At 36.6% G+C, this 60,948-nt stretch overlaps 2 protein-coding genes and 1 pseudogene across 3 annotated transcripts; all 3 read right to left on the reverse strand.

Annotated features, from left to right (window-relative positions):
• Positions 1-20,966: 20,966 nt before the first annotated feature.
• LOC133876682 (uncharacterized) lies at positions 20,967-22,610 on the reverse strand. The gene has a single exon (XM_062314940.1). It carries the CDS (start codon positions 22,608-22,610, stop codon positions 20,967-20,969), a length of 1,644 nt encoding a protein of 547 aa, XP_062170924.1.
• A 12,452-nt stretch (positions 22,611-35,062) lies between these two features.
• On the reverse strand, positions 35,063-44,923 carry LOC133878185 (beta-amyrin synthase-like). 2 transcript variants are annotated; one of them, XM_062316696.1, is made up of 17 exons: positions 44,665-44,923; positions 39,901-40,086; positions 39,494-39,583; positions 39,097-39,294; positions 38,918-39,002; positions 38,495-38,661; positions 38,199-38,390; positions 37,987-38,100; positions 37,601-37,720; positions 37,346-37,468; positions 37,155-37,253; positions 36,601-36,657; positions 36,282-36,472; positions 36,028-36,205; positions 35,670-35,750; positions 35,472-35,555; positions 35,063-35,323 (listed from the first exon to the last, which is right to left on the reverse strand). In XM_062316696.1, the coding sequence occupies exons 1-17, from the start codon at positions 44,863-44,865 to the stop codon at positions 35,201-35,203; spliced, it is 2,289 nt and encodes a 762-aa protein (XP_062172680.1). In that variant the 5' UTR covers positions 44,866-44,923; the 3' UTR covers positions 35,063-35,200. The 2 variants fall into 2 exon arrangements, with proteins under 2 accessions (XP_062172680.1, XP_062172681.1); XM_062316697.1 differs by lacking the exon at positions 39,901-40,086.
• Positions 44,924-52,923: 8,000 nt separating this feature from the next.
• Positions 52,924-60,357, reverse strand: LOC133877403 (auxin response factor 19-like; annotated as a pseudogene).
• Between the last annotated feature and the right edge of the window lie 591 nt (positions 60,358-60,948).

A 60,948-nucleotide genomic window follows, 5' to 3' on the forward strand; every position in this document is an offset into this window, starting at 1 on the left:
ATATACATCTGGGGCGTCTACATCTTCATCCAAGAAACTGAACTTCTGAGCAAGGTTATTGAGTTGCAAGCTCAAATGTTGCATATGCAAACAATGCATCAAAATCAGATAAGTGAAATGCGTAGGATGCTCCAAGCTTATATGAATAGAGGTGAGAACTCAAGTGGAATGCAAGATTCTGCTACAGGATCCCCACTTGTGAGGCCCAGATCATCAGTCGGTTGTCGACCGGGTATGATTGTCACATTATATACTATTCACACCATACCTATTAAGGGAAAACATTAAATAACGTGAAAGATGATGCTTTATAGGTGCACAAACTGTGATGGAAGACGATGACACTAATGTTGGACAACTAGGTGCATAGATGGCAAGAGAATGATCTTTGGTAAGCAAAGGTCATGCATTAAACACTTACTATGCATTAATAAACTTTCTATATTTTACACGTGTTACCACCACTATAATCCACTCCCCATATGCTTGCACATTGAAATTCCATCTTGCATGTTTCTTTGTAAGTGTACCAGTTTTATCAGAGAATACATACTTGACTTGTCCTAAATCTTCATTTATATTCAAGCTCCATGGAAATGTATAGTGAAATGGGTATCATGATCTGGAAACAATAACTGACATGAGGAATGTGAAATGTAATTTTGGATCTTCACGCTCATTAGTATTTTCCTTGTTTAAATATATGGTTAATTTGGATCTTCAAGTAGATCATTTTGCCATATTTTGCTTTTCATTTTTTGTATTAGCATTGATCCAACTTGAGTTATACATCGTGTTAGTCATGTTATCCTTAATGTAATTTATGTTGCTTCCTTGATGGCAATGTGACTTCTACTTACATATATTGGTTATGGATAATTGGATATGTTCCCTACCTTTTTGTTGGTGTTGTTCTGAATTCTTTTATTTTCTTATTCAGGTAGATGCTAACATGCAGTGGATTGGACAAAATTTGATGGAAGAAAGAATCATTTTGATATTTATTTTTGATGTTCTGTTCAAGCCTTCAAGGGTGGAGACTATATGTACTCTTAAGGATTTTGCATCATTTTGACCAATTGTTCTTAATGTTGGATTATAATTATATGACAATTAAAATATTTCTGTTATTGTCTTAATTAAGGTACTTTTCATAATATATTGCTTTGCTTTTTGAACAATATATCTTTGCTTGTTTGTGGCTAACAAATGCTTTAAAAAACACAATACAGGTGATCAAACCTTTTAAATGGAAATACCAAATTACGGTTGGCATTTTTAACAAAATTAATGTCGGTTTTTTTTTTTTTTTTTTTTTTTTTTTTTTTTTTTTTTTTTTTTTTTTTTTTTTTTTTTTTTCGCGACGCATAACAAGCGTCACTAATTAGCGATGCTTATAAGTTATACAAGCGCCACTAAATGAGCGACAATTCACCCAAAGCATCGCAAATTGATTTTCTCGACTACAGTATCGTGGCATAACACAAATGTCGCGAATTAAATGTTGTGAATTAGTTAGCGACGCTTATAGACCATTAAATGCTGCTAATTAAACACCGCTAATGAACATTTTTTTTGTAGTGAGTGCTTGTTGGCTATGAGTATGTACGTTTTCTCACAATCGCATCTATGCTCATTATGTTCCATTGTTTTAGGACCCTTTAATAATATAAAAAATCCATATATAAATTAATGTTTTAGGTTAAGGTGGTGACTAAAACATAGGTGTCATGGTCTTATTTAAAGACGTCCCTGATACATGTATTTTGTTTCCTAATAGTGTCTTTCCAATAAAAAATCACATTTATGTGCCAACTTCAAAGAGCAAGTATGTTATGGATCCGACTCTACCTTTGGTTTCAAAGAAGCCCTTGCTTTGGTGATTTAACCTGTGAATAGTCAAGAAAATTATTTAAATAATGAGAATTTCTGTTTTCTAATTTTCTATGATACTCAAAAAATCAAATGGTTAAAATTGAAGTATACTTGTGTAATACTTGATTTAATAAATATTAAAGAGATTAAAGGAGGATGTACACCATTCATACTTTTGTTCATTCGTTTTATTCTAACCAAATTTGTTGGTTTTTGTGTATCAATGGGAAAACCATTGCACAAGTGCTACAATAATGGCTTCGATTTGAATGATGAAAGTGTCTATTCATTGTTTATGTCATTGACAGAGAATACAAAAAAAATTATGCTTTGACTTGGTAAGACTTGGGTTCAAGTCTTACCCAACCCTATCCAATATCTTACTACTTGAGCCAAACCCAAGTGACTTTTTACCTACATTAGCAAATGATTGAGAATTGCTCAATAGAATTTTGTTTAATAGAATAAATTCTAGACGGTTTCAGGTTTGGACCAAATGATTGGCGTTGCTTCAGGTTTTGATGGGTGGCGTGGCATGTGGGCAGTAACACTTCTTCTTGGAACTAAAACATATTTCATGTATGTAAGAATTGTTGTATCCAAAATCTTTTGGTTTACTAGAGATACATTGTTGTTTTTATTGAATGCGACTATTTTGACACGTGTTTGGATCAATTGTGAAATGTGTTGGGATTTTAATTATATATTTGGATTTGAATTATGTAATAGGTATGCATTTGAATTTTGTAATAGGTAAGCTAGTAGATTGTTGTTGTGATCGAAGAAGTGCATTTTAGACCTTTGATTCGGATTGTGCAGGTTAATATAAAAAATTTTGTATTAAGGATATTCTTGTGCTAATGAGGTTAATATTAAAAAAAAAAAAAAAAAAATTATTCTAGACGGTTTTCCCAAACCGTCTAGAATAAATTCTGAGCGGTTTGGGCTAAACTGTCCATAATTAATTTCAGATGGGCCAAATTGTCTAGAATTCAAGACGGTTTGGCTCAAACAGTCCAGAATCTGAATTCCCGACCAAAAATTCTGGACAGTTTAAAACTGTCCAGAATAAACTATCTGGACTTTATTTTAGATGGTTTTTTTACCATTTTTGGATGGTTTGAAACAGTCCAGAAAATGGTGAATTTCTTTTAGTGGCATGGGCGTCACAAGGTAAATAAAGAAAAAAAAAAAAAAAAAAAACTTTGTTACTCGCTTTCAAATGGGATTTTACTTCTTTGTATTTTTATGGTTGTCAATTTGGCAAAGTTGAGTAACTTGATATAAGTTATTGGCTGAAAAGCCATTTACTAAAATAAAAGTTAAGAAATTAGATGGACTGAAGTTGTTGCAGAAGAAATTAATTCGAGAGGAACAAAAAATTTTGCTGGTGTGGGGTTACCTTCAGTTGTTAGAAAGATCGATCTGTAGCAGTTAAAAAGCCATGGTTGAGGAGTTCTTGATTTTCATGAAATTAGAGTTTTTGGAACTGTTCTCAGATTTGGTTTTTCTAGTGTTTTTCTTTTCACCCATTTTTTTTTTTTTGTTTTAAAACAAGTACACAAACGCAAGGCTACACTGACAAAAACGACTTTGCTGTTTTGGAAACAGAAGATCTGTTTCCAAAACAACAACCAAACATCCCCTTATTTTCATACAATGGATAGTACGTCAGAGCTGTCTAAAGAAACAGTTTTCACCCCTATATACACCATTTGAAATTCATTGAGATTTGTATTACAAATTTACAAAGCCACCCAGCATAGTCAACAAACAGGAAACATGGTCTCATCCAGCAGAAATGTAACGTTGCTACTAATGTGCCTCATATTGTCTACAACAGTGTTTGTTTCGGCATCAATTTTTGAAAGAAAGCGAGTAACCATCACAATGTATAATGAACTCGAGGGTGGCAAAGATCTTAACATTAGCTGTGAGTCAGGGGATAACCATCTTGCTCTCCAGTTGATCAAACCAAAGGGCACCTACACGTTCAGCTTTAGACCAGACTTTTTTGGGACAACGGGTTTTACATGTAAATTTGCGTGGGCCAACAATAATTTCATGTTTCCCATCTACTTATTTAAAAGAGATCATCCAGTGTGCAGTAAATGCTTTTGGAAGATTACTACTTCTGGTCCATGTGAACTTAATTATGTCACCAACAAGTATGATCTGTGCTATACCTGGTGATCACAAGCCTGCAGCAATATTCTAAATAAATTAAGAGCTCCTTACGTACGTACCTTATTATATTAATTGTATGTTATAAGTCACCTAGTTTGCCTATTTTTAAAAATTTATGTAATTGTTTACCATTATATATACATTGTGTGGAGACTGTTAATTTGGAAGTAATTGATATTTCTCTTATAAAGGAATTCTTTTTTTCCTTTTTTCTTTAATTGTTTGAAACTTTCAATGGAACACATGCATCTATCTACTAGACAATGGTGATACTTGTTGCAGTCTTGATTTTTATGGCTGCTGGGGCCAACACAGCTGATTTGGTAGAATTTGGCTTTGAGATGAATCCATGCACTGTTTATTCACGGATCCTTTACTTATACTCATTCAATTGGAAGTATTCATCAATTCAAAAACAAAATATGTTTCCTAATTTTACAGCCTTTTTTTTTTCCTTATAAGTTTCTATTTGACAATTTTGAATGTAACCACAAGAATATCTTTTCTTCATCAAATCTTTTATTGATAGGTACAGGACTAAATCCTTCTGAGAAATTAAGTTTTTTATTTTTTATATTTTTATTATTGGAATATTAATCAAACATTGGATGGATCCCTTAACTTTTAAGGGTCCGTTTGGTTATTCTTTTGTTTGCTTGTACACCATTCATATGAATAGTTATTCCCTGTGAAAAGTCCATGGTCTCATTGACACTCTCAAAAGACGCATTAAGAAAGGAGTGACACCTTGGCTTATAAAGTCCACAATCTAGGAAAACCTTGGCAATATGGGACTTCTAACACGCCCCCTCACATGTGGTACTATTGTCCAAACATGTGTACAACGGGACGGAAGGTCCAACATCGTCCAAGGCCCCAATGCTCTGATACCGTGTTAAATTACCACTTGTCCCAAAAGCTTAAACTGATAGAAAAAGGTAAATTTAATTACTTAATCAATACTTTAACACTCCCCCTCATGTATGGGCTAAAACTTCATTTTAATAGATGAAACTAAGCGCATGAAATATTTAATTGAAATGGGAGGTAAATGACGGAGTTAAGGTTCGAACTCAAAACCTTTGGCTCTGATACTGTCACCGTTGTTCCTTGAAGCGGCTGGGAGAGCTTGGTGGATGGAGTCTAAAGGTGGAAGCTTGAAGCTTGATCGAGATTGAAGAGAGAAGGTGTGGAAGTGATAGTCGAGTTCAGAAGATAAAAGGGTACGTGGCAGCAAGAGAGTGGGGCTTAGGGGAGGTGCGTGCCATCTGGATTCAACCATTCCCAAGCCCAAACGGTGGCGTTTTGAGGATTCCGACTCTCCTGCATTTTATGTTCCTGTTAATGTCGTTTTATGCTTTTCAGTTAGGGGTGGGTATCGGGTAAGTCGGTGTTGGAAACCCCTTCACCGACTTCCGACCGAAATAGTCGGGTAAAGTTGGGGAATTACCCGATTTTATTCCGAGAAAGAAATTTTTTGACATTTTCGGATAATTCGAAAGAATCGAAAAAATCGGTGAAGGGCGGTCGGATAAATCGGTAGGATTACATATTTTATGCCTAAAATTCCAACAAAGTGAACAAAGATTACAGATTCACCACACCATTCATTCAACAAGATTATAGATTTACAGTCTAAGATTCCAACAAAGTGAACAAACCCAATAACCCAAATCCGCCGAAAATGAATAAATCAAAGAAAAAAGAGGAAAAGCGGGATTGGTTTAACCGATGGCTCGAATCTCGATTCAGTTGAAGACGAGAGTGAGAGAGACTTTCTAGATCCCCGTCGGCCACTGCATCATCTGAGAAGAGAGAGAGAAAGACGGGCGGCTGGCGTGCTGGGCGTTGGCCGTGGCCGGCTGAGCAGGGTAGGTGGGCGTGAGTCGTGAGCGGCAGCTAAGCGTGGGCGTGGGCGTGGGCGTGGGCGGACGGGCGGCTGGGAGTGATTCTAGGGTTTTTTTTAAAGAGCCAGCACTACAGCAGAAGGGGCCAGCGGAAGGGCTGGGTTCAGTGGGTTGAGACTTGAGAAATATAGGGTTTTGCAAAAAATATGAATATATACTAGTGAGAGTTTGGAAAATGACGTCATGGGTGCTGGGTAGTGGGTTTTAGCATATATAGAAAACGACGTCGTGGTTAATGGGTACTGAGTTTTAGACTAAAAGAGAACAGCGGCAAAAAAAAAATCTAGTTCTATAATCTATTATATACACTGTCGGTCGATCAGTAACCGACGAATTTTTTTTTTCTTCCGATTACCGACCGACAGTGTAATCGGAAATAATTTTAATTTTGAATTTTGATTTTTTTTTTTTTTTTCGGTAGGCGGTCGAAGTCGGTTCGGTGGCGGTCAGCAAATTTTCGGTAGTCGGTAATCGGATAATTTGCCCACCCCTACTTTCAGTAAGGGTTAGCCGTTTTGTTCAATCTTTATGCGTTTTGTAATACCTAATGGACAGTATATAAGTCCAGCGGGTAATAGACTGAGGTAGCTTTTTGGTAATCAGTTGATTGTATCTTGGAGGCCCTGGCATCCTCGAACTTGCCAATTTATCCTTACATTCAGTAAAATTCAGTATCAATTTCTTCCCTCTGATGCATTACAATTAATCATTTCCCCTTACAATTCACTCTCATTCCCTAAAATCCCTAAAATCCCCAAAAAACCTGTTACAGATACCATGTAAAAGTCCATAGGCCTAACTCACTCTCAAAAGGCGTCTTAGAGAGAGGATTGAGCCTTCCTTTCCACTGCTGCTATGATGCAATACACATGTTTGTGCTACACATGAGGGGGCATGTTAAGTGTCCCTCTTTTCTAAGGCATCTTAAATTTTGTCAAATTCATGGAAAAAGACCCGAGAATGATGATAACAGATGATGTAGCTTTTCTAAAAAAACAAAATTGAGATGGGAGGGCCAGTTTTTTGGTCTGTAAGGGGCAAGTCAACTTAAGTGCCTCAAAATACAATAATTTTCAAACATTGACAAGTGAGATGGCAATGTGATGACAAAAATAATTGAGATGGCAATGTCGTCAGATTCTATCACCTGCACGATCCCTTTACAACGATGACCGAAAGATGCATGGCAATGTGGTCTTGAAAGATTGAAAGGAGAAGAGAGGTACAAGGTTGAGAGCTTGACACATGCATGCTTGTTTGAGATTACAAGTTTATGTTCTTGAGATCGATATTAATTACACTGGTTTCTATTGCCAATTGTTTTCAAAAATTGATAATTCTCAAAAAAAAGAAAAAATGAACATACACTGGTTTTACAATTTTTTTTTTTTTTTTTTTGAAACAAAAAGTATAACTTGTTATATCAATCACTCATTAATCTACTACAAGAAATTTGGTCATTAGTGGCAAGATAAAGTGGCCGCTAATGACCATTTTTTGGCCGATATTGGTCAATAGCGGCAGGACGTGGCTGCTAATTGCTCGTTGGCGATAGTCGGACGGAAAAAACTATTACCGGCCACATTTTGGACTCACCGCTAATAATTGGTTTAATAGCAGCGACAAGTGTGGCTGCAAATAACACTTTTACGCGTCACAAAAAATATCTAACCGAAACCAAAAGTGGCCGCTAATACATGACAAATAGCGGCGACCTTAGGTGGCTGCTAATGGTCAAGTAATTAGCGGCCACATTGGGCCGCCGCTAATGGTCAAGTATTAGTGATGACCCTAACATGTGGCCGCTAATAGTCATTTGGGTGTGACTATCAACAACGAGCCATTAGCAGTCACATCCCACTGCTATTGACCAATAGTGGCCAAAAAAAAAAATAGTCATTAGCAGCGGCTTATGTCGCCACTAATACGATTAAAAATCGAAAATATATATATATTTTGAAAAATATATTTTGAAAAATATATTTTTGGGTACCCTACTCTAAACAGTTCCCTACTCTAATTATTTATCAGAAAACAGTTCCCTAGTCTAATTCTAAACTATCAAAAACACATCATAACCCTTGAGGCCAAACATCTTCAAAGAGTATTTAAGATGCAATCAAATGCCGCAGTAGCTGAGAGAAATAAAAAAAGAGAACAATAATTAAACAACATTTTCCCTTAACCCATTAAATGGAGCCTAACATACCTGCAAGTAGACATTACAGTATCAAGAAGCCTCTCAAGCTGCTGCTCCATGTGCCTTAACTAAAAATACAAACACTAACCTCAACACAGCTATTATTGAACATAAGTTGAATTCAATGTCAAATCCCCAATATCAAAGTGCTGGTTACATGTTACATAACCATTATGTTACCATGATTTGAAGAATATGTCATGCTTTGTACTGTAGAGAAGGATTTCAAAAAAATACTGTTTCAGATAGTTCATCAGAATATTTCTTCACTATGGTAGGTCAATGGTAACAGAAAGAAAGGGCAGACCAAAGAGAAGCCGAGAGAAAGAAAAGAAGAACAAGAAGTCAATAGTAATTAATGCACTATGACTTCTGTTACCATTGACTTCTGGGGCAGGTGAAGCCGAGAGAAAGAAAGGGCAGGCCAAGGAGAAAGGAAGAGAAAAGAAGAAAAAACAAAAGGAGCTAGAATTTTTTTTCCAAAAAATAGGGGGCGCGCGCAGGATACAAAAAATTTAATTATTTTTAAATTTTGTTTAGTTTATATATAATGATTGATAGGACTAATTAATGCACTATGATTGATTAGATGGTCTATTGATCATATTATTCTATCATGATCGATCAGTCTACTACACTAGGATCGATCAGACGTTCAATTGAACCTTCACTATGTCAAGTTTGGTCGATTAAACTCTATCACGATCGATAGATCATCCGATCTGAAAATTGAAATTGACTTCTAAAATAAGACAAGTGTGTGCTTATCGTGTTAACAAAATTAAACAATGCGGAAAATAAATAACACAAGTATTTTTTTTTAACGAAGTGGAAACTCAAGATGAGAAAAACCACTTTGGGGCATCCAAACCCAAGATATCCACTATTCAGAAGACAGGACTAGATACAAGATAGTAACACCCACATATCCCCGATGCAGTGGTCGTACCTTGCTCTCTAACGTGTAACCCAACACGAACGCCTCCCAACCAGGTCTCCTATCTGAAGGGGTCTTCAATGGAATCCTTTATCTTAAGGCCAACCCCTAAGATAGACTTCAGTTATAACCCAGCAATAGCACACTTGTAATGGCTTGAGAGAGAACAAATAACTCCAATAACCTTACAAAATAACTCAAGATGAGAATTCAATACCGAATTCTTGCAGTTCTCAATGCCCAAAAACTTCTATTTACAGGCTGAGGGTTTAAATGGGAGACTGCTGTGATAAGTACAGACGCCGTACGAACTCTGTACGGACGGTGGACCTGAGCCGTCTAAACGGACAACTGTACAACAGAAAATTCTGAGATTTTTAATGAAATTCTTTCCTGTTTGAGAACTGCGTCCGGACGGTGAGGTACTGTTGTCTAGACGGTCGCACGTCTGCTGTAGGTAATTTCATATAAGGCTTCGTGTGTCTGGACCAAGGGGGGATGGCATTTCGGACGGTTGATCTTCAACAAGTAATTTCCATATCTATTTAGCGCGCGTCCGGACCATGATAGGCAAGCATCTGGACGGTTGAAGTTGAATACACAATTTCCATATCTGTTGAACGCGCGTCTGGACCAAGCTAACTGACGTCCGGACGGTTGTATTTGAATTGCGATTATTGCCTAATGTATGAGCGCGTCCGGACGGGAATCCACGTTGTCCGGATGGTTATATCAATCTTCCCTTATTTGAACTTGGAAAGAAAATATGAAGCTGATCGATCGACGTCGTTCGGATGGGCTGCTGAGACGTCTGGATGGATGCAAGCTAGAATAGAAGCTTCACGATACAGTGGAGGGTCCGGACGGAAATCCACGTCGTCCGAACGAATGATGCTTGGTCTGTCGGGCATCTAGACGGTATGGTACGTCGTTCGGACGGCTGGAACTGTGGACAGATTAGCGTCCGGAAGGGATGACACATCGTCCGGACGGCTGGCAGAGAACCAACTTCTCTTGACTTGTAGACAATGTAGACTCTGGAACACTTCTGAATAGTGGAATCCCTGTGAAAAACATCTTTACATACAAGTGATTTTGTCTAATCAGAATGAGGCCAATCACAAACTAACACGATCAATCATGATAGATCAATAGGATCGATAGATCATCCGATCAATCATGGTAGATCATCTGATCGATCACAATAGATCATCTGATCAATCATGATAGATCAATAGGATCGATAGATCATTCGATCAATCATGGTCGATCATATGATCGATCGCAATAGATCATCTAATCAATCATAATAGATCAATAGGATCGACAGATCATCCGATCGATCATGATAGATCAATAGATCATCCAATCAATCATGGTAGATCAGTAGGATCGATAAATCATCCGATCAATCATGGTAGAAGATCCGATCGATCATGATATACCAATAAGATCGATAGATCATCTGATCGATCATGATAGATTCATAGGTTCGATAGATCATTCGATCAATCATGATAGATCAATATGATCGATAGATCATCTGATCAATCATGGTAGATCATCTAATCGATCATGATAGATCAAAAGGATCGATATATCATCTAATCGATCATAATAGATCCATAGGATCGATAGAACATCCGATTAATCATGGTAGATCATCCGATCGATCATGATAAATCAATATGATTGATAGATCATCCAATCAACCATGGTAGATCATCTGATCGATCATATTGATATGATATATCAATATGATCGATTGGACGTTTAATCAAACCTTCACTATGTTGAATTTGATCGATCGAACTCTATCGTAATTAATCAAACTAATGCAATAGGTTTTATCGGATCTTCTATTGATCATATTATCCTATCATGATTGATCGAACTAGTACACTATGATCGATTAGATATTTGATTGAACCTTCACTATGTCGAATTTGATCGATCAAAATCTATCATGATTGATCAAGCTAATGCACTAGGATCAATCTGATGTTCGATCCGTTGAAGTAATCCACTAGGATCAATCGGATCTTCTAGCGATCACATTATCCTATCATGATCGATCGGACTAGTACACTGTGACCGATCAGACGTTTGATTGAGCCTTCACTATGTCGAATTTGATCGATCGAACTCTATCACGATTGATCGAACTAATGCATTATGATAGATTGAATATTCGATCCAATAGCACTTTTATTATTATTATTTTCTTTAATAATTATTAGCGGTGACATGAAATGTGGCCGCTAATAGTATCTTGCACAGCCAGTCATCTTAATATCTACCATATAAGTATCAGTGTTATCCTCAAAAGTTTCACCGCAGGCATCACATGGACGAGAGTTTTTAGTTCTTCAAGCAAAATTGAAAGGGTGTTGGTGATCTTCTTTATTAAAATTGATTTCATACTTAATGTAAGGAGATTGTCCAATTGTTCATTGAGGGAGGACAACAAAGTTGCATTCTACACAGTAATAGAATCAATTATTTGTATTTCTTTCTTCTTCACAAATTAAATAATAATATTCTTCAAAATCATTTTCGACCGTGTAAATAAGTGAGAGGGGATGTGTGTCATACTCACACATAGCTTTGAGTAGGAGTGTTGCACAACCAAAATCTAACTTAAATTCGAATTCATTGCATACAAGTACTACATCAGCTAGCCATAATGTGTTCTCCGACCTACCACAAGCATTGCACTTTTCAGCAGAACTTTTTATGGCAAAGGAGAGGGGGTGTCGTTGACCATCATGTTTAAAGATTTTTGGAATTGAACAACATTGGATGTCCATGTGGTAGTTACAGCCGAGGTGTTCGCATATATAAGCAAAGCCATGGTTATAATGACGACAAGCATTACAAAATTTGTGGCCACCAGTAAAATCTCCAATTGCAAAGAGGGTCAGCTTATGTCAGTGAATTGGGTATCACTTCTTTAAGGGTAGTCTATCATTTTCCTTGTGGCAAAAATGTTCGAACTCCATCTCTCTCTCTCTCTCTCTCTCTCTCTCTCTCTCTCTCTCTCTCTCTCGATTCCTCCGCCTCTCTCTGTCTCTTACATTACTCGACACACAACAGAAACGTGATTAACAAAAAAATAACGCTTCAAGCACTGATCAAGCTTTAGTTGTGAATAAAAAGAGTGAAAAAAATAAATAAATAAAAGACTGCAGGGCGAAACCAGGATTTTTGGTAAGGGGAGATAAACTTGTATAATTTTTTTTACATCAAAGTACCCATTTGATTCAAAATTATATTTCATATTTTCATGATATCACAAACACATAATAGTATAAACTACTAGTAAAATAAACTAAGCACAATTTATAGGGTCCATGAAAAAAGGTACCTTTGAGCGTAGACTCTTTCTTTTAACAAGATCTCCCAAACCCCCAACAACAATAACAATGATGAAATTCAAGTCATAACAATGTTGCAACTAGGAGTGAGCAAATACCCGAAAACCCGCCCCGCCCCGCATGCCCCGCCCCGCCCCGCCCCTAAAATCGCGGGTTTTAGGGGTTTTTTGCGGGTACGGGTCCAAAAACGAGATACCCGTGCGGGGCGGGGCGGGTTGCGGGTTTGAGTTTCTAAAAACCCTGGGGACCCGCCCCGCCCCGTGTCGCCCCGCCCCGCATCAAAAAACCTAAAATTATTAAAACCCTACCCGGTTATTCATCTATTCTATTTTCTTCTTCTTCTTCTTGCGCCGCCGCCTACCCTTCTTCTTCTTCTTCCTTTTCTCCTTCACGCCTTCACCCCCTTCCGCCCTTCATCTTCTTCCTTCCATTTCTAAGGAAGACTTGAAGATGCCTTTTCTTCATCTTCCCCAAAAAAACCGTATGTTTTTCGTCTTCCATTTTCTTCCCCTACGCCACACAGCGCCACGGCCTAAATCGATCGTTCCCATCTTTGATTCAAGTCCTGTGGCCTATGGGGATGTCATGAACATGCGGTTTTAAGAACAAGAAGATTGGCTTCAAGACCTTCGGTTGTGGCTCCGCGATTGCATCCTTGTCCATAGGTTGGTGTTTCTCTAATTTTATGGCCTCTGTTGCTATAATTTCTTTATGAATATGGCTTGAATCTTTGCTAGCATGAAATTATTGAATATGGGTATTGAATCTTTGCTAGCATTCTAGAATTTCTAGGTATTGAATCTGGCTTTGTTTGATTTTTTTTCATGTTTTGGCCTGCCCCGGGGATACCCGCACAACCTGCAAACCCCGCATCCCCCGCCCCGCGTCACCCACCCCCGCACCACCCCCGCCCCGCACGGATGTCACTGATTTTATGCGGTTTGCGGGGGTGAATTTGTGAACCCGCATGTGTGCGGGGCGGGGCCAAAAAAGGGGGAAACCCGCCCCCCCCCCCCCTCCGCCCCATGCTCACCCCTAGTTGCAACGTGCAAAGCCTAAATGATAAACCCATTTAAAAGTAAGAATATATTTGACCAAATATATAAAAGAGCAACCGAGAAAGCACATGGTCCATAGAAAATGACTACTCTAAGAAAGCAGATGGTCCATGATTCATACAGCTACTAGTAAAAGAAAGAACTAACAATTATGATTTATGGAGAAGCTTAAGTATCTAATATTCTAAATTTCTAATTATTATAATGTTGGCACAGTGCCAGTTGGGCTTACAATAACAAGATGGTGTCATACTTTTGAAGGGACAAGATGGTGTTATACTGCCATAGAATAATAAAAAAAAAAATAAAAAAAAAATGGAAGAGCTATAAGAGATTTCTCTATCACTTCACTTGGAATCTTAAAATCAGAAATAAAAGAATGAATCTTAGACATCAAGACTACTATTAAGAGATTTCTAATCAATGTGAATAGCTATTATCAAACTACCAAAACTGAAAACCATGCTAACTGCTAATAATTTATAAATAGAAAGCAATATATTATACATACATTAGTAACATTACGAAATCACCAAAAAACTAAAATTAAAAAAAGAAAAAAGAGAAGTACATTAAAAAAAACAAATAATTGGCATGAAAAAATATTAATGGGCCTGTTTGGTAAGTAATTGTGTTGTGGAATATTTGTTTGAATAGTAGTAAGAAGTGTTTGATTTGATATAAAATTTGAGAATGTTTTATAGAAAAGTGAAAAAGTTTTGTTTTGTAGTAGATTTTTTTTTTTTTTATTTGAATAGTAATAAAAAATGATTGATATGATATAAAAAGTGTAAAAAAGTTAGAATATTTTTTTTGGGGAGAAGTGAAAAGAAATAGATGGAGAGTTAAGAGTGGTTTGCCAAATAATCTGGGCTTGCTTGGCAAGGGAGAGAAAATTTTCCCTCCCCCTCTTCACTTTTCTAAAAAACAATTAACTGCAAAATATTTTAACTTTATATCACATTAATAATTTTTTATTATTATTTAAATAAAAAAAATTTCACTATAATACATTTTTTTTCTTCATTTTTTCATATAAATTACTTGGGAAAAATACAATTTAGCCCCCTAAACTACCATCGATCCTCCATAAGGTACCCCAAACTACCAAAGCTTGCATTCCAGCCCTCCAAACTACCAACTTCTTGTTTTTTGACCCCATCTGTTAGGTTGTGCTGTCTAAGTCACTACTAAAAAAACTCAGTTTCTAGACGGTTTTAAACCGTCCAGAAATTGGAAAAAACCGTCTGGAAAATGGTCCAGACGGTTTTTTCTAGACGGTTTAAAACGTCCATGAAAATGCGTCGGCATTTAAAATTGCAGACGGTTTTAGTAAAATCGTCCGCAATTACGGACGGTTTTTTACAAACCGTCTAGAAAATATTGCGGACGGTTTGGGCCTAAACCGTCCGTAAAATTACAGACGGTTTAGGCCCAAACCGTCTGTAAATTCCAGACGGTTTGGGCCCAAACCGTCTGTAAAATTCCAGACGGTTTGAGCCCAAACCGTCTGCAATTCAGATTGTATAAACCAAAAAAAATCTGGACGGTTTGAGCCCAAACCGTCCAGAATTTTTTTTTTAATTTTTTTTCCCCATGCATATATTTAATTTCTGAGAAAAAAATCCCTAATAGAACAAAAATATCAAATCCATTTCCAAAATCCTAAATTTATCTCCAAAGTCAATACAAATTCAAATCCAAAAATATTGGGAAATTTTAACTATTTACCACAACAGTCAAAATAAATACATACTTAAAATGAAAAAAACATAAAACCTAAATTTCATACATCATTAATTATAATCATCAATGTATGCAAGCCGACCCAAAGGAAAATCCGGTTTACGACCTTGTGTGCATCTTCTTCATTTATGCTTTTATGTGTTCGCTGCAATAAGTATACAAATTCCAAATTGTTAGTTAGGTAAGAATCATCTTTATGAAGCTAAAATTAACATGTTACAAGGTGAAAATTAACTGCCTAAATTAACATTCATCCTCAATCATAATACAACTTATAATATGAAACTAATTAGAAAACAAATTTTGCAATCAGATACAAGTTTCTAAATGTTTGAGACAAACAAGAACAAGAACAAGAGAACAAAGTGAACTAGCCATCTACTCGGAGGGCTGAGAGGTTGAAGAAAAAAGGATAGGTTAATAGCTAAAAACTGTTCTCTGTTCTCTACGATAGAGAAGAGAGCTGGAAGTTGTTCTGCAACAACGGCCCCTCTTCTCTTGTTTCTCACTAATCATTTATGACATAGATATAAGACTATATAAGTTAATAATCTTAACGTTGTAGGCTTTTACGCAAGTCTTTCTTTGTCTTTTTCTCTGTAAATGAGACAAAGAATGTAGAATAAGCCCTCCAAGGAGATTGATTGCATTTGAAAAGTGTGTTGGAGTAAGATAATCTATCAAATGAATTAATCTTCTATTTTATTTATTTATCTATCCACTAGATTAGTTCCTTTGCTGTGATATTTTTTTTTTTGCAGCATTAAGTGCCTAGATATGCTGTTTATATATATATATTAATTGTGTTAATTATATTTCTTTCTGTAGGACCAAGACACCAAATGATTTTGGATTTCACAAGAAAAACTTCATAAATCATGATCTGTTAATGAAAGAGTTATCTATGCCACATTGATCATCTCTCTATAGGACCAGGACACCAAATGATTTTGTATATGTAGCACAATTTTGCCTGTATTATGTGGAGATCAATTAGTAACTTTATTCTTTAATTTAATCTAGCTAACCCCAACTTCACAACCTTCGTGATCATGCAGGTTGGATATCAACAAAGAACAAAAAACAGTAAAGAAAATTAATGACTATGAAGGTTGAGTCTCACAAGTTCACAACCCTAATTGTACTTTGAATTCAAAAGTTGTATTACATCGTGTACAGTGAAAGCATACATGGGTATTGGAACTTTACTGGGTCTGACTCCCTAAACATGCAACTCTTTTTTTTTTTTGTTTCTGGCAAGATAAGAGTTGCAAGTCTTTACTTACGAAGGTTATAAAAAAAAAAAAAAAAATTCCCGGGAAATACAAGGAAAAACCAAAAATACAAAGAGCAATACTTCCTACAACCACCTCAAACTAACAAATACAATACCAATGAAATGCATTAATTGATTGTCTTATAGGGACTTCAACCCTTGTTTCCTTCATCATGGAAGGCTAAGAAATTGCTAACTATCAAATCAAAAAGTAATAATCTCATGTAACACTTCATACATTTCTATTTACTTTTGAGAGATTTTTTGTCATATCATACTATGCAACCACAACGATGAAAAATGACTCATGACCATAAAAAGTTTAAAAATAAACCAAGTCCAACAAATTTGAAAGTAACACAAAATAAATCAAGTTCAGCTCACCTTCTTGGTTGTTTCCCATTGATGATTGTTTCTCTGCCATAATCATTGCGACCATACATTTGACGGCTGCCAACTCTTCTTGTTGCGCTTCATACTTGTTGTTTTGCTCTTGCAGTTTGATGTTTGTCGTTTCGTACAAATTCTTCAAACGTTCCATCTCAGCAGCCATCTCTAGTTCTTTGGGAGTAGGCGCACTAGAGATCGATCCTTGTCCGGAGGTACTGTAAGAGCTTGATTTCCCGGGAGTTGGCCCTAGCCCCAAGCCACGCACACGACCGGAATGTTCTCGTCCTAGCACTTGTGCACATGCATCATTCTGCGACCAACGGATTGACCCCTGTGAACACACTCGTTCTGTAGGCGACTGATTCTCGATAATCTCTCTCATCTTCGCCTGCACATAATGTCCAAGGGTGAAAACATCCGTAATAGAACTAATTTAAATTACATATTTACCACTTACAATAGCTTCCCCAGCCGCTTCATTCACAGGGTTTCCATCTTTCTTGGTATGCGAGACAATGAACATATCATCTCGGTTCGGTGTTTCTCCCATGTCTTCCTCCTGCATTAATATCCTTAACATTATCAGTTACAAGCTTATTATCTTACTACAATACGTACATGCCGTAAACGTTTATCTACTATACGTACCATTTCTCGAGCAACTTGTGCGATACTCTTCGATCCCAGAGTGTGAAGAAATACATTTTGGGCACGGCTTGTCTTGGCCTTCAACGCTCTCTCCTATAAATTTGGTAATGTTAATATGTAGCATATTTCTTCAACAAATTTAATAAACAAATAAATAAATAAATGTATATACCATATCAGCCGAAGACAACCACGTATCAACTTGCATTTCAAAGTCTTCAGAATCGAAGACTTTCACTGCCGAAGCCCTAGTGATCACAGACTCTAAGGTATCACCTTGTTTCAACTTTAGACCGCACTTGATCTCGTATCTGTATTGCCTTCTTTTCGTTGCTAGGTCCTTCATTGTTAACGACTTAATTTGATCAACTAGGTGGACAGGCTCAAAATGAAATTTTTTCTACACCAAAAATGAAATCAACGCAAGTTAAATTTAAAATGTAGGACTACAAAACTATAAATAAGTGATAGACATGAAAATAAATCGTTTCATACCGTTAGGGTGTTCCACATATCTTCCTTCTCTTGCAATGGTATTTTCCTCCAGTTACCATGCAACTTTACAAATCGACCATTTCTGATGATCTTCCCACAAATCCTTCTAAATTTCTCGACCCCCGGGCCGGTTGGTTGGCACAACGTGTTGAACTCGATCACCACCTTTTCTCCAGCAGGTATGTGCCATATGTCCTTAGGACTACCAACAGTCCTAACATTTCTTCTACCCTGCTCATCTGCAAACCATTAAATAAATTTATGTCACACTTGATTATCACTAATTAGTAGAATATTATCAAAGTATTTGATAAAAAAAAAAAAAAAAAAAAAAAAACCAAAATTAATTCATACCTATTGTGTAAACTTTCCCACCCCGTAACATACGTGGCACCCGAGTAGTACCATTATGATGTGAAGTATCAGATCCTGATTGTAGTGATGGTCCAAACTCCATCTCAGGTGCTATACATTGTTCGGAATTTATCGGCCCTTGTGTCTCGTCAGGGTCCTGTGTCTCGTCAGGGTCCTGTGTCGTTTCGTCTGACCCCACAACCGGTTGCTCATGTCGTACATGCTGAGAATCTATGTTCCCTTGTGTCTCGTCAGGGTCCTGTGTCGTTTCGTCTGACCCCACAACCGGTTGCTCATGTCGTACATGCTGAGAATCTATGTTCCCTTGTGTCTCGTTAGGGTCCTGTGTCGTATCATCTGACCCCACAACCGATCGCCCCTCTGATGTGCAGTCCATAGTCGTCCAAAAATCATTTCCTGATTGCGGCTTCCATTTTTTAGGGGCCATGTCTATCTGCAAACACATTAAAATGAGTCACATTTCATACAATATAAAATATACAATATGCAGCATGCAAAAACGACATGCTTAAAGAATTAAAAAATGATTGAACTATAAGTAAATCCTTCTGGACACACCATGTATTTAGATTCTATTTAATAGTTTAACCATATTCATACATACAATTATTATGTTGCTTCGGTGGCCGGTACATCAGTACGTGCACAATCAAAGTCATCAAAACCAACGTCCCCCATCACGTTGACGTTGAAAGGCTCATGCTCATGATAACTATCAGCCTCGGCCCCGTCATCACTTTCACCACTGCCAACATCGTACACATTTCTTGGTTTTGTCCTTACAGCAACAGCCCAATTTGGATTTTTGGGATTCTCGACATAATACACTTGCGATACTTGACTAGGTAGTACAAACGGATCATCAGTGATTCGCGCACCCGTGTGTATTAGGTTCTTGAAATTTACCAAATCGAATCCATATTCGTCCTTTTTGTATCCCTTATTCGGTTGAATATCGGCCCAATCGCACTTGAAAAGGACATACCGCGTCAAGTCGTAGTATGTAACCTCGATTATTTGAGTTAGCCTACTGTAGTAGGTGGGACCATCTTCAGTGGTGACACACAATCCACTGTTTTGACTTTTTTTTCTCTTCGTCGACATCCAGGGTGCGGTACAACACGCCGTTAACCACATACCGCTTACATTCGACAGCATCGAACATTGGGCCTTTGGCATGACTAACAAGTTTCTCTCCTAATGTCATCCTCTCCGCCTCGGTCAACTTATCAACCTGTGATTTAGACACCTTATTTAAAAATCAAAGTTTCATGATGCTGTTATAGATAAATAATTATTCAAACCAACAATTTTCTTACGTATGACTTGTACCAGCTACAGAATTGGTCTCGTTGTTGCTTCAGCAACGGTTGATGCGAGGTACGTTCCCTATTGTTTTGTTCCATTAACGACTCCATGTGCATCCTATACGTCAACAACATATGATGTTGGTTACTTTTCATCGTATTTAGCAACTAACAATATCTAACAATAATGTGACTTACGTGCGAAATTGGAGGAAATCATCAGAGTTGAATAAAATATATCGGTGTACTTGCTCCAACGTGCATGTATCAAGTTTAAACCAATTGGTCGCCCCTCTTGATTCATCTTGGTATCTTGGGGTCTTATTGTGAACCGTTGGCGCGTTGACTAAATACCGAGAGCAAAATGTCAACAATTCGTCTACAATGTAACCCTCTGCAATAGACCCTTCGGGTGCGCCCTTATTACGAACACTACGTTTATATCTACCAAGGCACCTACATTAAAGTTAGACCATGAGACTGCCATATAAGAACAAACCTTAATTTAACAAAATTTTAACATTACCTCTCAACAGGATACATCCACCTGTAGTGTACCGGTCCACCCAGTTTGCATTCACGTACTAAATGTATGCTTACGTGCACCATAGATGTAAAAAAACCCGGAGGGAATATTCGTTCCAATTTGCACAATATTATAGGAATTTGATTTTCAAGACGATCCAGATCTTCCACCCGCAGTGTTTTTGAACAAATATCCCTAAAGAACCCACATAGCTCGATTAAAGGCCTCACAACATCATCCGATAAGGTTCCTCGAAGTGCAATTGGCATGAGTTGTTGCATGATTATGTGATTGTCATGACTCTTCAAACCCCCAACAGTACATTCCTTGAGCTTCACACCACGTGACACATTTGAAGAATATCCATCTGGCACTCTAACATCATGTAATACTTGCAGAAAGTCAGTCTTCTCTTTTTTCGTCATTGTGAAACAAGCTGCAGGCAAAAGTGTTTTGCCGTTTTCCGCGGTAAATGGATGAAGTTCTGGTCTCAATTTCATCTTATGCAAGTCTTGACGTGCTTCTTTGTTGTCTTTGGTTTTACCACTCATGTTCAATAGCGTGCCAAGTATGTTATCAACGATGTTTTTTTCTGTATGCATCACATCAATGTTATGGCGTAGTAACTGATCTTTCCAATACGGCAAATCGTATAGTATACTTCACCTCTTCCAATCAACTTCTCCAGGCGGTAGCTTCTGTCCAGTCCTTGCCCGATTGACAACACATTCTAATTGTCGGATGATCTCATCGCCATTCGGCACATTGGGAGGACTACCCATTTCCTGCGCACCATTGAATCGTCTCTTATTTCTTCTCCATGGATGATCAAGAGGCAACCATCGCCTATGTCCCATAAAGCAGAACTTTTTACCATAAGTTAGCCACGTTGATTGCGTTTCATGCATACAACAAGGACATGCTTTTCGTCCATGTGTACTCCAACCTGACAAATCACCATATGCCGGGAAATCATTTATCGTCCACATCAAGGCCGAACGCATTGTAAAATATTTCCTCGAGGTTACATCAAAAGTCTGTACCCCTACTTCCCATAGTTTTTTCAACTCACTTACAAGGGGAGCTAGGTACACATCTATATTCTGTCCTGGTGCACTCGGACCAGGGAGAATCAAGGTTAACATAAAATACGGCTGCTTCATACACATCCAAGGAGGTAAATTGTAAGGTACTAATATTACTGGCCAAGTACTGTGACTAGAGGACATGTTTCCAAAAGGATTGAAGCCATCTGACGCTAAACCTAGCCGGACATTTCGCGGGTCTGATGCGAATATTGGGTAACGTGAATCGAATGCCTTCCATGCTTCTCCATCGGCCGGATGCCTCAACACACCGTCTTTTGTACGGCCTTGAGCGTGCCACTTCATATGTGGCGACGTATGATGTGACATAAATAACCTCTGCAGCCTTGGTATTAGAGGAAACCAACGCAACACTTTGACCGGCTTCTTTTTCGAACATTTTATCGACCCATCTTCATTAATTAAGTTATCCTTCCACCTAGACTCATTGCAGAATGTACATTTGTCTAATTTTTCATTTTCCTTCCAAAACAACATACAGCCATTGCGACAAGCCGATATCTTCTCATACTCAAGGCCCAAATCCTTCAAGTATTTTTTTGCCTCGTATGTGTCTTTAGGCAGCAAACTTGCATCTGGATGCATTAGTTCATTAATGAATTCAAGCAACATGGAGAACGATGTATTGCTCCAACCACCCATACACTTAATACTAAATAGGCGCACAATAGCTCCCAATTTGCTATGTTTTGTATTTCCATGGAGTGGCGTATCGGCATCCTTTAGCAATTCTTCTAACTTATTCGGCACCCTGTTAGAGTCTTCAATTTCAACATCCACGGGCTCAGCTTCGGCTTCGACTTCATCTCGCACTTGAGACCCACCGGCTTCTACACAGATATCGTGCATCATGAAAACATCATTAAGCATGTCTTGCATCCCACTGGACCCCCCATGTAGTGGAATGCCATCCACTTGAAGCCTCCTGGGAGCTTCATATATTGTCTCGCTCTGAACAGGAGGGACAAGTGATTCCCCATGCATTATCCACTCAGTGTAACCCTCAATAATCCCAGTACCTGATGTTAAATGAGTAAATACGACTTCACTGGACCATGATTTGCCCAACAAACACTTCTTACAGGGGCACACAATGACATCTTTTCTACTGTCCTGTTCACGTGCAAATTTCACAAATTCCATAACCCCGCGAATATACTCTCGCGAACTTCGCGGCAACTTCATCCAACTCTTGTCCATCTTCCTAACTACACCATGTATAATATAATACGTTGAGATACCACACACAACTCAAAAGCTTAAATCTATGAGTTTAGACACAAAAATGCTATATATATAAGGGTAAGTTTGGTATTCCTTGAAAAGAAAGCATAATATAAACAAAACCATATCCATAACTTAGCACATATAGCACTGAAGTTAAGTAGGTGTATGTAATTATTAACCATGACCAACAAAATCAATCTCATAAGGTGTGCTCCACCAATCAATTGAATGGCATTAATTAATGTTGTCAATCCTTGCTTCTTCTTTTTTTTTGTAAGTGCTGTCAATCCTGCTTTTAATTACACATTAAAATTTTATATATATATATATATTCATATTAAGATCATTTTATTTTGATGGATTATTTTTTATATTTTTCTCTGTTTGTAGCATGAAAAATCTATTATTGTGAACAAAAACACATTATAAACAAAGAAGCAGAAAACGAATTATACTCTCTTAATTAAAACGTAAGTCTTATTCAAGATTTTTATAACATGGTTTTTGACTTTTGGATAAGTTGAGAGGACCGGGTCAGTCATTTTTTACTATAACTTTTGTTAAATACATGGATGAATATTGAATGATCAAGTCCAATATATATAATGTTGACAAGAACTCTGCTTCTTTTTCTATAATTTTATGACATCAGTTTTAACAGGTTTGTCAAGGAAGGTTATAAAGAGAAACAAACTGTGACCTCTTGGGTATCTTAATTAGCTCTATAATTAATTTTTTTTTTCTTTTTCTTTTTCATCTAGTAAATAATCTATAGTTTGTACGTTGAAAATTCAGTCTATTAGTAATTGAATAAAATTGCTATTATATCTGTTTGTGTTTTTTTTTTTTTTTTTCTCAAAATTAGCAAATGTACCCACATAGAAAATATTTTCTCACATATGAAGCCCATCAAAAAATACTTCTCACCTTTACATCACATCAAAATGTTATTTTCAAATAAAAAACTAAAAACACTTTCCAAAAAATGCCCTGTTAATCATTTTAGTCCCTCTTACAGTCTTACTTGTATGCTGGTGTTTGTAGTTTTGTAGATAACTTGTTCAAGAAAATGTAAATATTAGATTTGAGAACTGACATGAAGAAATTTGATTATATAATTTGATAACAGTCCTACTTCCTATTTAATTGTCAAGTTTAGTATATCATTAATTAACTTAAAACACGCCTTAGATTTTAATTTTCAATAAAGATTCCCACAAAAAACAGGTGTGAGCTCACTTGCATGCTTTGGCAGCACCTATCCTTTATGTGGAGTTATATAGTATAATTCGGAATAATGCTATATATTCATCTTCCATACTACTATGATCTAATGTACCATTGTACTCCGTCTTTATTAGAAAATCTCAAAATAATATATAAAGGTAAAATGAAATATTTGTATTTAGAATATTCAATCCAATAATTATTTAAAGGAGAATCTGTATGATATAAAATCTCGAACATATTTAATTGAAAATGCCAAGATCACATCACTCTTAAATAGCACTTGGTCAATACTAATGACTTTATTCACCTTCATTAAATAGCACTTGGTCATATGTCATTCTAGTCATAAGTCATGACAAACATCTTAAAGTCGATGTACTATGGTTATGTGACATTATAAATACATCAATACTAAAGACTTTCAATTCATTTATCGTACTTGACCCAAAATAGTGTCCAATGAGAAAATTCATTTCATTAAATAGCAATTGGTCATGTGTCATTCTAGTCATAAGTCATGACAAACATCTTTGACTAAAAGTCCATGTACTACTATGGTTAGGTGAATAACTTTAAAGTATTTGGAGTAATTAAACAAATACATTAACATAAGATCATATCTCATTCAGATTCTAGTGAGTGGAAAAGATAGCCCAATTGTTATACTTAACCATCTTTTTCTTTTGTTTTCTCTGTCAATTAGTAGGACGACAATCATTTTCTACTTGAACCATTTTTCAACTCCCCTAATTAAGTTTAATAAGAAAATAAATGCATGATAAACGAGAAATCATGCATGATAAACCATCCGTTTTAGGAACCCTCCAGAACAACACACAGTTTCTCACATTTTCTCCTGTCTTCCTCACTAAATATGTCCAAAAGTATAAATTCCTTATTTGTATCTCTGAACTGATTTTTCCCTTTTATAGTATTGAACACAAACAGAAAACCGATTTTGAACACAAACACAAACAGATTTTGAAACAGATCTCCAAATCAATTCAACACAAACAGAAAACCCAGGATTTAACACAGAAAAATCAATTCAACAAACAGAAAATCTCCGAATTGCCCAAACGGAAAAACAAAAAACCAACAAAATAAAAATACAAATAACCAATCAAACCTTTAATCCGGGCGTGGGCCGGCGTACGTCGGGAAAACGGGTGTGGGCTAGCTGAGACGCGTCGGAGCGTCGCCGGAGAAGATGATGTAGGGCCCAGCCGGGGTCGACTTCTAGAGAGATGGCGCCGGAGAAGACGATTCAGGGCCAGCCGGCGGGAAAAGAGAGGGAAATATCGAGAGGGACCTAGGGGGGAACTGAGCTAGAGAGAGAGAGAGAGAGAGAGAGAGAGAGAGTGCCGGAGAAGTGGAGGAAGAAGCTATGGCAGCCGGCGTGTGTGTGAGAGAGAGAGCATGGACCGAGAGAGAGAGCATGAACTGATTGAGCTAGCTAGGGATTTCTACAATTAGAAATTAGGTCTAGACGGTTTTCGAAAAACCGTCTGGAATTAGAAAATTCCAGACGGTTTTTCTAAACCGTCTATAATAATATAGACGGTTTGAAAAAACCGTCTATAATAATATAGACGGTTTAGAAAAACCGTCGGTAATTTTATAATTCCAGACGGTTTTTCGAAAACCGTCTGTGTTTTGCGGACGGTTTAAAAAAACCGTCTGTGTTTTGCGGACGGTTTAAAAAAACCGTCTGTGTTTTGCGGACGGTTTAAAAAAACCGTCCGTAAATTTATTTTTCAGACGGTTTAGTAAAAAAACGTCCACAATATTTTTTTTCATAGACGGTTTTGAAAACCGTCTATGAAAAAACCGTCTATAAAATCCGGTTTTTTAGTAGTGAGTGAACAGAAACCGAGTCATGTGTGCGGCACGTGGTTCTTTTAGTTGAAAAGTCCGAAAATACCCCTATCTTATAACCTGAAATTCATCCGTATTTTTTATTGTTCTTTGTCACTTCTTCGCAGGTCGTCACCCCACATGTCAGCGACTCCTTCCAACGCAGCAGCTCAGAGGAGGACACCGCTCGACGTTGCCTCCCGGCAGCCCAGCAGGTCCTTCAATGGAGAACAAGCTTTTCTTCTCCTAGAAACGAATCATTCCTGGCCGATTGAAGCTAAAAGGGAAGCCCAGGGCCGCGATGTTCAATCTGATACCGGAGGATTGGGGAGGCTACGTCATGCCCTGGGTTAATGAGATTGCCAAGTTGTTCAACTGCAACTTTGAAAAATACCCATCCTGAAATGAAACAGAAAACAGAGAAAGAGAAGAGAGTTAAATTTTTAGAGGATCTTTGGCTGTGGGTTTCAAGAGAAAGAAGAGCTAGAGATCTTCTCTTTGTTTTTGTTACTGTTCTACTGTTACAAAGGAAGAGAGAGCAGCTTTGTTTCTTATTTTCTTTTCTGCAAATAAAGGGAGGGCAAGAGAATGAGGGAAGCTTTTCTTGTTTCTAGAGCTACTGATCGAGACCCACAGAGAGAGAAAGAGATTTTGAAGGTTTTGATTCTGGTTTTTCTGCAACTGCTGAGAGGGATGAAGTCTCCTTATTTTTCTACTGGAATTAAAATACAATACCCATTCTAATTTGGCTTAAACAAAGGAAGAAAAGCTAGGGAGAAAGAGAGTTTTTGTTCTCTTTTTCTTTGAGCTCCAGTTGTCCAGATACTTGTTTGGATTTGTTTTCCTATTGCTTATCCAATAAGCAAGGTGCATGCTATATATATTCTTTGTACTAGTTTTCGTGCATGCCTTCAATTTTCTTCATGAATGATCCTGAGATACTTTTGGTGGCATATTACCAGCTATTAGATCTTTTGTTGGGGAAAGACTGTGATGCACTTTTTCGTCAAGCTGAATTGAAGACATTAGTTGATTTGCACGGTAATGAGGTATTGTTTTCTATATATCATCTTGTCCATTAACATGGAACCCATTTTCCCTATCTTTTCTGCCTACTGATTATGTACATCTTGTCCATTAACATGGAACCCATATGTGAGTGTCCAAGACGGTCGAATTCTCAAATATGAAGCAGCCACTGCTCATTTCGTAGATTTTGCCTTCGACTCGCCAACTAGGTTGGATTTGGAACATCTTCTTTAGTTATATACATAGACACAGATTTTAATAAATTAAGGGTCAGTTCGTATATTTGTATATGCTACAAGAAGTAAGACACACACACACACACACACACACATATATACACACATATATACACGTGTCAGAATTTTATAAATGAAAGGCCGTCTTTTGCACTAAAAAAACATGTGAAGAAGTTTAAGATATTGTTATTTAAAACTCTAATGTATTTTTGTTGGAAATGCATGTTGTTCAGGTCAAGTGCGGGCCTTGTGACATATGGTGGCAAAACTAATTATGATGATTTGGGAGCTACCTGTGGGAGGCCATTAGGCATTAGGTTTGGATTCCAACAGTGGAACGTAGCAGTTGTACGTAGCGGATGCATATGTTGGGCTCATGGTGGTGGGACCAGAAGGAGGGCTTGCAACCCTACTTAGATTGCCAGCGGTGTAAATGGGGTACGGTTCCCTTCCACTTCCTTTTTGGTGTAGGCCTCGAGCTGCAATGTGATGAGGTTGTTTAAGAGAGAGAGAGGGGAGGCGGCAGAGGAAGGTCGGGAATGGCCTGACGAGCTGCGAGTTGTAGAGGTCGACTGGGTTGACACGGCGAGTGACGTTGGCTTCGCAGGTGATGCCGCGCCATCGAAGAAAATGAATGGCATTTCCGTAATTTCTGCACCTAAATCACTCACACACGTGTTCTTCAAAGTATGGGCAATCTAGTAATTTCAACGTTAAAATTAAGGGCATTTGCGAGTTTTTTTGTACTTAAGAGTCACGTGCACGGCACATGACTAATTTCCATCCATATAAACGGTACAAACTGACGAATGGGGTCAAAAAACAAGCAGTTAGTAGTTTGGAGGGTTGAAATTGCAAGGTTTGGTAGTTTAGGGTGCCATCTGGAGAATCGATGGTAGTTTGAGGGGCTAAATTGTATTTTTCCCAAATTACTTTTACTTCATATCACATCTATCACTTTTTACTACTACCTCAACTCACACTTCCTTTTACCAAACAAGGCCATTGTTTCTATGATGAGAAAAAGGGAGACTGAGGGTTTGAGAGAGAGAGAGAGTTATTGCTTATATTATTCGGTGTTTCAGGTAGCTGCAAAAGGAAAGGACCCAAAGTGAACCAAAGCTGAGAATTGAGAGACTACAAATCGAACAAAGTACGCATGCACAAACCCTTTCAACAAAAAACAAAACACATAAGGCATGGTGATTAGTGTCTATATATAATAACAAATCCCATAAAAATGAATAGATGGAAAAAGAGCATACAAATAGAGACCGTCGGAGAGAGAGACTGCCGGAGACAGAACACGCCTGGAGAGGGACGACCAGTGACGTTGTGCGCGAGAGAGAGGGAGAGAGAGAGGCGTTGGGGGAGGGGATGCCACGCGCGCGTGGGGAAAGGGGGAAAAAGGAGATGGGTACAGTTGCTTTTTCAGAGGTGAAAAGGGTTAAAAAGGCAAAAAAAAAAAAAAATTAAAAAAAAAAAGAACTAAAAGGGTAATATACGTTAAAAAAGACAATGCCCAAGGACAATGACAATGCACAGTGCGCAAAGGGAGAAGTGGGTGGGGGGACAAAATATGGGTCAAAATATATATAAAGAAAAATTTTTATGGGGACAAAATTATAAATTTACATAATTTAAAATCAATTTCAAAATTTTTGGGAGACATTCGTCTCCTACCATGCACGTGGGTCTACGCCTGCCGACTGTCCCCCTAACCGAGCCATTCCCTTTTATGTTACTCAGCCAGACAAACAGAAGCAAAACTACACGGGGGCCAGAGGGGCCTTGGACCCCCCAAACCCCAAAATTTTCTCAAAAATAAAAAATGAAATTTTATCCTTAATTTTGTTTATTTTTTTAGGTTTGTCCCTCCCAATTTTTTTTTTTTCAATTTGGCCCCCATATTTACAAGGCTGGTCCGCCACTGTGGACAAAACCAACAAAATAAAAAATAAAAACAAGAGGAAAAGAGAGCAAACAACCACAGATTGAGCGAAAACCATTAGTTTTTCTTTGAACTAACCGATAAATCTTCAGAAGGCTCACTTGAAACTGAACGTAATCGAGATTGGTAGATTGAGTGAACCCAATATATGGAAACACCAAAAAGACATTGGGTGAGTGAAAGTTAAGAGGGATTTTTTTTTTTCTTTTTTGGATAACTTAAAAAAGAGTATCAAATTATTAACCGTTTTGACGGAAGGATATTGAATTAGCGAAACTGTCGAACTTGGGTATCGATCTATCAAAAATTATTACTTAATGATATTTTGTTAGGATTCACGTACTGTTAAATCCTAATGCACCCGTGCGACGCATGTGTTTTTCTTTTAACTACAATATCCGTTATGCCGACCCATCTTCCTGTCGACGTATTTTCTTCTTCGAACGAGAATACACGTCTTTAGGATGTGGTGCCAGCTCTGGTGGTGCAACCAGATCTCGCTGAAGGTGGAGTACCGAATCATCATCATATCATCACTATCGAACATCGACGAGACTACAACACTAAATCACCGTATGGATGGGCGCGAGAAGGCTGGGCTTCTTTGTGAGGGCGCGCGTTAAGCGCATTGGTATTGACCATTAAATTATGAATCAGAGAGAAAACGCAAAAAGAAAACAGAAAAACAGAGCAAGAAGGAGAATGAGATGATGGGGAGGTTGAGGCAGGGCAAATCTTGGGGCGAAGCTTTCTATCATCCCCACCAGCCTCCTTTTTTATGGCAATGCAATAGTAAAACAACCACAGCCCATACAGTTTCTTCGAGTCGTCGTCAATGAAAACGCCTCAAGTTTCAGGCAGGGAACCTTCATCATCATTAGCTGTAGAAAGCAGGGTAGGCAGCCAATTTGACTATTTGAGACCATTCCACCACCATTCATTGACTTTCTTGGAGTAGCAGCCACATGAAGTTGGAAGCCATGAAAAGCTGATGAAAAAAGATTTTTCATAGAAATCATCAAAAGAATGCATGCCTCAATGTGGATGTGGTCCAACATAAATGAGAAGCCATTAGAGGTAAACAGAAAGGATTGTTGTTCCAATTAGATGACAGTAGAAATATCTGCATCGATCACTTTGTTGAAGTCATATCCCATATCCCCACCATCTTTTTCTTGTAAACCACCACCCTTGAACCCGTCCAACCTTCTCTCAGCCCGACCACCATAAATCTGAGCGTTTTCCTCTAGCCGCATAAATCATCCCATCGATGACGAACTTCTGATCGTCTTTCTATCTTTGTTTCTCTGCTTCCATGGTGGACGCTGGCTCCACCTCTGCAAAGAGAATGTGGTGTTCTATACCGGCTGGAAAGACTGCAACTCCACGGGGCCATGCTCGCCTTGCAATTTGGCTACGCCAGCTTGCATGTGGTCTCCAGAGCTACGCTTAACATGGGCATTAGTAAACTTGTGTTCCCATTGTATAGGAATACCATCGCTTTGCTTTTGCTCCTTCCCTTTTCATATTTTCTAGAGAAGTACGTACCTCTAGCCCACTAATAAATAACCATTACCTTATAATTTGTAGTACGTAACAAAATTGTTTAATTCTTTTACCAGGAAAGAGAGGCCGGCAATTACTCTAAATTTTCTCGTTCAGTTCTTCCTCCTTGCACTTGTTGGGTACGTATGATCAGAGAATTAATACACGTTAAAAAAGAAAACTAAAAAATAAAATCACTCCTTTTCACATGTTTTTAATGCATGACAGAATAACAGCAAACCAAGGATTCTACTTGCTGGGCTTTAGACAACACATCACCCACTTATGCATCAGCAATTCAAAACTCCGTCCCAGCCATTAGCTTTCGCATGGCAGCCTTACTCCAGCAAGTTCTCGATCTCAAAAAGATCTGAACTGTTTCCTCCATCCGCATAAATCATCCCATCAATGACGCCACTCGCAAAGAATGAAACGCTTGAAAAATGTCACATATTTAATTAAAAAGGTAGCATGTGTACAGTTGTGAGTTGAGTATAATTTTGGAATAATTGCACCACTGATCTCTGAGTTGGCCGAAATTACAAATCGATAACTTCCTGTGGTATAAAAAGTTCATGCATAGTTCTTGTAGTAAACTATAATTACAAATCACTCTCTGAACCCGTTAGTAGATTACACTACAAATGATATTTAAAGATTGTCTCACTATTTATATGACGTGGTAAACTAATGGATTCTGTTAATTTGATGGACGGAAAATAGGTTCAGGGAGTGATTCGTAATTATAGTTTACCACAATGACCCTCTATGAACTTTTTGTATCACAATGAATGATTCGTAATTTAGGCTAACCCAGTGGCCAATGGTGCAATTATCCATATATTTTCACCAAATTCTACTCTCTATGCTATATATAAACAAGTTTTGAGCCAAAAAATTGAATTTTGATCTTATGAAAAGAAATGTCTTTACAAAAGTGAAAATGAGGCCATTTTGGAATGAAATTTTTCTAGCTGCATCGATAACATTCTACATTTTTAATATGTGGCATTTTCCAAGCGATCCTATGCCTAAAAAAGGCCTAAATTACGTAATTTTAAAATATATAATTTCTTTAAAATTATAGGAGATCCTGATCCCAACAAACAATGCCTAATAGCCATTGCACCAACAACTCCATTAATGGCATAAGAAAACTTACCAATAACCACAACAAACAATGCCCAATAGTCATTACACCAACAACTCCATTAAATACTTTTTGCCACGTAACTTAATTTATATTGAGCTGTCTCTGTGAATGATCTCGGATTTCTTTTGTTTGTTGATATGTTTTTGTCCCTCCACGAAAAATATGATATTTTATGGTGTATTTGATTCTCAGGCATGAATTTCATGTCATTCTAAGACTTCTTCATTTGCATCTTTCTCTTTCTCTGGAGATAGTTGATTAGCAGTTAATATCAATTAAATTGCATCGTTATGAAGAATCCCTCTAATTTGGGTCATTAATTTGACGTGGCTATTCTCATGAAGGCCAAACAAGTTGACGTGGCTATTCTGACATGGAAAATGTTACTTTTACAACACCCACACCTGGGGCCTACCTTCATGTGAGGGGATATTGTGTGGGTGTTGTGTGGATGTTGTACAGCAATCAAACCCCTTCTGACATTTATCGTACATGTCTGATTTACCGTATTTGATTTGTTTTTTACAGTAATTCCCTGTTTTATATTTCCTAGTCTAGGACAATTTATGTTTCCTTGTATAAGTCGATTTAGGTTTACTTGTATAGGTCGACTTATTCAACTATAAATATGTCCCTCTTATACACAGTTTAAGACACAAAAATATAGTATTCTATTAAAAATTCTCCAGTTATTTTAATATGTAGGACCCACAATGACTCATATGTGGGTCTTACAAATTCAAAAGTTAATCTAGGAAAAAAAAAAAAAAAAAAGATGTATGGAAGATGCTCAAAAAATGTACGTGTAAGATGTCTCAGAAGAATATCACCATCGTGATTGGTATTCTAACTGAGATTGTCCCTATCTCTAAACCACTATTCAACTTGTAAGGAAATATTACTAGACATTTGTCATTGGCATTAATTTGTAAATTGATACCAAATCAATTTAATTAATTAGTCCTTGATGGAGGAACAATTATGGTGTATACCAATTTTAAGGGTCCTTAACTTAGCCAATAAATAAAGAGCTTATGTACTCCATCAGTATGACATTCAGTAAGCATAAGTTGGAAAATATCTCTTATAATTTTCTTTTTTCATAAATTCGTGAAAATGCTTGAGCAAAAGATGGCTGGAGGTAACACTAAATCTTGTCTTTTATTTTTCACTGCTTATTAATCAACTTCAAAAACTTTTAACTTCTTTCACATTTTTTTTATATCATATCAATAATTTTTTATTACTAATTATTTACTAGTTATATTATTATATCATAATATCATATCAATAAACTTTTAGTTTCTACTAATAATCAATGATGTACAATTGAAATGTATCTTCCATCCATTGGCTGTATTAATTAGAAGCCGTATGATGATCATCTCAACCAACTGCAGGCTTATGCTCTTGCACATATAATCCAACCAAACCTCATCCAAAATGAGGCAAAGTAATCACTTCACTTGCTTTTCAATGAAAGATTTCACACAAGAATCAAACTCAGTTTTATCGTTGTTCTTCATGTATTTATGCAAGAAAACAGCAAGTTTATCATTTATACCCCTTGCTTCCAGGAATTCATGAAGTGACTTTTGCAACTTACCATCCAATTTCCTGTAAAAAACCAATTACAAAAACCACGTCAGACCAAAGTTTGGTCATGGCCTGGAGCAGTTTTTGTTTCATTTATGATTACTTCAGGTGGTCACCTTCTGGGAAGGGGAGATCACTGAAACTTCTTACACATCAACACAGCTGCTAAAGAAAAAGTAAGAGAATTCATTGTTATTGCAGATTCAAATTTGAATAATAAGAAAATACCCTTAATGTTGGCTTTTTTTATTACAGCTATTCATATTATTCTACTTTTAGTAATTTTATGTTCCAATACTTTATAGTAACAATTTTTTTGATTGAAAAAAGATTTATATGTTTTTTCACTTGGGGTCTTAGAAATTTGGCACTCCATGTGGACAAACTACCTACTGCCACGGAATTAAGTACGCCATATGAGATTATTAAGCATGAATGGTGGGAGTGATTTAATCACCTAAGTTAGATATTCATGAAATCGCATGTCACCAAAGTCATCAGGGATTTATTCCTGAATGTTTTAGGGCCAAAAATTTTATAAAGGTTTTATAAATAACAGTCAGAATGCTTGCAAAATAAATAAATCTATTTTTGGGCTGATACAGATCTCCCATCAGTAGTATACTTTTTACAAGGTTATTGCTTCATTGTTTATTGAAAACTTTGTTAATTAATATATATACCTTAACGTCAATGGAAGTAAAGTAATCTTTCTAGGCCTATATACAGATATTATTTTTGCAAGTAGTGATTTAGGTTTGTTATAGGAAGTTCCTTTCACAAAACTTTGAAATTGAAGGATTTTGGTGAAACTTCTTATGTCTTTTGACATAGAGATTCACTGAGACATAAATAACATTAACTTGATTGTCTTGGAAGGCCTAAATTGAAAAAGTTTTGGGAAGATTTAGAATGAATGATTTTGCAAATTCAGTAGCAATTAAGAGGGACTAATTCAATAAAGATTAATGTCCCAAAATGTATTGGAACAAAGGGCAGATGAAAGGTCTTTTGTAAGCATCTGCATTATGCAATCTAATGCAAGCATAGACTGGCACTAGACTAAACCATTAGACTAACAGTAAGATTATTTGGTCAATAAAGTGCTGCAAATAAAATCTTGCGATATACGCAAGAAACCAAGAAAAACAACTCAACCTAAAGATACACTACCATTTGGTGGTGGTTGGTTATTCAGATTTTGAATTTTGCTGATGGTGTAGATAGTAGAAAGTCTACTTTATAGTATATATTTTTTCTCTTTTAGTAATGACCATATATCACAATATTGACAAAATTTTGATAAAAAAAAAAAAATATACACGTATCAAATTTTCATGGTTTTTCAATAGTATCTCCAGAATGTGTGAAAAAAAGAAAACATAGCTATTTTTCACAAATATTTATTTGATTTAATGCAAACCAAGAATCAATAAAAACTTAATGCTGAGCAAAATAGCATAAAGGCGGGCTCTGATACCACATGTTAGCATAATGTAAATAAAAGGCTAAATAAATAAAAATAAGCAGCGAAACGAAATATAAATACCTCTGGCCATTTTACTCAAACATATGAAGAAGCCTTTAGCAATGAACAGAAATTTTGCAAAAGAAATTTAAAGAGAAGATCTTCTAACCTATGCCTATGAGTATGCCAAAAGATAGATGCATATGACTTTTTATATATGTAGGCCAAGGACCCCTCGTATTCATTAGTTAGCTAATTTTCTTCCTTCCATCAAGGAACTAAATCAGAAACATAAATATAAAAACCGTTATAATCATGAACCATAATGTGGAATATAAAAATTGTTTAAATCATATTGAATACAATTATTATAATTACCATTCCAGTAATTATTTAGCCGTTACCGTTACAAATATTAAATGTGGCATAGGGACACAAATATAATTTCTTACATTCACAACTGGCTTTATTTAATTAAGAGTTCACTACTTAATTGATTTAAATTATTTTGGATGGCAATGGGACATGCTTGCGGTATTCTGCAAGAGCCCACATTGGGTGAATATTTTTGTATCCTCCATAGTGTAGCATACAGTTCCTCAAGTAGACTCCAAGGATTTCCTGCATATATGAAAGAGTGACAGATGGTTAGGAAGCTTTGGAGGTAAAATTCAAGCATAATATATGTACTTCCAAGTTATGCTATTTTGCTTTCCTCCCTAATCTTTTTGAATTAAATTCTCATATATGTTTTAAAGAGAGGAGGTACCTGTTGAGGAAAATCGCCGTCTGCCAGTTGAGAATTAATTATCAGCTTTGCCGCGCGGTGAAGAGGTGTCGGGTCTCTTTCAGCCTTTTCCAGATACAATTTCAACATCAGAATATGCCAGATCAAAGCATATGACAACAATGACAGCATGACATAAGAGAGAACAAGCTAGGCTAAATTTTTAAACTATCAAGTCACCTGTCCAGCATGAATGAGACCCATCATTGCCCATGCAGTTTGTACCAAATTTGATCGGTTTCCTTCAAGAGGTACATATTCCTATATAATCAAGCATAGAGAGATTATAGTTTTATTATCTAGCATCTGCAAAATCTTAGAAAGACAAAAACAAGAAAGACTTTTTCTTTGACCGAAATTCTTCCACTAATAAGAATTTGTGGAACAACACGGTGCATGTTATTAAAGGTTCTTAAATTGTTATCAATAATGTTGAGAGTAAAAGATAATGGAAAATACTAATGATGTTTGGAAATAGAGAGGAAAAAAAAAATTAAGAATTACGAGGCTTTTAGCACTATGCGTGTTAAAACATTACCTTGTTTGGGCATGAGAGATAGCTCTCTCCCCAACCACCATTAACCCTTTGTGCTCTGAGTAGAAAATCAACAGCTCTACGCATAGCTGGACAATTGTTGTAAGTCTTGCCAGCTGCAGCCAATCCTCCAAGTCCAAACCATGTACCGTATATGAAGCAAATTCCCCAATTTCCATACCTGTGTAATAGATTTTTCTGGTATAAAAACAGACTAATGTCAGAGAAATATCTAATAAACCAGTGGAGGAACATACCATGAACCATCAGGCATTTGTATGTCTTGAACAAACTGAACAGCATTTTTTATGCAATCTTCTATCTCTTCCTTCCGATGCCCGGGGTACAACTTCTTAAACAAAACTAAAGCTTGGATTGCTGATGCAGTGCACTCAAGGTACTCATGCTCAACAACAATGTCTGAGAAGAATTCTGTGGGATTTAAAAGCTAATGAAAAAAAAAAAAATCCATTAATATACGATAGAAAAGGGAGAATATATATAGAAGCACTAGATAATTTTGAAGTATTCCCATAAGCACATTTCAAGGCCGCTTCAATACGTTAAGGTACTTACTTCCAACCATTTTTGGGCTCTTGCTGGTTCCCAGGCAGCTAAACCGCCATTTTTACTCTGCATTAAGCCATACAATAGAGCTTATTGATATGAACGCAGTGGAATACTTAAGAAATAAGCACTGCAATACTAGATAAAGGAAACTTTAAGAAAGCTTTAGATCCTTAGAAAAACAAAATGCAGCCTGGTTATTTGAATACAATGCTAGTTATTTGAATATTAATTAAATAATTAAAATTAACAATTTCTTATCAGTTTAAACTTTTGAGATAATTGATGATTTAACATGATATAAAAGCCAAGATTTTGAGTTCTCTACGTATTGGCCCTCATTATTAGGCGGTAGTTTGAGCCCACACCTAAAGGGGAGTGTTAAAATTTTAATTAAATAATGAAAATCAACCTTTTTTCCCTTACTCACTTATTAAAGAAGAATTTGAGCCCACGCATGAGAATGTTAGAATATTATTTAAATAATTATAGTCAAGCATTTTTTATCAGCTTAAACTTTTGGGATGACTGGTGGTTTAACAATTGTGAAAGTTGATCCTCACCTGTAAAGAAAGTATGACATTTACAGAGTCATAAAATTGCTCGAGTTTCATTTTCTCACCAACAATTTCTGGTGTCTTCATGGATAAAAGCATGCAAGTCTGAAATAGAGGAGAATTTGGTGAGGAGCACATTAATTATGGAGATGGTGCAACACTTTACTTCATTGACGCATTTAAGCGAAGTTAATTACCTTCAAAGCTTCTGCAGTGCAATCAGAAACTTGCCATCCCTGATCTTGATCAGACAAAGTCCATGATCCTTTAGAAATGTGACGGTACATGCTTTTAAAGTCTCCGGAAGGGTTGTCCCTGACCTTTACAATTTTTAAGGGAAAACATAATATATAATTAGTCTGAATGAATACTGGATAGTTTTTATTTTTTAACCAATAAAGGTAGATTTGATGATTGCGGTGAAAAGATGCTTTCAGAATTGAAAATCAAACCTGGGATTTCTTGATGTAGTCATGCCCTCTCGCAAGTGTAGGTCCAATTTCATCAATGAGATTAGCCGCAAGTAAAGCTTGAATAGCGAAAGTAGTATCCCACATTTGACTTCCAAAACCCTACATGCAAATGGCATACATCAAAGTCAACGATCCCTTCCATTTTCTTGCAAAGACTCCGGACTTATAGACTTGAAGCTAGAAAACAAGAGCTTGGGGTTTATACTCAAGTTTGAATAGTTATTTATATTTACAAAACCAACCCTAAAAGAAATTTATTTTTTTAGGAAATCTCTTCATTCATAGTTCAATATAAAGTGCAATTCAAATGTACGACGGATAGACAAAAGGTTCTGCAACTGTTTTTGCAGAATATGCGTACTGGCCTGCATCTTGATTCCATCTTCAGCGACCCATATGAAATCTAGGATCCTAGCAATATGCTTCTTGAAATAATCCCCATTTGGATCTTCAACCCAACAAGCAAGCATACATAGGACCTGTTCAATGCAAATATTTGGCTTTAGGAGTACAGTTATATAGCCCAAATAGATGCTTTCCATTACTTCACTTGATTGTACGTATGATATAACATTACCTTTTCCACGCATCCAATGGTGATGTATCGACTGTTCTCGTCTTCATAATGAATGTGCTTCATTGTTACTTGAAGAGCCTTCTCTCTGACCAGCTTATTCAAGGGCCAACGAGTGAGAAGAGGCTCAGTGAAAATGTATAGACTATCCCAGAGTAGATCTTGTATCAAAGGATGGGGATAGTAGAGATCCTCCTGTAACAATAGTTTTGCATAATCAATGCGTTGGAAGAACATTGAAAAGCATATGTAGCAATAAGCAAGTATCAATCATGAGGAGAAGATTAAGGTGAACTCACCTTTGCACATAGATGACGCGCTTTCTTCCAGTTAACTTTGTTGTAAGGTTGAGTGTAGAGTTCCTCCCTCAATTGAAGAATGAGAGGTGTGATTGGGCCTACAAACCTTTTCCCATAGAGGTATGACATGGGCATGTACACCAGACGACAGTAGCACCACATTTTGGCTGCATTTTAGGGAAAAGGCAATTGAAAAGCAATATGTAGCAAGTTTAATTATCAAAGAGAAGAAAGTAAAACCTCTGTGTAACAGAGGCTTTCTTCAAACAGAAGTGCTAACCATGTTTCAATTAAACCCTGTATTTAAATTTCAACATTGGACTAAATGATTTTAAAAACATTTCATGATGCAACAAGGATCTAAATAGACTGGCATTTTCAGGAAGTATAATGAAGTTGTAAGAAGATATGTATAAATTAAACCTGGATGCATGGGAAGAAATGAAGGAAGGATCCAAAATTCTGGAGGCATTGGATTGGTTCCAATCCACTCGAACAAACCAAGTATCTGCAACAAAGGGAAAATGCGTACTAGAGTTAATTATCAGCAAACAGTAATCATGCATATTCATTTTCCAACTAGCCGTGAAACATGGTCATACTGAAAGCCAGGTCTTTCCCCAAGAAGGTATGTGTGTTACACCACCATGGTCAAGGATCCACTTTCGCGCTCTTGCACAAGCATTGTCCTGACCACCATCAGGTCCTTCCCCGAGTATACGCATACAAATGTAGCTAAGAGCCGTGGAAAACATGATGCTGTGGCCCTCTATGTGTAATCCCCAGCCACCATCTTCATTCTACAATATGCAAAATTTACAGCATACTTGTTAAACATGATAGTTTAAACATACACTGACACACAAAACAAAACAAAAAACAAAAAAAAAAAAAAAAGAAGAAGAAGAAGAAGGAAAGGAAAGGAAAGGAAAGGAAAGGAATCAAATAATTTTAATCCTGTTCGCATGATTAACATGTAAAGCTTCCAAGAATATACACCTGATGATAATATATGTGTCGAAGGATTTCCTTTTGATACTCAGCAGTGAACACAGTATTAAGGTGTCCTGTAATGTACAAACACATTACCTGCATTTTTTCGGGTTAAAAGAATACAATTAGCAGTGCATCAAGATGAAAACCAAAACAAGTCATAGGCAGACATGCCGTCATAGATCCAATGGTAATGTTCATAGTTTGGTCAATCTTAGAAGATGTTTCAGTGTTAAATATCGTTAGAAAAAGCTTTTACGTTGTTGATGATTTGTCCTAGGGTTCCCTGATGTATACTTTTTTTTTTTAATGTAAATATCCCAAAACAGTATCTGTTTGATTATGTGATGATCACAATGATGACATTGATTAAAAAAAAAAAAAAAAAAGATTGATAATATTACGAGTCTCACCAAGGGAGGAAGGAAAAACAAAACGCCATTATTTTCAGCAGGCCAATGGCCATCACTAGCCTGCAAGGCCGAAAAGAAATGGATGACCCTTCGCAATGCAGTTGTGGCCTTTTCATATGTGATTTCCTCTCCATCCTCAACCTTTACTTGGGGAATTGTTTGTTTAAAGTTTTTCTCCGCAAGAAACTGCAATCATTTTGACGAAGAAATAAGCATATTAGAGTACAATTTCTGAATCATTAGATATCTCATGATATATATGAATTTTAAAGCTGCTAGATTACTCTGTATCATCACTTACTAATACCATAGAATTTCATTTAATTTCCTAAACCAACAGCCCCTAGGTCCCCCAGACACCTGGGGTGGTCCAAGCCCCACCCCCAGGTGTTAGGGGTGGTTCAGTTACCTTGGAGTCTTTTTTTTAAAAAAATTGTTTTTTTAAAAAAAAAAAAATTGTAGCGTTGAGTTGGGTGCTTGAGTAAGCTAAAAGTAAGCATAAGCAACTTCAGGAAAAGGAATATTTATGAGAGAAAGGATAAATATGTAAAAATTTGTTTTTGTAATTTTTTAATATTTTAGCTTAAATACCACATGTACCACATATGATATAGTGACACATCATCAAATGAACAGAGTTGTCTTACTTATGTAGTTGAGAAATGATGTTTTTACATTTCTCATACATTTTTTTTTTTGTCCTTGTAGATCTTATAGATTCAATGGTTGATTTAGAAAAGAGATTTATAAAAAATGTACAAAAAATATACATGTAACATGTCTTTTTTAGCTTATAACATGTATCATCTGTGGTAGTTTTTGAAATTGAGGTAGCCATTATATGTTTGAAGCACCGAAAAAATCCATATATAGTCCTTGGATTTTAGGAAAACATATGATATTTTATGCAAAAATCCACAATTCATGTTATTTGTTTCAGTAACTTTGTAATTGTTTTTTTTATAAACAGTTTTGAAGGCACATAAATGATAATAGTTTTAGAATCATTTGTTGCTAGACTGGATATTGCCGTACCACCACTCCTTTCCAACTCCCAATTAAAGCAGAGGGCCAAAGATTATTGGACTTTATGAAAGCAAAAGTAGTTGTACATTAAAAGTATTTAAATGCTGACTTTGTCTTAAAGGAGTAGTCAATTGGCTAGGAACTACGCCTCATAAAGTGAAGGTCACTAGTTCGAATCCTCTTTCTTCTTTTATGTGGACATGTCAAAAAAAAAAATTAATAATTTTGATGGATTGGACAAGGCTCGTCGAGGAGCCGGTTAGTAAAAACAGGAGAGTAAAATTATCATTTTATATATATATAATTTTGCCATCCCATTTAGTCTAACTAGCTCTTTCCAGTGAACCGGAGAGGATCAAATGCTGTAGATTGAGGTAAAGTGATATATTTATGACTTCTTCTTTTTTTGGGTGGGGGAGGGTATGGAAATGAGGGATAAAATTTCGAATAATTGGAATTAGGTAAAACAAAATTACCCTTAACACGGTTGCATCAACTTATTTATATTTATTATAACAAGTTCATAAATATAAGTTGGTGCTCTCACATCCTATGTCAAGATAAAACAACATCTTCCCAATTTTTTTTTTTTTTTTTCTTACACTCTCTTTACAAACATGCGTGATTATATTTTAATAGAAAAAAAATTAATCAACAATGTTTAGTATATAAATCGACCACTCCAAATTTTTGTAAAATTTAAACAATCTAATAATAGAAATCCCAATCCTATAATATTATATATCGTACACTTGTGTAATTTACTCTGATAGCCCTGTTAAGAATTACCTAATATTTTGAATTGGGTAGTTGAATAAGGTAACTTGTAAATATAAGCATCTTCAAGAAACAAATACTTGTGGGAGAAAGGATAAATGGTTACAAATTTATTTATGTAAATTTTTAATATTATGGCTTAAATATCGCATGTACCACCTTTGATATAATGACACGTCATTAGATGTGCTAAGTTATTTTACATATGTGGCAAAAGAGGCAGGTGTCGCATTTGAAGTGCGTTGACATGGATGTCCGTTAAAAAAATAACAGAAATTTCCTACAAACCAAACCGGTTTGTAAGAAATTGCTTACAACTTACATATAAAAATGACATGTCCTTTAAGCATGTGAGAAGCACATGTTTTTTATTAATGATATTAAAAAAACATGTGAGAAGTACATATTATTAAAACAACATGTGCTTCTCACATGCCAAGAGACACATGTCATTTTTATATGTGGGTTGCAGGAAATTTCTTACAAACGATTTGTAAGAAATTTCTGTCCTTAAAAAAATGGATAGAACCTAGAAGAAATGACCAATTTGGTATTTCGGTTTACGATAGGTACCACTTATGATACTTTTTAAAATCGAGATAGTCATTTGATTTCGGTTCAAATCACAGGTACTAAAAATATACTTAACCCTAACAAAAAAAAAAAAAAAACCCGAGGAACTCATGAGAAGTTTTGTCACTTATACCTTTCTCGATTTTTGGTCAAGTCACCCTACTCAATTTTTTTAAAATAAAAAATTATATAAATTTTTGGAGCACCGTAAAAAATGAACATTTTTTTTTAAATAAAAAATAAAAAAAAATTGTAGAAAATGAACATGTTGAAATCCCTCGATTGAACGTGGAATTTTTTTCTCATGAAAAAATTAGCCGTTAGCCGTTAGGCGTAGCAATAAACAACCATAATAATTAGCCGTTAGGTGTGGCCGGGCAACTCTTCATGATGGATCCGGCTTTCATGCGGTAATAAAAATGAAATTTGTGTGGTCTACATTTAACCAAGGGATTCAGCTTGTGTGCTGTAGTTCAAACTACAGCAAACATGTTGTGAAAAAATGAAAGGTTGAGATTTAATCTCTCAATACTCTCTTCCTTCTCTCCACTTTCATTTTTTTTCTTTCTCTTAGCTCAAATCTACTCCCTTTTCTTTTGTGAAAGAATTCTCGCTACTTTCTTCCTTCTCTTGTTTTCTCTGTTTCCCTTTCACCCATCTTAACTCATTATCTTCTTCCTCTTCCTACCTTGATCCTCAGCGTACACCCATCAACTCACTCTTCTTTTCTACCTCTCAATTTCCACACTTCCCTCTCTCTCTCTCTCTCTCTCTCTCTCTCTTTATTTTGTGTTTTCTTTGGCATTTCTTTCCACTCTGTTTCTCTCTCTAAACTTCTCCTAAATTATTTAATATAACTGACTGAGAAATCTAGAAGAGAAAAACCCCCTGTTCGGCTCAAAAGAAAACAAAACCCAATATTATTAAAATAATTTCACAATAAAACCTGCAATAACCGACCAAAAGAATAAGACAACCAATGAAGTGGAGTCACGCAACAAAGTAGATGAATATAGTCAATTAGACAAATTTCGAATCTAAACCACACAAAATTTTGTCCAAATACTCCAAACCCCATGTAGCCCATACCCAAATGCCTAATCTTAAATAATAATAATAATAATAATAATAAAAATAAAAATAAAGCAGTCCTCAAGTTTTGAATCTCTCTCACATGTGTAATTCATCACTCCACAAAAAGGAGAGAAATGTCGAAGAAAACACAAATAAGAAAGAAAGAGAGAGGTAAGAGCATATGCTGAGAGGACGAGAAGAGGAGTAGGTTATGGGCGTACGCTAAGAATGAAGGGAGGAAGAGGAAGAAGATCATGAGTTGAGTGGGTAAATGTGAATATGAGAAATCGAGAGAAAGGAGAGAGTAGTGAGAGGCTTTTACAGAAGATGTTTACAGTATAAAACGGAGTGTTACGTTAAAGTAGATTCGAGCTAAGGGGAAGAAAAAAAAATGAAAGAGGAGAGAAGGGAGAAAGTAGCGAGAGGTTAGATTAAATCTCAACCCTTGATTTTTTAACAGCATGTTTGCTGTAGTTTTAATCACAGCACACAAGCCGGATCTTTACCGAAGCATTTTTAAACTTAAAACAACAATAGAAAATAAAGTGTGTTGGGAAAAGAATAACATGCCAATAGATGAAGGAAATAAAGGAAATAAAATGTGGCGTTGCAGGACAAAGTTTTCCGTCGTGCCAGCATGTACGAGTTCCAGGACCCCATCGTGCTTGTCGCACCCTTTGTCGCAGAGAAGCGTCCCCTGCGAGGATTCCGAAGGCTTAAAACGACGATGGCGACAACAAATTAGCCTAGAAACTTCATAATTTTCCATTTCCAAATGATTGCTCAAAGCCTTACCAATGCAAATAGCATTTCTGAGTATCATATTTTGCAGAGGCAGTCCATGGATTTGTATCAAAAAAGGACACAGGTTGAGCTCCACTTAGTCAATTGTAAGGTGAGAATTAATAAAGAACCCCTGATATTCCAAGGTCCTCGATTCAGAATACGGTCCAGATAAAGGTTTTAATTTGGGTGATCAGATCTTGGAGCTCAGAGTGAGTAGCATCCATGGGAGAGGTAGTGGAGAGGTAAACAGATTAGATTGACAGCGCGTAAAGACAGTCTTTAGAACACCAGTCCAAAGAAGAAAGATAGCAGGAGCTCAAAGACAGAGAGCGAGGGGCTTCAATTTTTTGAGTTTTTTTTTTTGAAAGCGACGGGGGATGATTATTTTCTTTTCTTGCTGTTTTAAGTTAAAAAAAAAAAAAAAAAAAAAAAAAAAAAAAAAAAAAAAAAAAAAAAAAAAAAGAAAAAAAAAAAAAAAGAAAAAAGCTTGGTTAAATCTAAGCCACACAAAAGTCTTGATATTGGTACCTGCATTCGGCATAGGAGATCACTGCTAGGTTTGACCTGAAACCTGTTGTTGTAGAAATTTTGACGAGCCTCTTCAACCTTGGCCCGCTCTTCAGGGGTGCCAGCCTGAGGATCAAACTCCCATATCTGCCTCCCAGCAAAGTTGTTTGTACTGAAGATATAAGGATTTTTGCCACCCTCTGCTATCTTAAGCCTCCACATTCTCCTTCAGTTTGTTTCAACCAAAGTTGCTATGAGATGAGATATTGTTGCAGTGAACTCTTCAATGAAGACGCCACTGAAAACTTTCTGATTGTTACATATATAGGGCCTTCTATAACAGTAATAGCCTATTATATATAGTTTATTTCTAGTTTATTAGAGTTTATTTCGTATTCCAACAAGGAAAGTATATTTCAATTGTCGAGTTAGACAAGTATGAGATTTTCTCCGTGTTAGGCAAGTAAGGAGATTTTCTTGTATTTTCATAGTTTATGTAATAAAAAATAAAAAATAAAAAATAAAAAATAAAAAATAAAGAGAAGAAAAGAAGAAAAAACAGAAAATTAATTTCAAGCCTTGTGTTTGAAAAGAGGTCTAAAGTCCTTTCAACGACTTTAAAAGTTTAGGTTTCCTCTACGAACCTAAATTATCTCGTTACGTGTTTGCAAAAACATTATCGTAACAATTGGTATCAAAGTCGAGTTTTATAACTTCAAGTTATGGATGATCATTGGCTATATCAACATGTTAGTGATATGTAGCAAATCATGCAAAAATTTGACCAGGCATTTGCTAGGCTCGAGAGCTGTGTTGCAGAATATAAATATGAAGTCCAACGTGAGCGACAACAAATAGCATCGTATTCTTTGCAACCACCACAAATCAGCTTGCATCTCCCATCATCAGGTCAAGGTTCCACATCCAAAAGTCCATCCCAGATCCACCGTACCTGCGTCTCCTCGATCTCCGCCAGCCACCGCCAAAAAGCGCCATAACCAGCATCCCAGACAGTCGCACCTCTGCAAATCTCGCCAGCACCGCTACATGTTTGCCTCCCGGTTGGCACCTCATGATTTGGTTTGTGATCAAGAGAGAAAGAACAAAATTAAAGTGTCTTCTCCTCAACCGAGTTCAAGAAAAATTGTGGTCCACAACCCTGTTCAAGGGAATTTGTTTTGTGGTTTAGAGAAAACTGAGAAAAATTGGGTTGCGAAGAAGTCATTGCATGGGTCAACATAGGAGAAGAAAAAGATTTCGTTTTTTGTGGTTCAAAAAAAAGAAAAAAAAAAAAAGGGACAAAATCTTGGGAATTATTTCAGATTTCACGATACTACAATTGTCAAGAGCAAAATCCGGCAACCGACTTCAAGAGCAAGATTTTAGGACCTCGAGATCAAGGTCTTTTCAAGGGAAAATGATTGTTAAAAGAATAGAGGATCCTAAAAGAGTAATAGCCTAATATTATAGTTTATTTCTAGGTTATTAGAGTTTATTTCGTATTTCAATAAGTATATTCCAATTGCCGTGTTAGGCAAGTTGGAGATTTTCTCCGTAAGGCAAGTAGGAGATTTTCTCCGTGGTAGGCAAGGAGGAGATTTTCTTGTATTTTCCCACTTTATATAATATTAGTATTAATGGTATTTTATTTTCCTAGTTTAAGTAATAATAATATTTATGGGTCCCAGGGGATTTGATCCGATTTGATTTTGTAATCCTATTTAAACCAACGTTTGGTTGAAAGAAAATAAAAAGTAGAAAATTAATCTCAAGCATTGTGTTTGAAAAAAGGTCTAAGGTTCCTTCAACGACTTTAAAGGTCTAAGTTGATGGAACCTAGACCTTTAAATTGCAATTTTAAAAATCGCAATTTTAAAAAATGCAATTCTTAACGATTTATGTTTTGCGATTTGATTTAAAATCACACTTATTGTCTACGAAATCGCAATTCCAAACGCATTCTAAATATGCCCATCTTATACACAGTTTAATTGAGAAACAAAAAAATAGTATTCTATTCAAAATTCTCTAGTCATTTTAATATGTAGGACCCACAATGACTCGCATGTGGATCTTATAGATTCAATGGTTGATTTTTTTTTTTTTTTTTTTTTTTTTTTAAAAAAAAAAAAAAAGTTGTATGGAAAATGTACAAAAGATGTACGTGTAACATGTCTCAGCAGAATATCACGTTGTGATTGGTAGTCTAATTGGGATTGTCCCTATCTCTAAACCACTATTCAACCTGTAAGGAAATATTACTAGACATTTGTCATTGGCATTAATTTGTAAATTGATACCAAATCAATTTAATTAATTATTCCTTAATGGGAGAAATAATTATGGTGTATACCAATTTTAAGGATCTTTGATAAACAAAGAGCTTGTGTACTCTATCAGTATAGCATTCAATAGGTATAGGTTTGAAGATACCTCTTATAATTTTCTTTTTTTTCGAAAATTTGCAAAATTGCTTGAACAAAAGATGCCCGGAGGTAACACTAAATGTTATCTTTTATTTTTCGCTGCTTATTAGTTTAGCATAATAACATCTGTATGTGCTAACATTCTGACGATAGTGACAAAACGACAATTAATGCCAGGGTGCTAAGAAGCATAGATAGATGTCTATAGTGTAAAGAACATGTTTGGCTCATTCAAAAAAGAAAAAGAAAAAAAAAAGAAGAACATGTTTGGCAAGCAATATAACAATTCTACTACTTTATTTTCACTTTCTAAAAAACAATCAACTTGAAAACATTTAAACTTTTTCACTTTTTATATCACATCAATAATTTTTTATTACTATTCTAATAAAAAAATCAAGTATAATACAAAACTTTTTCATTTTTCTATACAAATTCTTTTTACTTTATATCATATCAATAATTTTTTACTATTTCTCCTAAAAAAAAATCCATATATTTTTTCAATGAATACTCTATTAAGGTTAAGTTATTCAAAACAATTCTTCAATTTCTTTTACCATATACATGAAGCATTTCAGACGTCTCACATAAGAACATATGAATTTTCACAAACAAGGGATATATTGAATTTTTAAAAGGGTAAATGTATAATAAATTTTTGAATCGGAACGTAAATTGAAAATGTCTCATCACTTCTTATATAATTTTTAATAGACTCTTAACTTTTTCGCGATTTGAATTTGGTTCTTCCCGTCACTTTTATGTCCAATTTCACAAATTTCGTTAGTGTCACATCAGCTTTTTTGCCATGTCATCTTAAAATATTATTTTTTAATAATTTTATTTAAAAAGAACAAATTTAAGAACAAATTTTAAAAAAGAAATGTGTTGGGGGTGGCTGCCGGCGCCACCTCTGGGGTGGCTCGCAGGCACCCGCATGGGAGGAGAACATCATAATCTCCTTCATCTTGCGCCATATGCTCTGATTCGGCGAGCTGAGAGTTACGAATGCTCGGCGGAGCGATGGGGTTGCTGAGGCAGCGAGACGAGAGTTGGGGTTGAAGGATATTGAAGGGCGAGAGAGTCGTCGTTGAAGATTGGGGTTTGGGATGGGAGTGTGGGAAGGGCGAGCTAGGGTTTTGAGCTGCATTTCGTAGCTGGTAATTGAGGTGGAGAAGAGTGGGCTGTGTGAGAGAGCGAGAGTGGAAGTTCAGGTAGGCCTATAAGCGAGCAAGATATCGCATCCTCCCAGCTTGCTGGCCATGACCTTCAGCTTCTTCCTTCTGACTAAACCTCAATAGAAGCTAAGCTTGCTGTACTTGTGTTCGATTTCTGGCCACTAAGATTCTGCAGCTTCCAATCCAAGCTTCCCCTGTAATTGCTCCAAACCCAAGAACCATAAAAATGACTAAAAATCAGAGATTTCTCCCGGCCACAAATCCATGGACCAAGAGCACAATCTTCGGCGACTGCCCATCTAGGTTTACTCCCATTTACACCACCAAAGTTACAGAACAGAGCTCTGGCAATGGCATGGTTGGGGATCAAACACTTGCCCAGATCAAAACAGAGCTTTACCAGGCTGTACAAGGTATGCCAAATACCTTACATGAAGCTCGGAGAAGATGCCAAGAAAATCATTCAATTTGATTATTTTACAACAAAGTTTTGAACCCAATTAAAAAATAATTGGATACAAAACCATGTTTCCATTGATCTTTTTCCGCTTTGGAATGCGACGCTTCTGGATTATGAGATTTTCTTTGTAAATTGATATATTTTTCAACTGCCATTTTGCGCAACATTTTTCGTCCTTTTTCTTAATGTTATGGCGTCTGGCTAGGCCTTCTTGGAAGTGTGGCTCCTTGTGTGCTGTATGGAAGCAATGCAGAGAGAGTTGCATCTAGGCCTGGAAGTTTTGCAAGTCACTGCTTGAGTTACACTGGTCTATTTTTGCTTGGAAATTCCGTCTGGGCATCATTCAATCAAAGGTCAGCAGTGTTTAATTTCTTGGAGCAACTTCCTTCTGTATGGATGTTGGATTCTTCTTTTCTTTGTTTCTTGCCCCACCGCACGGTTAATGGTTTTCCATGCATCACTTAATTTTGGGTAATGAAAACAATCGTTTGAGTTTGTTCTTTTTTTTTTTTTTTTTTTTTTTTGGTATTCTTTGTAATATCTCTACTTTTTGTGTGACAATATTCTACAGGTTTAGAGGCATCTTCATTTGCGTCTAATGTTGATGTAGCACCAGATATTCGGCATGCTCTCTCTCTTCTGTCAACCAGTTCATGGTTTGGTTAAAGAGAGAAACTTACCTCTAGGTTGAACTTCCAACGAATCGTAGTACGGCTAGCCGATGAAAGCACTTTGATTCAGATTCGATCGCATTTTGAAATGAAACAACATATTTCATATCGCAAGCTTAGTTTTTGGTTGGACCGCCGCTTCCTCCTCCATCTTCACATTTTCCGGCAGCCCAGCTCATGGGGAAGCACCCAGAGGTGGCGCCGGGCAGCCAACCCCAAACCCCTATGAGCCACCCCCAACCCCCTTTTTTTTTTCTTTTTTTTTCTTTTTTTTTTCTTTTTTTATAAATAAAATTATTAAAAAAATAATATTTTAAAGTGACGTGGCAAAAAGACTAACGTGACATTAATGGAATTTGCGAAATCGAACGAAAAAGTGACGAAATAACCTAATTCATAATCGAGAAAAAGTTGAAAAGTCAATGTTAAAAATTAAAAAGTGAGGAGACATTTTCAAATCACGTTGACTCAATGATTTATTATACATTTATCCTTTTTAAAATTCATACAAGTCTCTGCTCATTACCAAAACTTGCGAGAAACAGAAATTTATCAAGACAGCTAATACGTTAGATAGTTAGATATATGCATCGGCCAAAACCTGAGTTCACCTGAGAACTCGTGTACTCGTTTATACTACTTAATGTCTCTAAACTTTTAGTTTATGTTAATAATCAATGATGTACAATATATTGAAATGTATCTACGTACTAAGCTAAAAGATTATAACTAATAAGTTACAATTCAAATTATAGTTTACAGAAGTGAATTAAAAAAGAAAAAGAAAAAGAGAGGCTATCTTCCATCTATTGGCTGTATTAATTAGAAGCCGTAAGATCATCTTGACCAACTGCAGGCTTATGCTCTTGCACGTATAATCCAACCAAACCTCATCCAGAATGAGGCAAAGTAATCACTTCACTTGCTTTTCAATGAAAGATTTCACACAAGAATGAAACTCAGTTTTATCGTTGTTCTTCATGTATTTATGAAAGAAAAGTTTATCATTTATACCCCTTGCTTCCAGGCCAGGAATTCGTGAAGTGACTCTTGCAACTTACCATCCGAATTCCTGTAAGAAACCCAATTACAAAAACCACGTCAGACCAAAGTTTGGTCATGGTGCACTTTTTGTTTCATTTATGATTACTTCAGGTGGGAACCTTCTGGGAAGGGGAGATCATTGACACACAATTATACAAGTCTATTTTACAATTCAGGTGGTAACCATGCCAACGTACACATTGAATGAACGTTGGGCCGGCCGGCCGGGGCTATAAAAGTCCCACAACTGGTTCAAAACTTCAAATCCAGTTAACCCCAAGGGGTGGCTCAGTTGGTTAGTACCAGCTGGGACTTTGAGTTTGCTCCACAAGGTCTCAGTTTTGAAACCCATGAGTGTCATCTCCCCTTGAGGCCACACCCCCTGGTGAAAGCCAGTGACTTACCCTGTTCCATGTAGGGAAATTTCTGTGAGTGCGGTGCATGGGACCGAGATTTACTCTGTAGGGGTGGGTCCAAAGGGCCCTGCCTTGTAGAGGTTCCCCGTTATCAAAAAAATAAATAAATAAATAAAAACTTCAAATCCAGTTCCAACCACCTTGTTTTCATCTATTTTCTATAATACCAGTTTTAAAATTTTTGGACGAGTAATGCTAGCTATATTTCTATTTGGTCTCAATATTTTTTAATATATATATAAAAAATTTAATGGTGATTATTTTTTATTCAATATTGGGAAAGGGAACATATAATTTAATGGTTTGATAACTATGCATATATGAACCCTACGACTTTGAAGGTGCAAACCGAATGGGAAATATACTGCAAGTGCTTATATATATGGTCTTTATACAGTTGAATATTTTCCACCACATTGCTTGAGAAATATTATTACTTAAAATCATTTTTAAAAATATAAATAAAATATAATTTTATTATACAATATTTTAATTATAACGGTGTTAGATTATGTGAAAGGAATAACGGTGTTAGATTTGGTATGAGTAACTTATTGATGACGTGAAGATTGGGCTCAATAGTTTTCATTCATAGTTTATAAGGCACATCAACTTCCTAAACTTTCAATTGAATTGTCCCCCAAAACTACTAGAAACTTACAATGTACAATTTTTTTAATTTTTTTATTTTTTGTCAAAAAAGACAAAAATATCTCTAAAAATCTCAAAAAGACAAATACCCTTATATTTTTTTAAAAATAATAAAATAAAATAAAATGTGTTTTTATGATTTTTTATAAGGACATTTTTGTCATTTTTTGGTATAAATTGGTACATTGCAATTTCTTTTTAATTTTAAATTTTTTAATCAATATTTTAACACTCCACTCTACTGATTACGTACATCTTGTCCATTAACATAGAACCCATATGTGAGTGTCCAAGATGGTCGGATTCTCAAATATGAAGCAGCCACAGCTCATTTCGTAGATTTTGCCTTCGACTCACCAACTAGGTTGGATTTGGAACATCTTCCACATGAATGTTTAGTTATAGACATAGACAGGTTTTAATAAATTAAGGGCCAGTTCGTATATGTGTATATGCTACAAGAAGTAAGACATATATATATATACACACACATATATACATGTGTCAGAATTTTATAAATGAAAGGTTGTCTTTTGCGCTAAAAAAACACGTGAAGAAGTTTAAAATATTGTTCTTTAAACCTCTAATATATTTTTGTTGAAAATGCATATTGTTCAGGTCAAGTGCAGGCCGTGCAACATGTGATGGCAAAACTAATTATGATGATTTGGAAGCCACTTGTGGGAGGCCATTAGGCATTAGGTTTGGATTTCAACCCTGGAACGCAGTAGTTGTACGTAGCGGATGCATATGTTGGGCTCATTGTGGTGGGACCAGGAGGAGGGCTCGCAACCCTACTCTAATTGCCAGCAATGTAAATGGGGTACAGTGCCCTTCCGCTTCCTTTTTGGTGTAGGCCTCGAGCTGCAATGTGATGAGGTTGTTTAAGAGAAAGAAAGGAGAGGTGGCAGAGGAAGGTCAGGAATGGCCCAACGAGTTGCGAGTTGGAGAGGTTGATGGAGTTGACACCGCGAGTGATGTCAATGTCGCAGGTGATGTCGCGCCATCGAAGAAGATGAATGGCATTTCTGTAATTTCTGCACCTAAATCACTCGCACACGTGTTTTTTAAAGTATGGGCAATCTAGTAATTTCAATGTTAAAATTAAGAGCATTTGCGAGTTTTTCTATACTTAAGAGTCATATGCACGGCACATGACTAATTTCCATACATATAAACGGCACAAATTGACGAATAGGGTCAAAAAAACAAGCAGTTAGTAGTTTGGAGGGCTGAAATGCAAGCTTTGGTAATTTAGAGTGCCATTCGAAAAATCGATGGTAGTTTGAGGGGCTAAATTGTATTTTTCCCAAAAAATTACTTTTACTTCATATCACATTTATCACTTTTTACTACTACCCTAACTCACACTTTTACCAAACAAGGCCATTGTTTCCATGATGAGAAAAAGGGAGACTGAGGGTCCGAGAGAGAGAGAGTTATTGCTTACATTATTCGGTGTTTTAGGTAGCTGCAAAAGGAAAGGACCCAAAGTGAACCAAAGTTGAGACTTGAGAGACTACAAATCAAACAAAGTACGCACGCACAAACCCTTTCAACAAAAAACAAAATACATAAGACATGGTAATCAATGTCTATATAATAACAAATCCCATAAAAATGCACAGATGGAAAGAGAGCATACAAACTGAGATTGTCAAAGAGAGAGACTGCTGGAGACAGAACATGCCTGGAGAGGGACGGCTGGTGACGCTGTGCGATAGAGCGAGAGGCATTGGGGGAGAGGATGCCACGTGTGGGGGAAAGGGGGAAAAAGGAGATGGGTGTAGTTGCTTTTTCAGAGGTGAAAATGGTAAAAAAAGGCAAAAAAAATTTAAAAAATAAAATAAAAATAAAAATAAAAAAAAATAAAAAAAGAATTGAAAGGGTAACATGCATGTCAAACGGGGATTGTGGATTGAAAGACACTGGGTTGTTATTCTGCTGTAAATGGACATCATTCTGAGAAAGGCCGGCTGATGTTGAAGATGAAGTATCCAAGTAATCTGTCTGGGCAGCAGCACCATTGAGGTATGTTTGTGGAGCAAAAAATCCTTGATTTTGATTCTTAGAGATGTTCAATGAAGGCTTAACATTGGACTTCTGCTGCAAATCTTTAACCAAGGTAGCGGTAGATGACAGGGTTTCCAATGGACTTGGACTCATAATTGTAGCAGCAAACTGAGCCATGGCCTCCCCAATTGCTGTACTTCGATGGGGCCAGCCAGTCATCACTGGTTGAAGCACATTCGGACAATTGTTTGTAGAAGGTGAAGTGGAACAAGATGGAACATCATCGGTAATTGCAGACTGCCCTGCTCCAGCAGCTCCTGTGATACTGCTAGCAGCTGTAAATAGCTGATTGGATGTTGGCATTGGGGTAAGTCCCACATGTCCAGATATTTCAGGCAGAACACCAGATTGCTGTTGTTGAAGCTTTGGCTGCTGGGGCGGATGATGAGAGTACCGAATATTTGTGTGGCTGATATTCTCTGTCATCTGAAGTGGGATACTGTTTGACTGAGGGAGCAAGGTAGAGTTTGCTTGAGGGAGCTCCAGCACTTGGTTGGATGTCATAGATCTAGAGAAGCTCTGGGACATATCTAACGGCTGCCTCTGTGGATCTTGGAATTGCGTCAATTGAGCAGCTGACTGCTGTGCTAGAAGTGATTGCTGCTGCTGCTGAAGCTTCTGTAACAGTTGAATCTGAATCTGATTATCAGACATTTGTAACTGTTGGTTTACTTGATCGGGCAGCTGGGGTTGAATAAGGTTTTACTGTTGGTTCTGACCCATACTTTGCTGCTGATGCTGATGCCGCTGCTGCAGGTTCTGAGGGACATTTCTGTGAGACTGATGGTTTTGAATAGATGGCTGCTGCTGAAGGATATTGTTAGTTTGAACAAGAGACTGAGGCTGCAGAATTTGGGCCTGAACTTGACCTGAAGGTAGAGTTTGATTAACCACATTTTGCCTTGATTGTTGAGTAATATCTCCCAACTGTTGCTGTGGTTGAATAATAGATCCTAATGGGTTCAATGTGGATGGTAGCTTTGGGAGTTGATCAAACTGTTGTGCTTGCTGAGGTAACCTCTGGGAATTGAACTGTAAGTTGTTTGACTGAGGCATTTGCGGCGCAGACAAGCCTAACTGATGGGAAAGATCTGATCCAGAGAGGTTTTGCAGAACTGATCCAGACATGGAATGCATGTAATTTGGCTGCATCGAGTTAGCCAGGGAAGGGTTTTGCTGCATCTTCATCCACTGGACTAAACTTAAGCCAGGGAGAGCCTGGGGATCCTTCATGCAGATATCATCACCAAGCCAAGGCATTGTCCTTCGGAATAAGTTGTCTAATTTAGAGGATTCATCATCTGCAAAAGTAATAATAAGTGTCTTCTACTTCTCTATTTAGGTTTGATTAATTAAAAGAGGGTACAATACCATGCCAGAAAAAAGAACGAAAAGCCTCTTCAAGATTTCAATTATCAGCTCAAGGCATTTCACACAACACAACATCCAAAAGACTACATAGAAGATACCTTTCAAGGTCAAACATTGATGCAGACAGGATAAGAGAGAATCGATTGCATGAAACCCCCACCCCATTTAATTCAAGGTATTCATATTTTATTGGATAATTGAATCAGCTGATACCTTAAACTACTACAGGACAATTAATTGCATCAAAGCAAATTCTAGGCAATAGTACTCACAACAGCAAATGACCGAGGCACCACACAAGCAATAACTTTTTTCTGAATTTATATACAAAATGCCTGAACAAAATAACCGATATTAAAATTTAAACAAAAGCCCTAACATGCATTAAGGTTCCCACCCAAGCAAGGATCTGTTTTCTCGAAATTATATACATACGGACTTAACAAAATAATAGATGTCCAGATTCAAACAACAAAAGTGTTAACAAGATGTAAGGTTGCTGCAGCACAATTTGTACCTGGCATTCCAGGTTGCCTTGGAAGCTTTGTTCTGAAGTATGGAGGGGGACAGATAAAAAATGGAGCAGTTACCGGTTCAATTTCCCAGATAGAGACCCGGTTCTGCCTTTCCCCAGCAGTTGACTCATCCCAACCAACCTGTTCAAGTATACGTGAGCGATCACAAGGGAATTCTACATTATTGATAGTGAAAAATTGACAATTAAAACAGCACATACATGCCAGAAGTTCTACCTGCAAATTACGCCACTGTGAGTTCTTCCATCTAACGGGATCAAGATCACTGATACCTGTAATTGTACCCATATACCTGCAGAAGAATTTTTTCTTCTTTAAGACCAACATCCTTCAAATTCAATCAATATTCCAAACCAAATTTCTTCAGATTCAGGAATGCCATTGGCTTCCCATGTCACACGAAACTGGATTAACTATTCAAGAATCGTGGCTAGAGTTGAAAATCTATAAGGAACCTAAACATCCAAGTGCTAAAGTAAATATCTTTGAAATTTGAAATAAAGGGAAGTGCTCATCAGTTTTCCACACGGGCGTCTTTGAGCACAATTCTCCAAAGCATTAATTCCATGCTACTGTTAACATCCAGAGTAAATATAAAGATACAAATACAACTACCTTCTTGTTCCTGACTCTTCTGTTTCAAACATCATCCGAAAGCGCATGCCAAGTGATATTTGGTTGCTATATACAGCCTTGTAGTACTTGGCTAAAGGAATAACAAATTCTGATGGACTTGCCCTGCATATTCAAAGAATATTCAGTTCAGTTTGATCTCTCAAGATGGAGAAATTAATTCATTTAACATATAACTAAGCCAATAAATGTTGACCTGGGATTATAGAACACCGTAAAGGGGCTATTGTTTGCTGCAGCATGGGCTGCTGCTGCTAGAATCCCTATATGCATGCTATCACTTGACAATACTGATGATGATAGGTTGGTGGGTTGCCTGTTAGCCCTTCTAATGCCCAAAAGAAGCTGCTGCTTTTCATCTCTGCTCACAAGCATTAAACATCATATGGTTGATCAAAGGGTATTTGTTTCCTTTAAAATAATCTTGGTCATATTATAATTTTGGTCCTGAACTATCCGCAATTTCGTCTTTGAATTTTTTATTTATTTTTTTATTATTATTATTTTTTTTTTTTTTTGTGTTTCAATTCATTCTTTAAAGTTTCCAAAACATCACAATGGACCCTTATATGGCCTCACTGTCACTATGCATACAGCAATTACTGAGATGGCAGATGTTTTTCGTTTATATTTCCTTCATTTCTTGCATAACACATTAGGCCATATGTTAATTTCACAAAATAAAAATAAGGGTTGCGCCCCTCTGCGCTTATTTTTTATAAATTGTAATTACTTATCAAAAAAAAATTCACAAAATAAAAATATCAATACACATAAGTTTAATATTTAAAGTAAAAGTAAAATAAACAGAAAATATTTGTTGTCCTTAAACTTTGATTTTGAGAGAATAAAATGTGGCTTAACAAGTCATGTCAGCATTATAAAGATATGTGCAAAAAGTGCCACATAAGCAATTGATGTTAGCATTTTGGCAGTAAGATAGGATAATTGTTAGGAATAGAGTTGAAATATGATGCAAAGTTCAGGAATCAAAATTGCATACTGACCAAAAATTTTAGTTGAATTGAAAAAGCATGCATATAAATGATGTATTAAGGAGTTCACTAACATATTAACATGAACCTCATTGTGAAATCGGCAATTAAAAAGAAAATTTCCAATAATTTCAATTAGTGAGAATTACCTAATGAATAAAACTGAGTCACCAGCGAAAAGCCTCTTTCCACTAACAAATAGGCTCCATCCAGTCGTAAGCAAGTGACGTTTTGCTTGTCCTAGGGCAAGGCAAACCAGGAGTTGGCAGCAGATATTTAGAAAGGAATGACAGAAAACATAATTGGTTCAACTGTTAAGCTTTCAAATGGCTGCTTAGAGAACATACCGCGATAGATATGGCGGAAGGTCCATTCATTATCATGTAAATCCCTGGCCATAAGTTCTTGAGCAGGTGGTTGCATGGAGAAGTCCTATATAGTACCAGGAACAAGATAAAAACTTGAAAGTAATGCAGCAAATCTTTATAACAAAGGGAAATCGCTTACAAGAGACGGGAAAATTTTCTCTGCCGCACGGCGTGGGACGGAGAACCCTCCATGGGTGCTTGTATCACTGGCTGTCAACTTTTTACAGAAAAACTCCGGTTGGGGTTTATTCGTCTTGAGTGCAAGGTCTGATCTCAATAGAGCATCCTTGTCAAACTGCACATCAAGCTTGATAGATTCAGATTGAGTTGGCAATTTGGGACATGCTAAGTTCACTTTCAGAAAATCCTAGAGATTGAGATAGAGTACACGTTTCCTTAAGCTTGGGGAAACTTAAACCATAAAGCATATGCTATCATGTGATTTAAGGGTATCTACGGAGTTTTGTTACGGAATAAAAATGCTGGTAGTTTCATGTCAAGTCCTTACAGAAGGAAACGGTTGGAGTGTCATCTGAGCATATACTTCATCTGTTTCTGGATCCGCCTAATAATTCAAACAATAAAAACTTTAGAACCTTCGTAACAAAATCATTCTGTTTGGAAGATAAAAGCCAGATAAAGTCAGCCATACATGCAGAGTGACATTGAGAAGTCGACATAGCAGCTTGGAAGGAAGATTCGGGTAGTTGGGGATTTGTGCATCCACATCCTTCTTCATAGAAGCTGCAACCTGAAACCGGGATTGTCACTCTCAACTCAGGTTACACCAACTCCAAAAGGGTAAGATAACTTACAAGAAAATAAAAGGTTCTTTTTACAATACAAACATCTAAGAAACCGTATGCGTGGAATTCCACAATGATTTCAAGCAAATGAAGGATTTATACTTGGGATTATTTCACCTAGTTCAAAGGCTAAAAATACATTGATTTTACAGATTATGATGATACAAAAAATTAACAGAGTGCATAAGTCTCAGGAGTAGTAACAATAACAACAACAGCAATAATTTAGAAGAAAGTGAAAAAAGAAAAATCTAAATACATATAGTTACAAAAAAATAGAATGAATGTACAAGAAGTAATATTATTTAGAAAACTGCTATCCGTCTGTCATTCAACTGGACATGGCAATAAAATTTAGCTCTTGATTTTTTTTATTTATTTTTTACAAGTACCGATCCAATGGTTAATTTTTACTACCATATCCTAAAGTTATATGACAATTATAGAGTAGCTTTCTAAATAAAATTACTCGTGTATTAATTAATCCCATACCTACACCACACCAACATAATCTCCAAGACTCAAAAGTGTGGTACTTAAACTGAAAGACTCACATGATCACATCAGAAAAACGACATCATCTCATTCTAACCCCTAAAAGGTTAAACTATATTTACCTAACCCAAAAAAAAAAAACACTTTAGCAAAACACCAAAAGACACATTGTGCTTTTTCCCCTTTCATATAAACTTTCTTCATTTATTTCACCAAACCACTTTATGAAGTAAAAGAACCAACTTTAGAAAAAGGAAGGAAAACCCAAAAAGATTTCCAAAAACAACAAAAGAGAAGAAGAAAGGAGTTATTAGAGGATTTGGGTCACAAGAATTAGAGATCAGAGGCTAATACAATTGAGACACGAAGCGGCCAACGAGTAAGAGTAAAGGTTAAGCGCAAAATACCTGTTCACTGTGGCCTTGAGGGAAGTACACAACGTGGGTCCCAGCCGGCGGCAGGTTCACCAGCGGCCCGGCGCACGCTTGCCATAGCTCCGGGTTTATGCCCTTCTCCTCTGCTCCTGCACCACGTGTCACTCTCCCTTTGGTCAGAAACCAGTCGATCATCATGATACATACCATTAATTTTCTCTATTAATAAGCGCTTCTGTTTGTCTCCCAAGAAAACAAAAAGGGAAAAAACGGTTGAGAGAAAGTCAAACCGCTACCCTTTTTGCAAGTTTTCGATTTTCTCGGAGACTTTCTAGAATGGAAAGTCCGTACAAAACCGGCGCGAACACGACCGAAGAAGGTACAGACAAAAGAAAAAGAAGATAAGCACAAAATCCATTCTATCTGACCCAACGCACCGATTCGTCCAATGCTCTCTCACTCTTACACATACGCACAGAGAGGATAGAGAGAGAAAGCTTTACCTTCGCAGGGATTGGAAGCTGACGTGGCGGGGCCGGCTCCGGCGCCATTCGCCGGCGTCTTCATTGTCTTCTCCGGTGAGTTTTTCAAAACAAGAAATAATCGGAAAAAAATTCAACGCCCCCTCATTTTAAAAGAAAGAAAAAAAATCAAAGCTCTGAATATCTCTCTGTTCTCGGTCAAGCTCAGATAAACAAAAATCAAAGCTTGAAAAGGCAGACAAAACTTTGACTTCTGGGCTTATGGGCTTAGATCAGCTCAAGGACGCAACCGAAAAGAAACTGCCTCTGGAGTTCGAGCGAGAAGAGAGAATCCGGCGAAATCGCCGGGAAATGGGAGTGGGGTCGCCGGCCGACAAGGGAGGGGCTAAAGAAGGGAATGAAAAAGAGTGGATGTTGTGTGTTTGCTGAGTTTCTCAGAGACCAAATGCCGAAGCTTTGTTCCCTATCCTCCCCTACAACACCCAGACATTTCTCCTTTCCTCTTTCCCTTCTCTCTCTCTCTCTCTCTCTCTCTCTCTCTCTCTATAAAAACACAAAGCTACTTTCTGTGTTTCTCTCCATAGACTACCGCTTTCTCTTTCTCTATCTGTTTCTGTATGTCTCTCTATGCCCTTGGTAATGACACTGACAATTACATAATTATACTCTACGCTATACACCTCCCAATACTCTGCTCTATACAACTATTTCATAATTATACTCTACTCTATACACCTCTCAATACTCTACTCTATACACCTATCTCTCTTGAGTCTTGAGCACCAAAATATGAGAGGTGTATAGAGACATGCTAAATCTAAAACATGTGAGTCTAAAAAAACAAATCTCATATTGTGCTGCTCAACAAGAGATAGGTGTATAGAGACATGCAATTTAAGGTTGTGAATATTTAATACGATTTTTTAACTCGATATGAACTCACGCAAAATTAGTGAGTTAAAATTGTGGGGTCTGCCCCGTTTAATTAACTTGGTCAAGTTAAGGTTAATCTGTGTAGTCCTATACTCATGCTTCGACACGTCCTAAACCTGATACATGACATTTAAGACTGATAATTTTTTACACAATATGTGAACTTGACACGAACTCAACATAAAATTAATAGATTAGGATTGAGAGATATTAATCTTATATACATATATCGACATGACCCAAACTCGATATATGAATAAGAATTGATAACCCGAATAGTATCTAGCAAAAATAACAATAAATTCTACCAAAAAAAAAAAAAAAAAAAAGATAAAGCAACCCATTTTATTAAGTTGTGTGCCTAAAAATTTGGCACTCTTGTTAAGATAG

The sequence above is a fragment of the Alnus glutinosa genome, chromosome 9 (genome assembly GCF_958979055.1).
Source record: "Alnus glutinosa chromosome 9, dhAlnGlut1.1, whole genome shotgun sequence".
In the NCBI taxonomy this organism is placed as follows: domain Eukaryota; kingdom Viridiplantae; phylum Streptophyta; class Magnoliopsida; order Fagales; family Betulaceae; genus Alnus; species Alnus glutinosa.

What these genes read in the sequence shown, in the direction of transcription:
- LOC133876682 (XM_062314940.1), bottom strand. Translation starts at nt 22,610, where the DNA reads ATGGACAAGAGTTGGATGAAGTTGCCGCGAAGTTCGCGAGAGTATATT.
- LOC133878185 (XM_062316696.1), bottom strand. Translation starts at nt 44,865, where the DNA reads ATGTGGAGGCTTAAGATAGCAGAGGGTGGCAAAAATCCTTATATCTTC. An exon ending in TGTTTTTCCTTCCTCCCTTG is followed by an intron (nt 39,584 to 39,900) that starts GTGAGACTCGTA and finishes GAAAAAATGCAG; the next exon opens with GTAATGTGTTTGTACATTAC. An exon ending in ACGGCGATTTTCCTCAACAG is followed by an intron (nt 35,324 to 35,471) that starts GTACCTCCTCTC and finishes TCATATATGCAG; the next exon opens with GAAATCCTTGGAGTCTACTT.